Below are 72,089 nucleotides of genomic sequence, written 5' to 3'. Positions count from 1 at the left end.
TCGTTTTTTTTTCCTGCCCCAGAGAAAATAAATTCATGACGAGTGAAAACCCGACGTCTTACCTGCAGGAATGAACCAGAGAGAATATCTGTTGAACAGCCAGCTGTCACGGAAGACGAGCTCAAAAAAGAGTCTGAAAAATGTTAACTATCAGAGAAAATAATGATACGAGAGGAATTAGGGTAAGAGAGGACTCGACTCGCTACAGTAACTCTGTCAACTGACTCGTGGCTACTGGGAAAGTGAGCTGTCTACAGATGTCCCACCGAACAGAAACATTGGTAAGAAGCCAAACGCTGCTACATTGTCAAATGGCTATGGGAGGATGAGAAAAATTGCAGTTTGTTCTGTCTATATGTGCATGTGCTACCTATCCAGATGGTCTAAACGGTTCTCCGCATGGTTAGGCGAGGTTAGGGTTAGAGATAGACTGATCGATTCGCGCTACGGTACCATTTTTCAACAAGGCAGTGTAAATCATTAGAACATAGTTCGTATTCATTCATAATGTCTTGTTTTACCAGTGTTATTTTGTATGGCGCACAGTACAATCGCTCACAAAATAACTAACTGAAGGATTACTTCGGGACAGGAATAGCGCCTTCATCAGCGAGCATAGTTGTTTCGCTTTTCTTCTTGCTAACATCTGTGTACTGTGAAAAACAACAACCTGTGTTGTGTTTTATAAACACTGTTATGATAATGGTCCAAAATGATGTGAAAATGCATATTTCACAATGCTCATACAACCCTCCCCAAGCCGCCACAGCACCTGTTCTTTTTTTCTGGAGCTATAGGCGGCCGCCGATTTTTGGCACAATTTAAATTTCTTATTATCTCTCGACAGTAATCGATAGTACTCACACAAAAAAAGACGTTTGACACCGAAATGAAAAAAAAAATCTGTCGTTCCTGTAAGGGACAGGAGCTAAAACAACGACATCCAATCAAACGAACGACCAAGTCAAATGACTGGAACGAGCGAGCTGTCTATCAAACCCTCAGTGACACACGCGTTTGTTATGCGCAAGTTACTGCAGCAGTCAGTTTTCGACAACATTTTCAATAATAACCCGCTAGCTTGACAGCTGTGAGTGCTAACAACAGACATGTTCGTCATTTATGTTCATTATAATAATAAAGTTAGTTTTCTCTTACGTGTGTGACATCCATTCGGTACAGCTAATTCGGCTCCGCTCAGAATGATGCTTGTCTCAGGTGAAATGCTTTCGCTTCAATCCTGTCCAGCGCGTGCATGTTCGGCGCGTGCATGTGTTTTCGGGGCGTGGCTTTGGAGGCATCCTGACGCTTTCTGATTGGGAAGGGTGGTGTCGAATTCGGTTTGAAAGTATTTGTAAGTTCTGCCCCAAAACAACGGCCGCCTATCGCTCCTTTAAAGAGGCTCACTTTAATCAAAGAACGTTTTTGGTGTAATAATGAGAAATTAAAAGCATGCACTGAATATGAAAATGACTTGGCCTGAAGTTTTTTCAGTCAAATTATGTTTTTGTTTTTTTCGCATTAATCCCTGTATTTGTGGGGACGTTATTTAAAGGAAACTAGCGCCATGGGGGAAACAAATCTTGGATATTCCCTTTTCCATGTGTATCTGTACCACAAAGTGCATCACGCCACAGAAAAGACAACATCCTCAGTGTATACCAAACAATGTCAGCTATTGGGACATTCTACAATGAGTGTGCAAAAGGCTTGAAAGCTAGAGTGCGGGACTTTTACATGTAAATGAACGTCCGTTACATTCAAAACCCATGCTAAACGAGTTCACACGATGCTGATTAAGCCAGTCGCCACCAGGTAAAGCTCTCTGTATTTCGCATTTTGGAAAAATGAAAAACTCTCAGGGCTGACTGACTGAAAGACTCAATATAAACGAACTAAAAACATTCGCTAGCCTAGCAACATTCACGCTACAAACAAACCATAATGCAACGCTGTAAAATACCGTAGTTACTCTGGTACTCTCTCCATAAAAAAGAATATTTTCTCGGAAAGAAATATTGTCGTATATTAGGGCCAAAACGGTATCCTTTCTCCCCAGAGCGATATAGTTTTTCCTGTACATTCGCTGACAAAAATGCTTAGGCGTTGCGCTTAAATCTTAATAAGGAAAACACTGCACTGGTCTCACATGGTCTCTGGTATCCAGTTGACGGAAATCCGTCATAGCGACGGAGAACTTTAATCCCCGCAAATGTATTTCCATTAACTACAAATCCTGTGATGTATAACCCCGTGATCTTTATTTTTCCCTCGCAAGTTAAAATGGTACGATGTAATAATGGTCCTCAAAATAATCTAAAACCGAGGAGGAATCTGACCAAAACATACAGCGAAAAAATAAGAGCTAAACAAGTTTAGGGAAGATTTGCATCGCATAATCCATAATCGCACAATTAGTTTTATTATGCATGTATGTATGTATGTATGTATGTATGTATTGCCTCTGTTAGCCTCTATAGGTCTGAGTTGGTAAACAAACTTAGTTGCTTCAGCTTGTCAATCACAAAGCCGAGGTTCTCATGGATTTTGCACATGCAAGTATCTCTGTCCTAAATGGTTGGGCGTACAACCCTAAAGGCACGAAGGGACGACTCATCTCTTCAGACTTCATCTGTGATTTATGATGTTTGTTTTTCTTTCCCTTCTGTACCTGTCCAAGTCGGTGAGTACTGCAGGCGTCGTGTGTGGCTGCCGCTTCTCCCTCTCGTAGCCCCCCCCCCATGCCTGTGTTATGCTTTATGCTTATCTGTTGTCTTGTTTCACCCCGTTTATTGTAAAGCGACTTTGAGTATTAGAAAAGCGCTATATACGTTTAATTTATTATTATTATTATTATCAAGTCTGCAAAAGAGACTGTAGGACAAAGGTATGTTTAGATTTTCAGATTGGAACTTCCTGTGAAGGCTGAACAGTGAATCAACAAGAAATCTCTTTTGTCTTTTAACTTTGTACGGTGTTATGGACTGTTATCTCCCAGTTGCGACCCGACTGATATCTCGCTCACAGAAGGCTCTGACACGTGATTTGAATTTATATGTGTATAGATATTTTTGCTGGGATGCGGAGCTTTTCTTTACGAGTGAAAGAAAGTGCATTTTTATCTAAAGACTTCCATCTTCTTCTTGGAATACCAAGGTACTCTGTCCATATGTCTGCATGCGGTACTTTTTTTGCTATCTGCCCAGATAAATGGGAGACAATCTGTCTCCCTCGTTCATCATGTGAATCTTTAAGTTATTTTTTAAGTCCCTCAACAGTGCAGTATGAAACGTGAGGGGTTTTCGTGCTTGTGACCGTGCAGTTGGGGCGCTCAGGTGATGCTTGACTTTACAAGATGGAGATGCTGTTTTATTCTTTACGCAGAAGTACCTTTTTTTGTACTTATTTGTCTTTTCTTTTTCTTTTTGCAGGCTTTGCCTCAATTTCTCCAGGTCATGGTGGAGCCTCTTTCTCTCCATCTTTGACCTTAAACGCCCCTGTTCACGTTGCCTGCAACATAATGAAGCACTGCTCAATCAAAAAGTTGTACTGACAATCAAATTATCATCAATATATAGGGAGATGCATGTAACACAAACGCCCGCTTTCATAGATGAATGAACACACACACACACACACACACACACACACACACACACACACACACACACACACACACACACACACACACACACACACACACACACACACACACACACACACCATATACTGCAACCACATTGAATTTAATGCATAACTTGTCTTTCCTCTACCGCTAACCTTGAGGGCCCTGGTGCTGCCTCCACATCTGCTTCTGGACTTAGAGGTGGTGTCATGCATTGATCTACGGTTGCTGCAATTGCTGCTTTGGCTGCTCTGCATTTCACTTGTGCTGCTTGGCTGTCCTTTCTGTCACTTAGTTCACTAACAGACGGCTTTTCCCCCGTGTCTCTGTCTTTCCTCCATCTGTCCCTCTGTTGTTGTAAATGGGCTTCTCGTCTCCCGGGATCAGCATCTCTACGTTGTCTGTATCGGCGCTGTTTCTCAGCTGCAGAAAAAGGCATCCTAACAAATTGATAAAATACAAATGCATAAATCACTTTATCGTTAACAGTAACCTATTTCATGTAGTAACGTATAATAAACACAGTTAATTTGATTTATAAAGCAAATTTGTAAAACCCACTGTGCTGGCGGTGTATTCATACACTGTAGTGTAGTGGTTATAGGGATACATAATTGCCCTTACTGAGCTAGTAGGATCGTTTGTTTACAGCTGCTGTTTTCTCGGTTCGTGTTTACAGTGATACACTTCCGCTGCGCAGGTTTTTGTTATTGTTAAGGAGAAGGAATAAATGGTGCACGTTGTGTAGCCGAAAGAGAAAGTTGTCACGACTCCTGATTGAGCTCCTCTCGAGTAGATCAAAATCAGTCAGAATACCTCAGTATAAGTCAGTAACCTCATCACATTGTAGCCTGCCTATCAGTAGAATAAAGAGAAAACCGTGATATTTTGGGATGAAACCTGAAAAAATGTGTATGCTATGATTACTGGTAAGAAAATATTTTCACGCACACATATACGTTCGTCAATCTGTTACCGCAGGGCTGCCGATAACGGTTGCCGAAACGTCATGACACCACACGGTGTGCATTCATGAGGCGTAACTGTTGCGATATATGTACGTTAACATGTTCAGCCCAATAACGTTTTAACGTATGCTTTTGTAACAGAGCTGACACAATGAGCTCGCCCCCCTCTGTCAGACATTACATAGCTCAAAGAAAACTCATTAAAAGAAGAGGACACTTATTTCTTTCCACCATCAATTTCGTAAAAGGAAGATGACGTCACTTCCTGGAAATAAATGACGCTATTTTGGAACAGTACATTACATCTGGGGGGGGGGTTCATTAAAAGTAACAGGATTGACGTCAACATGGGACCCGACTAAATTGTGGGTTTTTTTCAACATTTTACACATATTAAGAATAAAAACCATTCATGAGTAATGAAATGACACTTGACACTTTATATAAGTTTACGTTTTTATATAAAAGTTTAACTTTTTTTTTTGGCCTATTAGTAAAAGTAGAAAAATCATCCTGAGGGACAGGCCATTTTTACATGTTTTTTGCAAGGTGCTTCGCACAAAAGTGTTTAAACTCTTTAAAAACAAAAGAAAAAAATCTAACAAACTATTAATTTTTTTTCATGTTACAAGACATATGGCAAAATTATACATTATAAAATGTTTTATTGTTTATTCAAATTTACAGAGCAAGCTTTTTTTCGAGGGACACAAATGGCAAGTTTTCGACCCAATAATAAAACACAAGACTCGAATGTGATCAGCAGCTTTTGATGTATATAGTCACATTTAACATGAAAGATCGTAATTTGGGGACTTTTGTCTTCATCGACACATTCTCCAGCAGTAGTTCTATTCTCAATTCTAGCTGCTCAGTAAAATAGGGAATATTGGCAAGTAAGGCATAGTTAACTCCCATATACTGTCATATTAGATTCACTTTGTGCACGCAAACAAATCCCCAATAAACCGTCACTTTTTCTCACCATAAGTGCATCCCTCTACTGTAGACTTTTTCAGTATTTCAAGATTTTATGATCCCTTGAGATAGAGAGGAAAAAATGTAGCTTGCACAGAAAAAAAACGCCCACATTTCACAGTCACAAGAGCACCCTGGTGACTGTGATTCCCAATCAACAAGTTGCTGCCTGTCAATTTATCTAGAATATAGTCTCGACTGGCATAACATATCTAACAGAACCAATAATATGAAACTAAAAGAGGAATTAGTACATTAGGATCACAAAAGGTGAATCAGTTCATCTGGACAAAATGTTTAGTGGGAGAAACGTTTCATCATTTGGATGAGTGATGAAACGTTTTCTTACCTGGATTATTAAGTATGCATAAAGACAACAGTATATCATGACCAACTTGGCATTACTGCCAGTGATGCAACCACACATTTACAGGACTGTATTAAAATGCTGCCATTTTATAGAGATGAGAAGGATCTTGAAAAATTTCAGTGAGTATTAAACAACACAACAGAGCTCAACACACCAATCAATAAAACATGCAAAGTAAAACATTATACACAACAATGACAAGACCAGACAGTAGTCCTTCATTACTGGCTGGAGACAATGATGATCAGCTAACAGCAAGGATTAGAGAACATGAAAAAAAAACGGAATTAAAGTTGTTCAGATATTCCGAACACAAATCACAGGATATGGAAAAGGATATCAACCCAGAAAATAATTTCTTCAACAACATCAACAACTGTCTATACTACACCGACGATCAGTTTAACATGATGGTAAACTCAAATCGTACAATTTCAATTATCCACATTTACAGCAGAAGCCTATACGCCAACTTCCAAAACATCAAAGAATTGTAAATCACTTCAAGAATCCATTCAACATAATATTTATGTCTGAAACATGGATTAGCCCTGAGAAAGGTGTTGACTTTGAGTTAGCTGGATATGAATTGTCTTATAAGAACAGGAGGAACAAATATGGGGGGGGGGGTGCTTTGTATGTGAGCAACAGCCTCAATTACAAGGTCGTAAAAGTTATGTCAACAGCTGTTGATGATGTGCTGGGAAGTATCACAATTGAAATCTGTATGGAAAAAAAGAAGAATGTAAACGTAAATTGTTTAGAGATTACCGGGATCAAATGTTGATATATTTAAGGACTGGATAGAAGAAACGTATTCAACATCAACACAAAAGAATATGTTCATATGTAGGGATTTCAATATAGACCTGTTAAATCAAAATAAGCACAATAAGACAGAAGATTTCATTAATACAATGTATAGTTTGGGTTTACATCCTAAAATCACTAGAATCACACCACACTGTGCCACCTTAATAGACAAAATATTCACAAACATTATACTAGAAGGCAACACTGACAGAGGGCTTTTAATAAATGACATCAGTGACCATCTACCAGTTTTACTATTTTTACAGTCTATGACTGTAATTTTAGGAGGAACAAAGTTCCCAACAACATTAAATATATAAGAGTAAGAACAGAGGAATCAATGAATGCTTTCAAAAATGAATTACTAACACATAACTAGAATATAGTATACAAATAAAAAGACACTGAAAAAGCTTACGATTCATTCCTAAACATATTTCAATCCTTTTATGATAAAAATTGCCCAATAAAACAATTCAACAGTAAACAGAAATATAAAGATAGTCCATGGATCACAAAGGGACTACATAACACTTGTCATAAAAAAATAAGGTCTATAAAGAATTCATAAAGCGCATAACCATTGAAGCAGAAATAAAATACAAAAAATATAAAAATAAGCTAACTACCATTATGAGGATATGCAAGAATTAATACTATATTAAAGAAATAAAGACCAATAAAAACAACACCAAAGGTATATGGAATATGTTGACTAGTATTATTAGAAATGGATCTCAAAGCCCAAGCTGCCCTCAATATTTTCTAGACAATGATATGACTATAAATAACATGGAAGACGCAGTCAATGGCTTCAACCGATTCTTTGTAAATGTGGGCCTAAAACTGACAGAGGAAAAACCAATGACACAAACAATCACAGAGCAGAATGATAGTGATTATGGGGACAGAAATCCAAGTTCCTTTTCTTAGAGCAGTAGAAGAGAAGGAAATCGTGGACATTGTAAACAAATGCGAGAACAAAAAAAATCTACTGACTGGAATGATATTGATATGACAATAGTTAAGAAAGTAATTGAAGGTACTGTAAATCCACTAACCCACATCTATAACATGTCCTTTCAATCTGGTGAAGTTCCAAGCAAAATGAAAATAGCAAAAGCTATACCCCTATATAAAACCGCAGATAGACACCAATTTACAAACTACAGACCGATTTCATTATTGTCACAATTCTCCAAAATACTAGAAAAACTAGTTGCTGTTAGACTAGACAAATTCACGAGAAGCACAATCTGCTGACCGACAGCCAGTATGGGTTTTGACCAAACAGATCAACATCTCTGGTGCTTATTGAATTAATTGAAGAAATAACTAATTGCATAGACCAAAAAAAGTTTGCTGTTGGAATATTTATAGATCTAAAAAAATCGTTTGACACTACTGATCATAATAGATTAATAGATAAATTGGAAAGGTATGGTATCAGAGGGGTGGTGCAGAATTGGCTAAGAAGCTATTTAAGTAACAGGAAGCAGTTTGTAATGATAGGTGAACATAAATCGTTATGCATGGATATTACTTGTGGTGTACCCCAGGGGTCGGTTTTAGGTCCAAAACTGTTCATTCTGTACTTAACCCATAAATGCAAGTTATCAAAAATATTGAAATTTGTTCAATTTGCGGATGACATGAATATATTTTGTTCTGGTGAGAATTTACAGCAGCTTTTGGACATGAAATGAGAAATAGAAAGGGAAAAACTAAAACAGTGGTTTGACAAAGACAAATTATCCTTAAATCTGGACAAAACAAAGTTTATGTTGTTTGGAAATTATAAAATAAACACCAAAGTAAAAGTACTGTTGTCAATGTCCAACTAGAAAGGGTATACAAAAATAAATTCCTAGGTGTGATACTCGACCACAAAATCTGCTGGGAACCTCACATATGGGCGAGCAAAGCTGGCAAGGAGCATTGCAGTCATGGGGAAATCAAGACACGTTCCAGATCATAAATCATTGTACGCTTTGTATTGTTCATTTATTTTACCATATCTGATCTACTGTGCGGAGGTATGGGGTAACACCTACAAAACTAACCTACAACTATTACGTATGCTACAAAAAAGAGCCATAAGGATAGTTAATAATGCAGCATATTGTGATCACACCAACAAGCTATTTTCAAAGTCAAGTACCTTGAAATTCAGGGATTTAGCAGAATTTTACACAGCACAAATAATGTTCAAAGCAAGACACAATCTACTACCAAGTAATATTTTTCTTTTTTCTCTTTCGTTTGTGTTTTGATGGGGGTTTTTTTCTTATTGTTCACAGTAGTCGAGTTTGTATTATGTAGCACAACTTGCACTGAATTTGAACTACACAGTACAGTGGGAACTGAGTTTGAAATGTATAGTTGTTGAATTAACTTCAGTAGATGAGACGGGGTAGGAAAAAATAAATGTATACTTCCTCCTACTCCTTTTCGAACATGTAACAACTACTCCGATGCATACATAGATTTGTTCGCTGAGTTTGATGTGTGGATTTGTTGATCACTTCAGATTATTGGCAATGGCTTAACTGTATGTTATATCCTGCTTATGTACATGTTTGAAATAAATCACCATTCATTCATTATAAACAGAAATTGCTGAACATTATTGCATTTTTGCCCCGAGAGACCTTTGGTGACGGAGTTCTATGCTGTTTGACAGGCAGATGTCAATTGACTGGTAGCAGACCTCTTCAGTAAAACTGAGGCCCTCAGCATAACCTGCTGCTGCATAACCAGAAATAATTCAAATCTACTGTCGATTGCTTTGAGTGCTATGAACAAGTTTCAGTGACATTGCTCTGACCATGAGAAGGGTTACAGTATTGTAAATTCATCAAGAATGCTTCTAGGGGCTGGAACCAAGTACTTCATTAGCTTGTAAACTCTCGTTAAGAATTCTGGCAAAGCCGATGCCCCACCTTACACAATAACAGCCAAAGATGAATGAAAGCCAAGGGAAATCAACCTTAATTTTGGCTCTCACACAAAACAATCTGACATACACCGGTGGTTATTTTCTACACCAGTTACTCAACATGGCATCACCTTTGTCAGTATGCTGGAGAGTAATCACTCCTGCCTGGATGACACAGCTGTATGCTTCTGAGCCTTGTCTTGCTTGGTCTCTGTCATCTGCAAACGTGTGCATTGAACCTTAACACCACACTGAGCTTCATCTCCAGGGGCTTCATTAAAGCAACATTATGTAACTTTACCTGAGACTAACAGCTTTATATTCATTTTGATGGTACACTGACTTGTAATAGGGAGAATGGTGCCTCTTTCATTCCCACTCCTCGTCCCCAATGCCTGTTCTTGTAATATGTAACTTGAGTTGAGCGGGTACAATCAATCTCCCGAGAGTAATATTTGCCCTACGATGGTGAAGGAATGGCCTGCCCTACTCCGCCTCGCATTGGCTTACCCTGATATACTTACCCTAATGAATCTCACTCCTCATGCAACCAAAAAATCCAGCCAACCAAGGGAATACTACCCAATCAGAGGGAGAGTAGGGCAGGCCATGCCTTCACCATCCTAGAAAAAAAATAGTCTCGGGAGATCGAACAGGCGTAGTGGGTGAGGAGTGGGAATGACAGTAGTACCATTCTCCCTATTACAAGTCAGTGTACCATCAAAATGATTTAGAAGCTATTATTTTAAGGTAAAAAAAAAGTTGGTAACACTTTCTATGAAGCTTGCATATATATGAGCATCTATTGCATCTATAACGCCCATACTTTCCTATAATGTGTATTATAATGACTAACGGCTATGGCTGAAGACTGAAATAGCACTGAAGTGTCATTATGCAAAACTTCAGCAAAACAAGTTGGCTATGACGCATTATGACATTTTACAGATAAACAGGCTACTGATAACTGATTTATAATGCATAAATCTGTTTTAAATTGGCAATGTATCATAAAGGTGGTTATGAGATGTTGTGAGGGCATATAGTACATGGTTATAATTAATCTTACAGTGACTTATAGCTACACTTATAGGGCGTTATAGATGCTTACAGGGCGTTATAGATGAAAGCTTCATAGAAAGTGTTACCAAAAAGTTACATGTTGTTTTAAATGGAAATCGATGTATTTATTTCCGCATAAACAATGGTGCTTTCTAGCTGTGATATAGCGCTGCAGAGTATGCAGACAACCATGTCTCCAAAAACAATCCTGTTTGCCTTCGCTGCATCCTCTGTCACAAAACAGTCTTTTCCTTGTAAAGCAGCAGGTCTCAGACATTACCTGAAGTCAGACTTTTTTCTTGAGCTGTAATAAACAAAGTTATGAAAATGTCTTTCAGACATAGTAAGAATGGCAGTTGAGGGGCGTCCGGGTGGTGTAGCGGTCTATTCCATTGCCTACCAACACGGGGGATCAGCAGTTCGAATCCCCGTGTTACCTCCGGCTTGGTCGGGCATCCCTACAGACACAATTGGCCGTGACTGCGGGTGGGAAGCCAGATGTGGGTAAGTGTCCTGGTCGCTGCATTGGTGCCTCTTCTGGTCGGTCGAGGCAGCTGTTCGGGGTGGGGGGGTGAGGAACTGGAGGAAATAGCGTGATCTCCCCACGTGTTACGTCCCCCTGGTGAAACACCCCACTGTCAGATGAAAGGAAGCGTCTGGCGACTCCACAGGTATCGGAGATGTGGTAGTCTGCAGCCCTCTCCCGGTGGATCAGAGATCGGGAAGGCTCAGAAGAATGGGGTAATTGGCCGGATACAATTGGAGAGAAAAAGGGGGGGGGGAAAGGTAGTTGAGCTTAAATAAAATACCAAAAATACCTACATACACTAACAAGGGCAATATTTCCTCAAGAGATTTTCACTCAAGTCTCCCAGAATTCAGTCTGTTGACAGGCATTATAGTTCTGACCAGCCCCAGAATGATCATATCAGGAAATAGTTTACAAGTTCCAGCACAAAGTAAATCAGATGAGGAATCTGAAAGCTTCTATATCAGATTTCTATCATGATTCATATGGGCTCGATGCTGTATTTAAACAGACATCTTGCATGTTAAAAGACAAGTCTCATTTTTTTTTATAACCTGTGTCTTATTTTTGTTTGTTTTTTTACCATCGTGCATATTGGTTATGATATCATTTCACTCACCGACTTCATTGCTGATATTGTGGACACGGGACCACATGGCTGGACACAGCTTTACAACTGCATCTTACGGGGGAACTGAACATGATTCTTAAACCCATCCTTTCACACAAAAAAAAAACAACAAAAAAAACCCCCATTAAACTGCAAACATCATTTCCAATTATTAGTCAATGGATGAGTACTACTACCTATGGTAGGTATAGACTAGTCATTCCTGCAAGAACCAGGAAGTAGCTCAGCCATGCAATTGACCATTGATTATAGAGGGCATTTCAGGTAACAACTTTCAACTTACGCTTTCATTTTCACTTTCAAATATGTGGTTTAGACAATTGGGTTGAATGTGACTTGTTGACGCATGTCTGGCACTTGTGTTCAGATGCCCCATAAACATCTCTGTAAAGCTGTGTCCAGCAGTGATCCCGCATCCAAAATCTCCACAATGTAGCCTGTGAGTAAAATAACATAATCAATATGCACTATGGCAAAAACTAATCAAACGAGATCTAGGTCGCATGAATCCAGAATAATCCTTTAATTACTACAATATAACTCACACCCTTTCACTTCATATTTTAGTATTTTCTGTTTTAACATCCTTCCCAAAGAGGGCCTCATTCGTCCGGTCCTCCAGTGTAGAAGTAGTGTACATGGGCGACACAGTGGTCCAGTTGATAGCACTGTTGCCTCACAGTAATAAGGTTCTGGGTTTGAAGCCCAGGCCGTCCGTCCCAGGTGCTTTCTGTGAAGAGTCTGCATGTTCTCCCTATGTCTGTGTAGGTTTCCTCCGGTTTTGTCCCACCACCAAAAAGACATGCATGTTAGTGTTAATAACATGTCTTGATCTGTGCCCCTGACCAAGGCAATGGAAAGAAGAACTGGAGTTGGCCCCTGGGCACTGCAGCTGTCCACTGCTCCTATACAATATTCCATCCATCCATTCATTATCCACACAGCTTATCCTGCTCTCACGGTCGCGGAGATGCTGGAGCCTATCCCAGCAGTCATTGGGTGGCAGGTGGGATCAGGCATCCCATACAACAGAATGGGTGAAATGCAGAGAACAAATTCTTTTTAAGAATACAATTCGGTGTAAGAATACAATGTCAAATAAAGTGGCTTTCATATACTGCCATCATCTAAGTTACTCCAATCTTTCATCTGATTCCAGGGGTCCAGTTGTAGAATAGTAGTAGATTTGGATGACTTTTCACTGTGGATAATCATTTTCAGGAGCTGCAAGTGGAAGGAAAACACAAAAATAAAATTTTGATCAGAGTTTAGTCATTCAGTTTCATTCAGCTTTAGATCACCAACAACTTCATTTTTCCATAAGCAACTCACTCACATTCTCTCAGGTCTGAAGAGTCCAAGGATCCAAAAAAATCTGATATTTCATCTTCTTCAACCAAAATCAACTTCTCATCTTCCTGCGTTACAATAACTTTTACAATGTCTTCATACTGGGTGACAGCTGATAGCTCCACTTCCTCTTGTTTTAAATGTTCTGGTGAAGGTGGTTCCTGAGAGGGTGCACAGTAATTTAAAAATCTTTTTAGAGGATGAAATTACAAATTTAGATTCACAAATGGAAAATATTACAAATGTTCCCCATATTCTTTCCACTTAATTTACAAAGATGTCACAGACCCGTGGCTCTACCAACCTGCTCAATGATTCCATATATGTTGGATGTGGAGGACGAAGGGCAGTCATCAGGCTCCTCTTTTACTTTAACAGGATTAATTTCCATAAATGCGTGGTGGCCATCTTGTATGTGAACTTCTTCTGTCTCCACCTTAACTTGTAGTTGCCCATGCAATGATTCACACTCCTACAGGCCACAAAAAACAAAGACAAAAACAAAAAACAAACCATGAAGTTAAAGATGCCTTTGCTGCCCACATTATTTTTTCATCACACCCAAATATTTAGACAAGGGCTTTTAAACTGTTATAGAAAGTACCAGTGTTGCACTTGCATAAACAACTAATCAGTAAACTATATTTTAATCCCGTTTTCTGGGGACATTTCTCAAGAAAAGCATTCGCCATAATGACATCAAACCTTATCAAATTCTGAACAAACAGTCGTTTCATATCCGCCAGTGGTTTCCATCATCTTGTCATGGGAGAAGCACACATGATCTGTCAACACATAAAATCAAATATACAACAGTTGCTGGCTGTCCTGACAACTAGCATGTGAAAAAAGACAAAAAGTGAAATACATCCCATATTTACAGATTAAAAAAAAAAAAAAACCCAAAACAAAACACACACAATCAAGACAGGTAAACGCAGACAGTCTTAGCATTTGATTAAGGAAAAAAATCCAGCAGCTTTTTACCAAATGTAATTTCAGAGAATGCCAGATATAGCCCGATTCTTTGAGGGTAACCCACAACATCCCCAGCAGTTAGCAGAAAAATCAATTATAAAGGAATTTACAATCTGTGAAATAATTCATTAGTCTCGATAAAGTAAGATATGTTTGTCTTTCTTTTGTGGAAAGAGAACAGATCGGAGAGGAAAGTGAGGGGGGGTTCTGATGGGACTCAATTCCATGGCAGCAAGACCCTTTGAGCTCCACAAACAGGTTTTCACCACTACACCATCGCTGGGTATAGTATAACTACAGCCACCTATTGTTGGTATATCACACCCAACAGCAAATGGACAATTAGGGTAATTGATGTGTCATTTAATTCCAACTTGACATTCAACTTGGGTTTTCAGTTAAATGTTAAATGTAGGGGAGGGCCGGGACAAAAGTATAACTTTTTAGTATTTCCCTCTTTGCAAAGAGATACATTTATTTAGAGTAACCATATTTTTATTGTGAACAACATACAAATATCTTTTACCAACACCAACAGTTTTTTTAAAAAAACTTTTAGATAAATGAGTTGGACGCAATCAAACCGGAAGTTGACATTGCGCATTGCTACCTTTGCCCCCTCTGTCGAGCCAAAAGAAACACAGACACGGCACAAAAGTAACGGTTGGATAAATCGACCACAAAAAAAGTGAGTAATTAATATTTCTAGCATACATTATCCTTGTTTTTGTGTGTGTGTTTTGTCATTTTTAGTGCAGTGCGTTTTTTTTGCTTTTGTTTTTTTTTCTTTACCTTTTAACTGTGTGTTTACAACATGCTTGCTTCTCTTGTGTTGCTCAAACTCTGCCTGGCAATCTGATTGGTACTCTATTTTAACAGGGGGGTTCCAGTCACAATCATCATATAATGTGGAAGGAGAACCTGGCAAAAAATGATACAAAATGACACTCAGTGTTTCATATTCACATAGTTGGATTTTGGACAGACTTTTCACAACGAGATTCTCCAAAGTGGAGAAATCACATAACATCTTTCTATTTTGCAAATCATTCTGCTGCATGGCCTAGATGTTCATTTACTGTTCTGATGATATATTCTGACCCCCAGATCAGAAGTGGAATTCAAACCAACTATGCAAATGTTTTTAGAATTAAAAAAACCTGCAAATGGCCAACAGCTATAAAAATACTCCTCAGTTCGAGAGTAGACAGAATAGGAACAGTTACATATCCTTTGGCATTGGACAAATGAAATAATGACTTATTCTTTTGAATCTTACAGTAGAGATTAACACCAAGACCAGGGACCAGTGACAAGATGCTGACATATTATACAGTACTAGCAGAGGTACCCGGAATTGCCCGGGGAAATGTTCTCACCAAAACAACCAACACAATCTGATCTTCACGAAATAATCGATGATGAAATATAGGATAATTTATGATATGATACATGTGATAAACAAACATTAAATAAATGAATGTTATTAACAAAAATTATCAAATGTCATAATTTTCAATCCATTCATCAAGCTTCTTTGCCAATGTGTGTATTAATTGCTCAGTGCTCAAGCACCTCAGGGTAAACCACGTTGCGTGCCTTCAGGCTAGCATTGGCAATGTTAGGTGTAGTGCCTCCCTTGACCACTGGAAGGATTTGCCAGAAGTCTCCACAAAGCATCATTGTAATGCATCTTTCGCAAAAAAATCTAAATGTTTATTTGGTTTTTGAAATATTTTTCGAACTGTGCAATCCTTGGAAAGGTTTGATTCTAAAGGTACCTTTCTTTTTGTTCTCGAGTGAGTATTTCTGGAGTTTTAAGCGAACATACAAACATATACTCTTGCTTTATATATAGCAAGATAGTGCAAAGTAAACTGGTTGCATTGTTACTTTTACATTTTATCTGCCATTTCTACCAATTATGAATTCAGTAATTGCTCATGCTTGAGGAGACATTTGTGTTTGAACGCTAGTGTGTGGAGAGACTGTCCTCAGAGTTAAACAGTGAGCCCTATGTTATTAACACACCTTAAGTGAAGTAATTAGACTAGGTTAAAGTGTTCTCTCCCCTACTTCAGTCAAAATGAACTTCGCAATCAGAACTTCAACAACATTGATTCATATGATGTCAAGAAAGCGTACAGTCTATAATTTGGCTAGCTACCACTGAAAACAGTTGAAAATAGTTTTTAAATGTAGATGGCATTTCATCTTTACATAAATGGCCTTGAATGTTTTGGCCTTCAGAGGAGTTTTACATATGATTGGTCATGAAAAGCTACAGTGCGTCCGGAAAGTATTCACACCCCTTCACTTTCCCCACATTTTGTTATGTTACAGCCTTATTCCAAAATGGATTAAATTCCTTTTTTTTCTCATCAATCTACACACAATACCCCTTAATGACAAAGTGAAAAAGGTTTTGTAGAATTCTTTGCAAATTTATTAAAAATAAAAAACTGAAATATTGTATTCACACCCTTTCCTCAGTACTTGGTTGAGGCACCCTTGGCAGCGATTACAGCCTCAAGTCTTCTTGGGTATGAAGCTACCAGCTTGGCACATCTATATTTGGGGTATTTCTCCCATTCTCCTCTGCAGATCCTCTCGAGCTCTATAAGGTTAGATGGGGAGCGTCGCTGCGCAGCTATTTTCTGGTGGTTCCAGAGATGTTCAATGGGGTTCAAGTCTGGGCTCTGGCTGGGCCACTCAAGGACATTCACAGACTTGTCCCGACGCCACTCCTTCGTTGTCTTGGCTGTATGCTTAGGGTCGTTGTCGTGTTGAAAGGTAAACCTTCGCCCCAGTCTGAGGTGCTGAGCGCTCTGGAGCAGGTTTTCATCAAGGATCTCTCTGTACTTTGCTCCATTCATCTTTCCCTCAATCCTGACTAGTCCCCCAGTTCCTGCCGCTGAAAAACATCCCCACAGCATGATGCTGCCACCACCATGCTTCACTGTAGGGATGGTATTAGCAAGGTGATGAGAGGTGCCTGGTTTCTTCCAGACGTGACGTTTGGCATTCAGGCCAAAGAGTTCAATCTTGGTTTCATCAGACCAGAGAATCTTGTTTCTCATGGTCTGAGAGTCCTTTAGGTGCTTTCTGGCAAACTCCAAGCAGGCTGTCATGTGCCTTTTACTGAGCAGAGGCTTCCGTCTGGCCACTCTACCATAAAGGCCTGATTGGTGGAGTGCTGCAGAGATGGTTGTCCTTCTGGAAGGTTCTCCCATCTCCACAGAGGAACGCTGGAGCTCTGTCAGAGTGACCATTGGGTTCTTGGTCACCTCCCTGACCAAGGCCCTTCTCCCCCGATTGCTCAGTTTGGCTGGGCGGCCAGCTCTAGGAAGAGTCCTGGTGGATCCAAACTTCTTCCATTTACGAATGATGGAGACCATTGTGCTCTTCGGGACCTTGAAAGCTGTAGAAATTGTTTTGTACCCTTCCCCAGATCTGTGCCTCGATACAATCCTATCTCAGAGGTCCACAGACAATTCCTTTGACTTCATGGCTTGGTTTCTGCTCTGACATGCACTGTCAACAGTGGGACCTTATATAGACAGGTGTGTGCCTTTCCAAATCATGTCCAATCAATTGAATTTACTACGGGTGGACTCCAATCAAGATGTAGAAACTTCTCAAGGATGATCAGTGGAAACAGGATGAACCTGAGCTCAATTTTGAGTGTCATAGCAAAGGGTGTGAATACTTATGTACATGCAATATTTCCGTTTTTTATTTTTAATAAATTTGCAAAAATGTCTACAAAACCTTTTCACTTTGTCATTATGGGGTATTGTGTATAGATTGATGGGGAAAAAAAGGAATTTAATCCATTTTGGAATAAGGCTGTAACATAACAAAATGTGGGGAAAGTGAAGGGGTGTGAATACTTTCCGGATGCACTGTATAAGTGGCTCTGGAAAGATAACATGCTCTCCGATGCCATCTGTAATGGTGTCTGTCATTCATTATCCAAAACGCTTATCCTTACTCAGGGTCGCAGGGATGCTGGACTTGAGTCATAATATATTAATTATATTTCAACCTCTTAAAGTAAGTACAGCTCATGTGTCAATATTGTTGACTGTGTTATGAGACACACAAAAGAAATCTCCTTTGGCTGTCAACTAAAGTAGAAAAATGGTAGAAAAAGTCTGTCAACATAATGGAAATGGTGATCAGGCACAGGACTTCAGAGTCTTACACACAAGTGGTGCAACCTCTCAAAAAAAAAAAACAGTCTGGCATCCGGGTGACATAGTGGTCTATTCCGTTGCCTACCAACATGGGGGTCGGCAGTTCCAATCCCCGTGTTACCTCCGGCTTGGTCAGGCGTCCCTACAGACACAATTGGCTGTGTCTGCAGCAGGGGCACAACGAGGGGGGGTGCAGAGGGTGCAACGCACACAGGCGCCACATCAGTGGGGGTGCCAAAAGACCGTATGAAAAAAAATTATAATTAAAAAATATAACATGTAATAACTATATATTCTAATCCAAAATTCTCATCTAAGTAATAATATTGATAAATATTAAACTTAAAAAAAACCCAAATGGGCCTAAAACCAGAAATTGTTTACTGTACACTGTACTTTTGGTGCCCCCGCTGATGTGGCGCCTGTGTGCATTGCACCCCCCCCTCCCTTGTTGCGCCCCTGGTCCGCGGGTGGGAAGCCGGATGTGGGTATGTGTCCTGGTCATTGCACTAGCGCCTCCTCTGGTTGATCAGGGGCTCCTGTTCGGGGGGGGGGGGGTTGGGGGGAATAGCGTTATCCTCCCATGTACTACATCCCCTGGTGAAACGCCTCACTGTCAGGTGAAAAGAAATGGCTGGCGACTCCACATGTATCGGAGGAGGCATGTGATAGTCTGCAGCTCTTCCTGGATCAGCAGAGGGGCTGGAGCAGTGACCGGGACAGCTCAGAAAAGTTGGGTAATTGGCCAAGTACAATTAGGGAGAAAAATGGGGAAAAATCCAAGAAAACAAAAAACAACAAATAAACAGTCTTAAGTGTTAAATCTCAGAATGTATATAAGCATAATTGCAATCATGTTGCTAATTTATGATTGCCGAGAAAGTAGTATCTACTCAATTAACACCCTCATGAGTCAAAAACATTTTTAAAAATTGATTCTGGTGTTTAACTCATGTGCTGGATGTTCCTAAATATTAAACAATCAAGTTGTTGTCCTTATGCATCTAATACTGGTACTTGCAGACAGTACTTCAATTCTGGCATCTAGTTACTTGAAAGGTTGAGAAGTGAAATCCGGATGTTATTTAGCATTTTTACAGCAGGGTAAGGTTTGATTCCAAGCTATACTTGGGATTTTTTTTAATCCCCCCGTGAGCTAGTGCCCAGCCTGAGCTCATCAGATGTGCAATTTCAAAATGTTCCAAAAACTAAAAGGTAACAGCTTTTGCCATCAGGGTCATGTTTCTCAAGTTCTCAAGTGACCTAAGAATTTGGGATTAGTACAACTAGCATCACCTTTTAAAGAACTTTTGTTAAATCTTTGCAAACTTACTCTCATAACGTGTCTTGGTCTTGTATTGTTTTTACCATTATGTTGTTTTTACCTAGTAATCACATTTTAATATTTTTGTCTGTTATATTTTGATTGTTAATGCACTTTGTCAACTTTGATTTAAAAAAGTGCTTTTACATATCAGGTTTCCATTGTTATCATAATAAGTTGGTTTCACAGGTAGAGCTGATGAACAGCAAAAGCTAATGAGCCACACCCCGCTGTCTCACTAGATGTGTGTTTGTGTGGGTTTTTACTTGCAGCTGCTATGATACAGGATTCCACAGAGAGAAAAAAAAGTTTTTTTCTTCACTGAACAAGCACATAAAACAGACCATTTTCGTGACATGAACAATATATATAGCTTAGAATAGTGCAAATGTTGAATTAGACATTTTCTTTATCAAGTCTCACACAACACAGGGATAAATTGACTTTTATTTTTTGTCTGTCATTAAGAGTTTTACAGGATAAATTCAAATGTTTCAAAATAAAGGCCAGGAGCTCGGGAATATCAATCAAACAGTTCCATTTTTTCATTTTCCTTATCATCCTTTGGAAATTGATAAAAAGCACACTTGCTCTTCTGTTGCAGTGGTTCCAATGGTTGCAGTTGGGGACAAACCAGGACATCGATGGAATAATATACAGCAACTAGTATACACAGTTAAAGAAGCAACTTGGCGGTACTTTTTGGTACATATGCATGGAGAGTAGTTTGTTTTACTGCATCTTAAGTACTACTGCCCTGAACCACAATAAGTGGCCCGCGGGTCAGGTCCAGCCCGTGAGAGCCAAATGTCTGGCCCATTGGCCAACGCATTGGCAGTGTCATAGTGTGTGAAATAAAGTGTGCAACTACTGAAATAAAGTGTGTGCTGCTCTGCTTTATTTTGACCTATGCCATAGAGCGCATGTAGAAGTTAAGACATATTCCACGCTCTCTACAGTCCTTAACTAGACAGAGCCATTCACCAGATAAGTCAAATAATTGTCCTAAACCAACAACATAATTTGCGCGAGAAAGCGCAAAGTCAACCAGGAAAACCGTCAGTTCAAATCTTACTGAACTGATCAGTTTTGTTTTTTGGACCACGGCAATGCCAAACCGACATGCTTGATATGCATGCAGACCGTAGCTGTCTGCACAGCAGATAATCTTAAGAGGCACTTCAACACTATGCATGCAGCCAGTTTTAATGCCAACTACCCTACAAAATCAGATCACCGCAAACAAAAAATAGCAAATATGATAACATAATATAAGCACTCTGTTTCTAATATCTGTACATCAGCATCACCACAAGAGAGTGCAACAGCTGCATCATTATGTTTCATGGAACCTTGCAAATGCTAAGAAGCCGTTAATTGATGCTGAGTTGATTAAAATGTGTGCAATTGACATGGTTGGCGAAGTTTTAAGTCATGATGAGAAAAACAAGAAAACGGTGGTGGCGCTATTAAAGCAGGTGCCATTGTCGTCTAACACAGCAACAAGAAGAATAGTGGAGGAGTGTTTTTCCAATCTACTCATCAATTTGAAGAAACCAGAAGCCAGATCACTAGCCATAGACTCGTCCTGTGACCGAACCGATATGGAACAGCTGTCTGTGTTTACACAATATTTTGATGGGAAAACCTTTCGGGGAGAGCTACTTTGTTTGCGTCCTCTGCCTGGGCGCGCAACTGGGGAAATCATCTTTAAGAAATTAACACAGTTCTTTGAGAAGAATGGCTTGGATGCGAACAAAATTGTTGTCACCAATGGGGTTCCGTCAACGGTGGGACAACACAAGGGCTTGGTAAGCAGGCTTGCTGCTGTTAACAAAGTGCATTTAGCATTTCTGCATTACTCACGAATCAGTGTTGGGCACTAAACTGTGTGGAGAAATGAACGAGGTGATGGATACTGTGACAGGATTTGGTAAATTTCATTCACGGGAGTTCTAGTCTGCAACATTTCCCCTCGGGGATGAATAAAGTATTCTGATTCTGAACATTGCCTTTTCACAGCATTGCTGGAGGAAATGTCAGTGGAACACAAGGATCTTTTGCTGCATAATGATGTTCGCTGGGTGAACAAAAGCTTTGTGTTGGAGAGGGTGTGCAATTTGTGCGATGAGCTTGTGTCATTTTTATTTGGACTGCGGAGCCAAAAAGCCCAAAAATATCAGAGGTTTTTAAGTGACAATAAGGTGATCGCATAGGATCTTTTTTTGTGTGACATCATGTCTCATCTAAATCACCTTGATCTGCGATTACAAGGCAAGAACCACACTGTTGCGGACATGTGCGAGGCGGTTGAAGCTTTTCGGCCAAAGCTGAACCTTTTGGAGAGAGACATTCACAGGAGAAAGTTACATTTTCCACATCTGTGGGTGCATTGCGAGAACAATGAAATGTGGGAGGATCCAGTGATGAAGGGTTTTGTGATGAGCCTGGCTAAAAAACTTCAAGGAATGATATGAAAGCTCTCTAAACTCTCAGGTGACATACTCCTCTTCCTTAGACAGCTGTTCTCCATTTCAGCTGACAGCCAGTGGACTGCAGAGACCAAAAGGCTGGTACCTTCCATAGATGAGGCAACTCTTCAGATGGACGTCTTGGAGATGGGAACATCTGATTTGCTCAAAGCACAACACAAGGACGTTGGGGTGAGTAACTTTTGAATCAACGTGGTTCCCCAAGCTCAATTCAGAAACATGAGAGCTGATGCTATTCTCCTTCTAACAATTTCCCTCCATGTACAAATGTGAGTCATCGTTTTCTTCAATAAACTCGATCAAGAACCAGGAAAGAACCAGACTATCCAATGGACATCTTGGCCGGTACTTCAGGATTGCTACAACAGAATACAGGCCTGACGTCAGGATTGCCTTGTCCCATCACTCTCTCTTCTCTAGCTGATTGGTGAATGAACATCCATTTATTTATTTATTTTGACCCCCCCCTTTTTTTTTCTCTCCCCAGTCTTACTAGCCATCCTGGTCGCTGCGCCACCCCCTCTACTGAGCTGGGGAGGGCTGCAGACAACCACATGCCCCCTCCCGATACATGTGAAGTCACCAGCTGCTTCTTTTCACCTGACAGTGAGGAGTTTCGCCAGGGGGACATAGCACATGGGAGAATCATGCTACTCCCCCCACTTCCCCCTCCCCCCTGAACAGGCGCCCCCGACCAACCAGAGGAGGCACTAGTGCAGTGACCAGGACACATACCCACATCCGGCTTCCCACTCGCAAACACGGCTAATTGTGTCTGTAGGGACGCCCAACCAAGCTAGAGATAACGTGGGGATTCAAACCGGTGATCCCCGTGTTGGTAGGCAACGGAATAGACCGCCATGCCACCCAGACACCCCATAGCCATTTATCTTTGTCCATTTGTCCGTAATTAAATGGTTGGTTTTAGACTTATTTTGCTTCAAAAGTGCTTTTTTTTTCTTGTGAGACCCTCAACACAGGCTTCAAGAATCCTAGGCCTAAATTATTACTACCCCCACTACTAATACTACCACTCCCACCACCACCACTGCTACTACTAATAATAATAATCGTCATCATCATCATAGCAGCAACAACATCTGCACATAAAACAACTTTTACTGGCACAACGGGATGTTTTGGTTTTTGGCTTGGCATGCGTGACATAATGGCTGGCAGGCACACCAACATGTACCGTGGTTATGCCAAATGACGGAAGCTAAGCAGGTATGGGCTTGGCTAGTACTTGGATCGGAGACCTCCCTGGAAAACTGAGTTGCTGCCGGAAGTGGCGTTGGTGGGCCAGTAGGACGCAGTCTTCCCTCTGGTCCTAATAAAAAACAACAAATATCAAATCCCACTGCCCCAGTGCAGTGACAGGGACACTGTGCTGTAGGAGATGCTGTCCTTCGGATGAGACATTAAACCGAGGACCTGACACACTGTGCTCATTAAAGATCCCATGGCACTTGTCGCAAAGAGTAGGTAGGGGGTTCCCCGGTGTCCTGGCAAAATTCCCAACCTGGCTCTCTTCATCTGACTACCTAATCATCCCCCCATGTAATTGGCTCAACGATTCCTCTCTCCAACTCAAGCTGATGTGTGGTGAGCGTTCTGGCGCAAAATGGCTGCCATGCATCACCCAGGTGGGTGCCACACATTGATGGTGGTTGAAGTGAGTTACCCTTTTCAATGTGAAGCACTTTGGGTGTCTAGAAAAGTGCTATGTAAATATAATGATTATTATTATTGTTATTATTTGGCCCTTGGGGAAAACTTATAGACACGTTCCCTTGTTTACATGTGCCAAATGTGCGTGCGCAGATTGTGAGGCAAAAAGGGGCCACGAGTCATGTGTTTGTAAACGTTACTATGTTCATTTCGAAGAGATCATCATGGAGAAATTGATTTAAAACAAAACGAAATGCCTCACAGTTGTTGCACTGTCGGTTGTACAAATCATAAAGATGGTAAAAACAAGGATCTGCATTTTTATTGTATGCCGGAAGGGAAAACTCCAATCGAAAAACGAAGAAGACAGGCATGGATTCATGCGATCCGTTGGGAGGACTGGAAGATGTGGTCAGAACAGCAAATATCAAATGCAAAGATTTGCAGAGAATATTTCATATCTGGTATGTATCCGTTTCTTACACAAATAAGTATTGTGATTGAACATACGTAAGTAACAGCTCTAAATGGGATACTGTCCGAGGAGAGCAACTGCCAAACCAAAGTTTGAGTTGTTAATGTCGCCTTCCTCAAGTTTGACAACGACTCCATCAGCTTTCTTGTGTCATGATGTTTGAGGTCATATTTTGACTCCAGCCTCAATCTCATAACCGTACAAACAACTCAACTTCTGTTAAATACAAACAATTCAACCGTTCAAACAATTAAACTACGAGGGCTTACCTTTGATTTGATGAAGCAAAACTTGTTTTCCTTCGATAACGGATGGTAAAAGCAGTCTTGGACATGTCCACCAACAAAGTAATTGCATGCTTCTAAAGACTTGTATGCCTTCATTGATTCTTTCGTAAATATACTTGGTGTGTCATGAGGTATTCAGTCACATCCCTCCCTCCAGCCGAATTTTGGCAATTTCGTGATATCACTTGTCCACTGAGCTTCCGCAAACATAAACGGATCGGGAAGTTTTTCTCTTGTGCTTGGCGTAAGTTTCAACTCGTAATGCTTTCTGTCTTCCTTGCTTAGACCTTCAACATATTCTGAGATTTACATTTTCTCAAATTTCTAACTTCTCGCCATTTAATTTTAAGTTTTATACGCTTTTATCTGTGAGTTTCATAGTTACGCATGTTGTTTCTCAGCCATGTTTTGCCACATTTTCTGCACGTGCATCTTGTTTACAACACAGCTTTTACGTCACGCGATAAGGAGTCTGTTGGAGAACCCTGTACTACTGTGTTGTGCCTTCGTAATGTCCCCAAGAAATATAACAAATGGGTACATGTTACATTAGCTTGTATAACGGATGGTGCTATCAGGTGGATTTGAGAATCATTAATTGCTTTGTTTGCTTTTTATAATCCATGGCCCCTTATGTTTATGGGAAAACCCACTAGCAGTGATGTCATTTCTGCTTTACCTCCCTATATTCCATGTTGTGTACAATTTGCCAGTGTTCCTAAATATTAAATGCAAATCATGTGTAACAGATATAGACAACTTCCTATTGTAAAAATAGGGTTCCAGTTTTTTGTTCAATAACTTTCTGCCTGGCAGCATTTCCCAGATGGCACCTGAGTGAACCAGCCTGTCCAAGACAGGCTTTACTCTAAGTTCCATACTTAATAATTTTGTATATGTACAATGCATACACATACCTCACACATACTAAATTTGCATACTCACACAATGCATAATAAAATGTCCACACTAGCACCATGGGTCACCAATTCAGACACAGCTACATTATTAATGGTTCAAATACTAATAGTCAGGCAGCTTAGGACCAGATTTGAGAAGGATGGGGACACGCCGGATAAAAGCACCAAATTTTTTCCACATGCTCTCCATCACCAAAGCTTTCAATTTTTGATGGGAGCCACTTCATCAAGATGGTGGCCATTTCCAAGATGGCCACCATGTAAAATCTTTAAGTACCAATATCTCAGCTTCCAAGCCACTTAGAAGGTCAATCTTCGTGTCAAAATACACATTTTCTGGGTCAATGAATGCATTAAAGCTATTGAGAACATCACTAGATGATTATTTGTGCCAAGATCAAATAAATATGTTCATTCTGACAATGTATTTACATAATTTTCAACTCAGTTCCTAAACAGTCAGACATACATTAATATAGGTCATATACATGTACACTGAAAAACTGACAACATGCATGAATTGAACTTTATTATCTTCACTAAGATAATATATAATATTCTAAGATAAAGTATATTCAAATTATGCCACATTTACAACTGCAAAGATCTGTGCAAATCCAGTGTGCCTTCTTGCATGAGCACCTTGCACCACAACCACTTGTGCTTTGACAACTGCACTTGACTAGTTCACTGCAGGCTTTTGACACCATCGGTAGAATGCTCCACACAGAAAGCCAGACCTGGCTGTCTCCATCCAGTGTCCATCCGCATCCTTCTGGACTGGGTGTCGGCTGCTGGGCCAGTTCAGATGTCGCCCAGATCCCGGACTGGTAAGCAACTCGCTTCACGTGCTGCAGCAGTGAATCTTGCGTTGGTGGAATGTGTTCCATCGTTTTGTTCTTCTGGCAGAACAACTCTCTCCGTGCTTCATTGACAGATTCCAAATCACTCGTCTTGTCATAAAGGACAACTGTGTAGCGCTCCAGAAGTCGAAAGTGTTGGGCATCTATGGTCACGGGAGTGTGCGGATTCGCTGCCATGTAGTTGAAGGCCTGCGTGACCTTGGGGTAGGAATTCCAAGCCACCCATGCTGACTTCAGTGACTCCACATAGAGGGGAAAATCCTGTTCTCTGTGGGCCCGCACAAATATCAGACCCAGAATTTCCATGTTGAGGATGGTATCCCAGTACTGCAATGTTGGACTCTTGGTGATCATATCTTGTCTCCAAGCTTCTTTGGTCTTCTCATCATGTGATCCCTCAGTCAGCATGTCCAAGAAGGCATCCTGCTACAGCTTCACCAATGCCAGAGCGTTCAGTTGGTGGGCATGTCTTGTCCTAGTGAGGTGGGATGCTTTGAGGAAGGAGTCGGCTGCACCAGAGGATGCAATGCCAGCCTCAATCAGTGCAGTGGTCCATCCAGAGGCCTCCAAGTAGTCGTCATATGTCTTCCACATTGCCATTTCAATACGGAGACCACCAAACATGACTAAACATTTGTCTTCCCCATGTGTTTGAGGCCAGTTCAACTGAACAGATTTGGCCAGTGCGTACAGTGGTGCATCCACAGCCATTACTGGGATCTGTCCTGGATTCAGAAACTGTGTGGCTTCACGCTGTACATCCATCCCATGCTTGATCATGGAAGCTAATTTCCTATATAAGAGTAAATGGCTAACTTTACTTACCTTATTATCTACTGGAATGCTCATGCTGTGTGTTACAAAAATATGTTGTGCATAATGTACATAATTGTGTAGATATATTGCCAGAATGAACTAAACTATCTAATATCAGAAAAAATAGTCACCTATTGATATTCTCAATAGCTTTAATACATTTGTTGACCCAGAAAATGTATATTTTGACATCAGGATTGACCTTCTAAGTGGCTTGGAAGCTGAGATATTGGCACTTATAGATTTTACTTGATGGCCGCCATCCGCCATCTTGATGAAGTGGCTCCCATCAAAAATTGAAAGCCATGGTGATGGAGAGCATGTGGAAAAAATTTGGTGCTTTTGTCCGCCGTGTCCCCATCATTTTGCTAAGCTGCCTGACTATAAGCTACTATTCAGTCAAAAAACTAGACAAGCATAACCTGTTTAATCTTACCCTTGCTTCTTCTAGATGGTTTCTTGTCAGCCTGTGTTGAGTCAGCTGAGGAAGTCTGCCACTGCAAGTCATTTTCATTCGGTTCAGTCTGGCACCCCATCTCTCCAAACATTTTGGACTGAAAGGGAAAGTTTGCCATTATTGTGGATGCTGTGTCAATCACAAATTACCAGAATTTATACAAACAAAACAAAGTGAAATACACACAATATTGGCCAACAAATTTTTATGCTTAAGATGGATATGATGGATACACAATATAGCACTTTACAAATCCTAATCGCTATTGAAAACATGGAGACACCACATACACGGAGACAGATTTCACAGAGTAAGTGTTAAGTCTTTATCCATTACCTTTTCAAGTTTGAAGGAAGAGTCTCCAGTGGCATACACTGCAGCTGAAAGTTGGAGGTTACTGGAAGGAGTGCTTCCAGGAATAGTCTGACTATTCCATTTTCTGAAGAACTGACAATGTGGGCACTGCTGTTCTACAGAGAGGAATGTGCCCAAACTTCTTGTCCGCACATCTGAAACCCGCTGACACACAGGGCACATCTTAAACAGCTCCAGTAGGCAGTTTTCATAGACAATATATGTTGGTGTCTTATGGACAGGGCTGGAAGATTCCATTCTATTAGAACGACAAAAATTTGACAAAAAAAAAAAAATTAATTATCAACTTCTATATACTAGGGCTGTCACGATCATGAAATTTTAGTTGACGATTAATTGTCATACAAATTATTGCATATAACAATTTAATTGTCTTTTTTTGTGGCTTTCCCCCCCCTTTTCTCCCCAATTGTACTTGGCCAATTACCCTATTTTCCGAGCCATCCCGGTTGCTGCTCCACCCCCTCTGCCAATCCGGGGAGAGCTGCAGACTACCGCATGCTTCCTCCGATACATGTGGGGTCACCAGCCGCTTCTTTTCACCCAACAGTGAGGAGTTTCACCAGGGGGACATAGCACGTGGGAGGATCATGCTATTCCCCTTAGTTTCCCCTCCCCCCTGAACAGGTGCCCCAACTGACCAGAGGAGGTGTTAGTGTAGCGACCAGGACACATACCCACATCTGGCTTCCCACTTGCAGACATGGCCAATTGTGTCTGCAGGGACGCCTGGCCAAGCCAGAGGTAACACAGGGATTTGAACCAGCAATCCTCACGTTGGTAGGCAATGGAATAGACTGCTACGCTACCCGCATGCCTTTTATGCCACTATTATAGTATAAGCCTAATCATAGTTTAATAATACACATATACCTTATGAAGAAGGACAGCCATTTATTGGCACTGAACATTGAACTGAACTGAACACTGAACATGAATAAATAAAAATTAAATTTGTTTGCCTTTTAGACTTAATAAAAAAAATTGCACATGGCAGATATGACATAAATAACAACTTAAATATACAAAGCCTAATATTGAAATATACAAAGAAATTAGTGAAAATGGAAAGTACCAATAATCAAAACAAACAATGTAATTTTGGACAAAACAGGCTGTATCCTTGTCAACCACAACCACAGTCAGTCATGCTCCTCACTGGTTAGGTAGATTCCGGGCAAGGAACACCAACATGTTGACCTTATCTGGCTTAAGGCAACATCTCACTGGGATCACAATGTTGCCAGCTGTACTGAACATCCTCTCAGAGGTAGTACTTGTTGCACTAATGCACATGTACTTTCTTGCTAACTTGGCCATCAAAGGGAACCTTGCTTGGTTGTCACGCCACCACATCAGAGGATCCACCAAGAGATCCAGTGTGTCTTCCTGCAGGTACCGTCTCAGTTCAGTATCAGCCTGCACTCTTTTTGGCACAGCCTGGTTAGCAATTTTGGGTTCTTCTGTTCTGCAACAGGTCACATAGCCTCTTCTTCTTGGGTACAGGAGATGCAAATCCATCATCTTCTGCCACAGCTCTGTTACAGTCCCCATCTGTAACAGAACTGTGGCTCCTTTCCTCTCTCATCTCTATCATCTTCCTTAAAAGCTGGTCTTTAGTATCATCCACAACTGCATCCCCGATGTTGCCCTTATGCCTTGGATCGAGGACGGTGGCCTTCTTCAGGAGCTCCTGAAGTGGCGTTGCACTGTACTTTTCATCAAAAACACAGCAATTTTTTTTCTTGAGGTTGGTGTGAGTGTGGTGTCTTTGGGGTCTGGGGCTAAGACTTCTCCCTTTAGAAGGTCCAGCATAGGCTTCAAAGAGGACACAATCTGCCAAAGCAGACTGAAGGCATTCTGCAAATGTATCAGCTGTGTGGTTCTCTGGTGTATATCTTTTTTCTAAACACTTCGACTGTTGAGTCCAGTCAGTGGTGAGGTAATGTATTGTTAAGCTCATGTATGGGTCATATTTGAGCTTGACCACATGTCTGTAGTGGCTGAGTAAAAGTCAATTTCTTTTAAATCCTTGAGAAAGTCATCCTTCACTTTGTTGTACAAATTGGGGATTGCGGTTTTGGAGATGTATGTTTTTCCTGGTAATTCGTACTGCTTGTCAAACTTTTGCAGCATTTCTTTAAATGCTGGTTTTTCAACTGTATTGAACAGCTGCACTCCTTGGGCTATATAACACGTTACACTGTCTGTTAACATGCACCATCTGGTACTGTCCCGTTTATATTTAGAGACTCATCCGATAGCTTCAGAAACAGCCACTTGCTGAGATGGAACCACGGCAGTGGCTGTCTTTCCAAGTTCAGCGAATCGGGTGGGGGGTGGATCCGTAGATGTTTTTTTTTTTATTTGTGGCGTCAGCGCTTTTGACCGCCACCTTTTGCTTTAAATCTGACAAATCGCCTCCTCCAAGTTTTTTGGGCTCTCCTTTTTCATTTGGCTTAAAACCAAAATGTTCCCACAGCGGTGCTGTGGTGTTTGGCTTTGCAACTATGTCTATGATGTTAATGTCAAGAGATGCTTGTCGAAATGCAGTCGTCGAATATTATAGAATAGGTGTCTCAAGATGAACAGTTTGTTGTTGGTAATTCGCCACTCATGTGCCAGGGGCGCAACAAGATGACGTCATTAAAAGAGCGCCAGTCAAACAACAAACGGTTCTCACGATTATGCAAAATGATCGTGGTCCGGTCAAATAGTCGCGATCAGGCGATTATATAATAATTGTGACAACCCTACTTCCATACTGCTAATGCTAAAATAAGTAGAGGAATCTAATCCAACTGGCATACCCCTCATCATATTCTTCATATATCTTAATTCCATTATAATTCTAATATCTATAATATTATCCTCTTTCAGAGGCAGAGTTGAAAATGCTAAGATTTTCATTGGGAGTGACCGGTTCGACTCAACTCGCTTCTATGTCGTTTTCCATTTTCCATTACCGTAACAGTATCCCCTCAGTGTAGCTGGTTGTCATAGCAATGCCTGGTTTTCAATTTCGAAATGTACTTTTAAGATAACTCCACTTCGGTATTTAAAAATGGCAATCTTTTTATTTTTATTTATCTAGTCCTATTGCTCCTAAGGTCAAAGAAACCCACTCTAAAATAATATCAGCAATATACCCTGTTAGTGATTTTCTTCACACAAGATTTAGTTGATCCTTGTATCTTTTGTTCATCAGGGGCTGAAACTGTTGGCCATCTATTTTTTTGAATGCTCTTATGCTGATTTGTGTTGTTCTGATGTACATGGTTGGTTGTCTTTGAAGCTGGATGGCATACCTTCTTTTGCATGCATTGACATCATTTATTTTATGGATAATTTGGACGCAAAAATTTCAGACCTTGTTAATCTTGTAATTACACTGCTCAAAAAAATAAAGGGAACACATAAGCAATGCAATGTAGCTCCAAGTCAATCACACTTTTGAGATATCAACCTGTCCAGTTAGGAAGCAACACTGATTCGTGAATCAATTTCACCTGTTGGTAAATTGTCTAATTTCCACCAGGTGGAAATTAGACAATTTGCAAGACAACCCCTATAAAAGGAATGGATTTGCAGGTGGTGGCCACAGACCATTTGCCTGTCCTCATCTTTTCTGGCCGATCTTTGGTTAGTTTTTCATTTTGCTAGTGCCCTCACCACTAGAGGTGGCATGAGGCAGTATCTGCAACCTACAGAAGTTGCTCAGGTAGTGCAGCTCATCCAGGATGGCACATCAATGCGTGCTGTGGCAAGAAGATTTGATGTGTCTCCCAGCACAGTGTCCAGAGCATGGAGGAGGTACCAGGAGACAGGCCAGTACACCAGGAGACGTGGAGGGGGCCGCAGGAGGACAACAACCCCGCAGCAGGACCGCTATCTGGTCCTTTGTGCAAGGAGGAACAGGAGGAGCACTGCCGGAGCCCTACAAAACGAACTTCAACAGGCCACTAATGTGCAGGTTTCTGCTCAAACAGTGAGAAACAGAATGCATGAGGATGGTATGAGGGCCCGACGTCCACAATTGGGGCCTGTGCTCACAGCCCAACACCGTGCAGCCCGATTGACCTTTGCCAGAGAACATCTTGGTTGGCAGATTCGCCATTGGCGCCCTGTGCTCTTCACAGATGAGAGCAGGTTCACACTGAACACATGTGACAGACGTGAGAGAGTCTGGAGACACTGTGGAGAACGTTCTGCTGCCTGCAACATCCTCCAGCATGACCGGTTTGGCGGTGGGTCAGTGATGGTCTGGGGAGGCATATCCTTGGAGGGCCGCACAGACCTCTCTACGTGCTAGCCAGAGGTACCATGACTGCCATTAGGTACCGGGATGAGATCCTCAGACCCATTGTCAGACCACATGCTGGTGCAGTGGGCCCTGGGTTCCTGCTCATGCATGACAATGCTCGTCCTCATGTGGCCAGAGTGTGTCAGCAGTTCCTGTATGTCGAGGGCATTGATGCTATGGACTGGCCTGCACGTTCCCCAGACCTGAATCCAATCGAGCACCTCTGGGACATCATGTCTCGTACCATCCGCCAACGCAATGTCGCACCACAGACTGTCCAGGAGTTGACCGATGCCCTGATCCAGGTCTGGGAGGAGATCCCTCAGGAGACCATCCGTCGTCTCATCAGGAGCATGCCCAGACGTTGTAGGGAGTGCATACAGGCACGTGGAGGCCACACACACTACTGAGCCTCATTTTGAATCTTCTTGAAGAATTTCCACAGAAGTTGGATCAGCCTATGTTCTCATTTTCCACTTTGATTTTGAGTATGATTCTGAATCCAGACCTTAATGGGCTAATGATTTTGATTTCCATTGATCATTCTTAGGTTATTTTGCCCTAAACACGTTCCTCTGTCTAATAAATAAAGTTTTTCAGCTGAAATATTTCATTCATCGAGGTCTATATTGTGTTTTTAGGTGTTCCCTTTATTTTTTTGAGCAGTATATTTTGGCTAAATATCATATACTTGTAAATGGAATGAGTGCTCCCTCTTTCACCCTTTTCTTGCATTGCTTTGCCATCTACTTTAAGTCACTGAAAAATATGAAAAGATAGGCTTAATCATTACACACATCTATATCTAAGTCCTTGCAATTTTAAAGTCTCTTGCCTTACTCTCTTATGCTCCTTTCAAATTACCCTATTTGTTTTCTTTTTTGTGCTTTCTGGTTTGTTTGTAAAATTTTATTTAATCTGTTTTATTTTTATCATTCTGATGTCTATATGCATTATGTTTACACGATTGTACTGTGCCATCATTTCCACCATTGTTGATTTATTTCCATCCTTCATTTTGTGTGCATTCCCAGGCTTGTTGTGAACATTTTTGTTGTATTATAAAAAAAAAAGAAGTATTTAAAAAGGTTGATGCTAGATCCAACAGGGCGTAGGCACGGAAGGAGACATGATTAGCTGTCGGTTAGGGTTAGGGTTTAAACTCTTTTTGAATTTCCATTGTTAGCAAGCGTTAACGTTAGCTATCTTTACAGTACGATCTGGTAATGTTAAGGTCAGTTGTAAGCTAGCCAGCTAAATGTTTCAGTGCGCATCGTTTGTTTCAAGTCAGTGCGCTTTGAGGTTCCGTGCTGTCTATTGGCTGACGCAACATCCAATCATGGCTACTTCCGTGCCTACACCACATTGGATCTAGCATCAACCATTTAAAAATGCCGGGTGATACTCCATGCACGCATTGATGACGCAGTGATGCAAAATGACGCAGTGACACGTGTCTCTGAACAATCAGATGTCTGCATTGATTTTGGTACCCGCTCCAGTTTTTTTGGAACCTCGAAAAAGGTGGTACCAGAAAAGTGGTAACAGTTACCAAAATGCCGGGACTTTCCAGTACCAGAAAACAAAAAAGGGGCGAGTCAAGTCGATGTCAGCCGGTACCATGTAGTGGAAAAGGGGCAGCTCAGGTTGGATGGTTTGGAGACAAAGCAACAGAGGCAAGATTGAGATGGCTTGGACATGTGTGGAGGACAGATGCTGGGTATACTGGGAGAAGGATCCTGAATATGGTGCTGCCAGGGAAGAGGAAAAGAGGAAGGCCAAAGAGGAGGTTTATGGATGTGGTGAGAGAGGACATGCAGGTGGCTGGTTTGACAAAGGAAGATGCTGAAATTAGTAGTAGATCTTCTTTAAATGTTGTATTCCATAAATTGTGTACACACAACATCCATTGCACATCTGTCCGTCTTGGGAGAGAGATCCCTCCTCTGTTGCTGTCCCTGAGGTTTCTATTTTTTCTCCCTGTTAAAGAGTTTTTTATGGAGTTGTTCCTTATCTGATGCAAGAGTCTAAGGACAAGATGTTGTATTACTGTAACACCCACTGAGGCTAATTTGTGATTATAATGGGCTATACAAATAAAACTGACTTAACTGAGCTGGTATATAAGACATTCATATATAGGACATCCATCCTTCGAATGAGATGTTAAACCGAGGTCCTGACTCACTGTGCTCATTGAAGAACTCATGGCACTTATCGCTAAGAGTAGGGGGTTCCCTGGCGTCCTGGAAAAATTCCCAACCTGGCTCTCTCCATCTGGCCACCTAATCATCCCCCCATGTAATTGGCTCAATGATTCCTCTCTCTCCACCTCAAACTGATGTGTGGTGAGCATTCTGGCGCAAAATGGCTGCTGTACATTACCCCAGGTGGGTGCCACACATTGGTGGTGGTTGAGGCGAGTTTCCCCCCTTCAAAGTGAAGCGCTTTGGCTGTCTAGAAAAGCATTTTATAAATGTTGCGTTGCTATAAAGCCCCTTGAGGCAAATTTGTGATTTTGGGCTATACAAATAAAATTGCCTTGACTTAATAATAATAATAATAATAATAATAATAATATACCTGCTTGAACACAATACCACTACAGAATTCATTAATTCAATGTACAGTATGAGCCTGTATCCTACAATCACACACCTTACCAGAATAACAATGCTACACTAATTGATGTTCACTAATGTAATTGATAGGAAAGTAATAAATGGGCTAATAATAAATAACGCAAGTGACCATCTGCCAGTGTTTGCAGTCATTCAGAGCTGTACAGGGGCAAATAAGGACGTTACAACATACAAAATAATTAGACAAAAACAGACGAGACAATTAATTCTTTTAAAAATGATCTGATGGTACAAGACTGGAATAAAGTATATGTGGAAGATGTAGATGAAGCCTATGACACATTTTTGTCAATAACAACGGCTCTTTATGAAAAAACTGTCCTCTAGTTAAGAAAGTAGTAAAACAGAAGAATCGGAACACAAATATAACACATATAAAAACAAACTGACAAAAACTGAGAAGCAGCAAAAGGGATTACAACTGCAAATTACTAGAGGACAATAAAAACAGCATAAAAATACATGGAAGGTATTGAATGACATTATTGAAAATAAAAAGGGGAAAACTGGATACCCAAATTGCTTCCTAACCCAAAATAATAAAATTATCAACGATATGGCCTAATTGCTAATGAATTCAATGTTTTGGTTTTGGTTTTTTTTGGTGTTAGTTCTGGTTTGGCTGGGAAGATTGCAAGCACTGGGTGTAGAAATGATGTGGCAAGTAGAGAATCTTTACTTGCCACATCATTTCTAAAGCCAGTTCCCTTTAAAAACAAAGATTCTTTATGTACAGGTAAAATAATCTTTGTTTTTAAAAGGGAACAGAGGAAACTGATATTGTCAAAAGATTTAAGAGTAAGAAGTCAACAGACTGCAATGGTATTGAAATGTCACTAGTTAAAGATATTATTGAGTGTGTGGTGAAATCTCTTACATATATGCAATCAGTCTCTGAAAACTGGTGTTTTTCCATGTGAAATGAAAACGGTGAAAGTCATACCCATATACAAGGCTGGAGATAGACACACACTCTCAAATTACAGACCTGTTTCTTTGCTTTCACAATTCTCTAAAATACAAGAAAAAATATTCTATTCAAGGTTGAACGACTTTATCACACAACATAATGTACTGTGTGAACAACAATATGGATTTAGAACTCATAGTACTACATCATGTGCATTCATTATTTTGTGGAAGAGATAACAACTGCTATAGAAAATAAAGAATATGCTGTAGGAGTATTCTCAGATCTAAAAAAAAAAGCATTTTATATGGGTGACCACAATTTATTATTAATAAAACTACAAAAATATGGAATTAGAGGAGTAGATATTTCTTGGCTATCCAGTTACCTAAATAATATGTACCAATACGTGCAAATTAATAATTTTAAATAACAATTAATGAAGGTTAAGTGTGGGGTTTCTCAAGACTCGGCGTTTGGACCATTGTTGTTTATTTTGTACATTAATAATATATGTGAAGTTTCCAAAACACTAAAAATAATTATATTTGCAAAAGACACAAACTTACTTTGCAGTGGGGACAACTTGGAACAACTTTTGGATACAGTAAGAAATGAATTGAATTAACTAAAGAGCTGGTTTGATCAAATAAACTAACACTAAATTTAAGCAAAACAAAATTTATAATATTTGGGAATGGGTCAACAAACTAAACAAGAAGCTCATGATAAATGATGTAGTCAGTTGCAATATTATATAAAGTTAAGGATCTCCTGCATCAACCAGCACTATACACTTGGTACTGCTCCTTCATATTTCCATACATAATCTACTGTGTGGAAGTGTAGGGGAACACATACAAAACAAACACAGACCCAATCTTCATCCTTCAAAAAAGAGCCATAAGAATTGTAAACAAAACCACTTACAAAGAGTTTACAAACCCACTCTTTATCAAACTGAAAGCACAAACTTTTAAGGATTTGGTTGACTTCAAAACAATTCAAATCATTTACAGAGTAAAAAATCAGCAGTTACCGAACAGTGTCCAAAAGTTGTTCCAAATGAGGGGAGGTAAACACGATCTCAGAGGAATATGTATATTCAAAAAACAATTAGTGAGGACAAGTGCAAAACTTCATTGTATAACCATCAAGGAGTTAATCTATGGAACCACTGTAGAAAAGAAATGAAGATGTGTAAATCATTAAGTAAGTTTAAACAACTCTTTAAGAATAACATATTGAACAGATATAGCATGGATGAACAAAGGGGTGGACTGGAATAACATGACATGATACATGACGTGTAAGGTGCCTTGTTTGACTTGTGCCGTTTTGTTTATTTTGATTTCTATGCATTGGTTGTTTTGAAAGTTTTGTTTTGGTTTGAATGATAATGTATAAAAAGGGGTAGGACCAGAAAAGTTATTTAATTCATCCTACGCCCTTTTCGAACATGGACTAGTTATTACTTGTCAAGTGATAACTAGTCCATGTTCACTTTGTAAGTCTACTTACGAAGCGTTTGAAAAATATGTTCACTGTCATTTCCATTCGTTTTTGTTTTTGTATTAGCTATTTTAACATGTTCGAAATAAAATCAATCTTAAATATTATCATTATTATTATTATTCATCCCCACTGGATGTCGCACTAGCGCACCAGCATCTCAACTAAAAACAAAAGCTTCTCCCAAATTGCCTCTTGTTCTCAGAAAAGTAGTCCCTAATTTTGTCCTCACACCATGTCCCTAATACGGCACCGTACTCGGCAAAAAGAAAGCCCCCTCCCCCCCCCCCCCCCCCACACACACACACACACACACACACACACTACGGGAAGACGCGCACCTACTCTCCCTCTGATTGGCTAAACCTAATCCCACAACCATAGCGGCAAGGAGTACCAGCCAATCAGACGCAGAGTAGGGTGGGCCTGAGCGAAATGCGGGTGGAAAAAATAAGGCTGGAGAAACACCGAGAAAGCGGCCCCTATACACACAGCAACATAAACAACAAAAGAAAGTTACCCGTTTGTGAACAATGTCAAGTGACGCGTTTAGTACACCGGGCGAGCAAGAGGATGTGCAGCTTGGCTGTTATTTTTGTGGTTGGAACATTGATTTTCACAGTGTAGGATTATTTTATCCAGCATCCCCCGAGCAGGATAAGCACTTGGATAAAGGATGGATGAATGTTTATTTTATTACATTAGTAACGTATTTAACTATGTAAGAAGATTTTTGTTCAATTTGCCGGGTGACCTAAATCCATATAACCTAATCATTAACTTGCTAGCTACCTAAAACATCAAGTAAAATATGGTTTAGGTAGCTGACGTTTAATGGTTTCAATTGTATGTTTGGGACACCGCCAGCAAACAACTATGTCTACAGTATATATATCTTGTGGGTATTTTTTTATGCTTATATGAAAACATGACCAAGATGTTACATGTAACCATTCATACAGTCTACTGTTTTTTTCGTTGCGGTTACAAACTTGAGACCCCTTGAATCACTGCTGTTTCTTTACAGTCAGACTTTGATCTTGCCGCCGAGGCAACAAATTCATACAGGCAACAGCTAGTTAGCTATCATGTCTGCTCTAGCCGGTCACTAATGAAAACTGTTACATGTAACATTGTGTACATATCAATTTACTTACGCATTGAGGAGAAGAAACGCAAGCTCCGAGTCAAGTTGAAGCCCTTTAGCATCTCGTAGGGCTCTCCATCTCGGAAAAGCCAGACCAATGTTGACTCTGGTCTTATCTCTCACTTTGTCGGAGGCCCTTTTAGCCGAAGAACGTGGTTTCTTTGGTGGAGGAAGGTCGGCTTCAGCTGAACGCTTCGACATATACTCTGCCATCTCGCTTTCCCAGTGCTGTGTGGTAAATCAGCTCTTTAGTGTCTTTATTAACGCGGGGAGGGCAAACGTTTTCAGAGGGAGGGACTCGCATGCACTAACATGCACGCGCGGCCGGACCGGCTTCCAAAACAAAGAACATAAGCTGAATCCAAATGTCCGGAGTCCGGACTTCACCGCTCTTGCACACTCGCGGACTTTGCGGGCGCGTTCCAGGGAAGTCCGCAAGCGTTGACCAAATCAATAATTCATTCAGTCCACAAAGGTTCTCAAGCGGACTTCCGCAGACTTCCAGAGAGTCCGCTTTTGGTACAGACTTCACCCATGGATGTATAAAGAGAACTGGGTACAGCGTTGGAGGAGGAGCCCCGCTCATTCCCATGAAAGTTGCTCAGTGGCGCATGAAGCAAGCTTCCTTGTGCTGCATTCACGTAATCCGGCAAACGGCAGATGACAAACCGGAAGTCATTATTGTGGACGAGCGCAGGATTGTAAAATCAGATAGCGCTGGTAAATTATGCTGGCGACGGCAGAACGGTCCAAAATTAAAATATTTTAATTTTTTCCCTTCCTCTGCAATTTAATTCACGACCGGATGTTACGTAGACGTCACATACGGAAAAATTGCAGGTTTATTTACAGGTATATGATTTGACAGAATTACTATATATAATTAACCAAAACAAACACAGAACACGTTTGTACAATGTATTTTTTTTCTTCAAACATCACCACAGCAACCCATGTATTTATTTATTTTATGTTTTTTTTTACTGTCCTGTCGTTTCGTCACACAATTTGTTTTTCCCCGTTCCGTTTCAACTGCCGTTTACCGCCTCCCGGATCCCATGTGAATGCAGCACAATTTTAACTGAAATCTTTTACAGAAAAAAATCGATAGCTTCCGAACTACTTATAGCAGACGGCCCAAACCAGCACCACGCATTAGAGATGCCCTTCTGGACACACAATTTTTGAATTTGGTTTTTTTTCTTTCCTCCGTCTAATTTTACTGTTTGTTTAGAGAAAAAAATCAGCAACTTCCAAACCAGTCATAGCAGACAACCCAAACCAGTACCACGCATTAGAGATGCCCTTTTGGACATATCAAACAAGGCTGAAAATCAGTTCATCCGGATACAACGTGACATCTTCAGTCTAAACTGACTGCAGGTATCGTCTCCCTGTGGTGACCCACATCTATATATCGAGAGACATTCACCTAAGAGGACGGTGTACCTTTAAGGGAAGAGGCGAGGGGTCAGATAATGCACTTCCGCTTCCGGTTCACAGTCAGTTCAGCGTCGTTGTCGAACGTATGACATGCAAAGTTGGAGCTAGTAAACTACCTCGACTACGTCTACTCTCACGTCTCCTGTCTCGTTGTTTTCTAACTCCACATTGGTGACCCCGACGTGATCGAACTACTAATACGAGTATGTCTGACAACGAAGACGCCGGTGCTAACAACATGGCTATTGCTAACGCTAGCATTTACACAGCTACTGTGAAGCTACCCGACTTTTGGCAGCATAATCCACGGCCGTGGTTTCAACATGTGGAAGCCCAGTTCCAGCTGAGAGGGATAACGCAGGATGCAACGCAGTACTTCCACGTAGTGGCGGCGTTAGACGCATCGACAACGGCGCGAGCAATGACGCTGTTGGAAGCTCCGCCAGCTGCTGGCAAGTACGATGCTATAAAGACATTCCTCCTGAAACTATTTGAACTGTCGGAGCTGGAGAAGGCAGACCGTTTACTGTCCCTGAATGGCCTCGGCGACGGCAAACCGTCTGAGTTAATGGAAAAATGCTGTCTGTGCTGGGATCGGCTGATCCGGCCTTTCTTTTCACACACATTTTTCTGAGGCAGCTCCCCGCACCTGTACGCACAGCACTGGCCAGTTCTCCTCTCGCCACCTCCAAGGACTACCGTTCTCTGGCTGCTGAAGCAGACAGGGTTTTCCTGGCCAACCGGCAACAGTTTGTGCATGCCCTGCTACCCCACCAGACCGCCCCACCACCACCTGTGTACGACTATATGGACACCGCGGCTGCGGTGACAGCCCGCCGCCAACCTGACGACGGGCTCTGTTATTACCATGCCAGGTTTGGGGCAAAAGCAAAACGGTGTCGCAAACCCTGCAATTACAGGGTTCAGGGAAACGCCAAGGCCGGCGCTCGTTAACGGCTATGGGCGCCGGCCGTGACTGCAAGCTGTTGTTCATCAGAGACTCCTTGTCGGGCCGACAGCTGCTGGTTGACTCTGGCGCTCAACGCAGCATACTACCAGCACAAGCTGTGGACACGATGACCGACAGTCACGGCCCCCAGATGGACGCCGCCAACGGCACGTCCATTCGGACGTACGGTATCAGACATGTGGACGTGTGTTTTGGCGGCCGACGTTTCGGCTGGGACTTTGTGATGGCTGCTGTATCCACCCCGCTCCTAGGTGCGGATTTCCTCTGTGCTTTCAACCTGCTGGTGGATGTTAAAAACTGTCACGTGATTGATGCCGTCTCTTTTGCGTCATACCCCTGCACGCTTGGGGGCGCTGGAGCGCTGTGCCTCGCTAACACACTCTCCACCGGGGATCCATACCAACGCCTGCTCGCAAATTTCCCCGAGCTCACCACACCCACCTTCTCCTCGGCGGTGGCCAAGCACGGCGTGGAACATCATATCACCACAGTGGGCCCCCCAGTTTACGCCCGGGCCCGACGACTCGACTCGGCCAAGCTCGCAATAGCCAGGGAGGAGTTTTCGACTATGGAGCGCCTCGGCATTGTCCGCCGTTCTGACAGCCCGTGGGCTTCCCCTCTTCACATGGTTACTAAGGCCGACGGGGGTTGGCGCCCGTGCGGGGACTACCGTCGCCTAAACAATGCCACGACCCCCGACCGGTACCCCATACCGCACATACAAGATTTCTCTACCCACCTGGCGGGCGCTGCCATCTATTCCAAAATCGACTTAGTGCGGGGGTATCACCAAGTGCCGGTCCACCCACTGGATGTCCCAAAAACGGCTGTCATCACACCCTTTGGGCTCTTTGAGTTTTTACGTATGCCTTTCGGCCTTAAAGGGGCGGCGCAGACGTTTCAGCGCCTTATGGATTCTGTGCTCCGCGACATGCCATTTTTGTTTGTGTACTTAGACGACATCCTCGTGGCCAGCGCGTCGGCGGAGGAACACATGACGCACCTCACACAGCTGTTCGACAGGCTCAGCGAACACGGCCTCATCATCAACCCAGCTAAGTGTCAGTTCGGGGAGTCGTCCATCACCTTCCTCGGGCACCACATCACTCCACAGGGGGCCGTTCCCCTCCCTGCCAAGGTTGAGGCTGTCACCATGTTCCCCCGCCCCCGCACTGTACAGTCGCTGCAGGAATTCCTGGGCATGGTGAACTTTTATAACCGTTTCCTGCCCCGTGCCGCCCACATCATGCGTCCCCTGTATGAGGCCCTGCGGGGTAAGAAGTCTAAGGACGAGCTGGACTGGTCTTCGGGGATGGACGAGGCTTTTGTGGCCGCCAAGACCGCGCTGGCCAACGCTGCGCTGCTAGCTCACCCGTCGCCTGCCGCCCCCATAGCCCTTACAACGGATGCCTCCGACTACGCCGTGGGGGCCGTGTGTGAGCAGTGGGTGGAGGGGGGCTGGCAGCCGTTGGCGTTGTTCAGTAAACAACTCCGTGAGAGCGAGCGCAAATACAGCACCTTTGATAGGGAACTACTGGGTCTCTTCCTCGCAACCAGACACTTTAGGTTCCTATTGGAGGGCCGACAGTTCACCGCTTTCGTGGACCACAAACCGCTGACGTTCTGTATGGCCAAAACCTCAGAACCGTGGTCTGGGCGTCAGCAGCGCCATCTCGCGGCGGTTTCCGAGTTTACCACGGACATACAACACGTGTCGGGCAAGGATAACTTCGTCGCCGACTGCCTTTCACGGGCAGTTGTTAACGCCGTTCACTTGGGACTCGACTACGCCGCTATGGCAGCGGACCAAGCCAAGGACGCGACCGTTCAAGACTACCGGTCGACCCCTACGGCGCTACGGCTGGAGGAAGTGACGTTCAACGCGGCCAACACCACCCTCCTCTGTGACATCTCCACCGGTCAACCGCGCCCCCTGGTGCCTACTTCCTGGCGGCGCCGAGTTTTCGACACCGTCCATGGCCTTTCCCACCCGGGAGTGAAGGCCTCGACCAAGCTGGTGAGCGTCAAGTTCGTTTGGCCTGGGCTCCGTAAGGATGTTAGAGCCTGGGCCGGCTCGTGTGTGGCGTGCCAACGCGCCAAGGTGCACCGCCATACCAAGGCCCCTTTGGCGCCGTTTGTGGTTCCAGAGAGGCGGTTTGACCACGTCAATGTTGACCTGGTGGGTCCCCTGCCCCCCTCCCGTGGTTATACGTTCCTCCTCACTATTGTGGACAGGGCCACCAGGTGGCCAGAGGCTATTCCCTTGTCCTCCACGACGGCAGCAGAGGTAGCGCGGGCGTTCATCGGCTGCTGGGTGGCCCGTTTCGGCACGCCTGGTGACATCACGAGCGACCGGGGCTCCCAGTTTACCTCGGAGCTCTGGACGGCGGTCGCTGAGCACCTGGGGATGAAGATCCACCGCACTACGGCGTACAACCTGCAGAGCAACGGACTTTGTGAGCGGTTCCATCGGGACATGAAAGCCGCTCTGCGGGCAAGCCTCACTGGCTGCGACTGGATGGACCGGCTCCCGTGGGTCATGCTCGGCCTGCGTTCGGCCCCGAAGGAAGACCTCCAGACCTCCTCCGCTGAGCTGGTGTATGGCCAGCCCCTGCGGGTTCCGGGGGAGTTTCTTCCAGATGCTACGGCTCCCTGGTCGGCCGCCTCTCACCTCAGTGCGTCCCGGAGCGCTGCCGGTGCCTTCGCTCCCGTTCCGATGTCTCAACACTGCCTCCCCCGGTCCTACGTCCCCAAGGATCTGCCATCGGCGAGGTACGTCTTCATTAGGCACGACAGCCGTCGGTCCCCGCTGCAGCCCCCATACGACGGGCCCTTCCGCGTCCTGGAGGCGGGGGATAAGAACTTTGTGGTGGACATGGGGGGCAGGCCGGAGCGGGTCGCTATAGACCGTCTCAAGCCCGCTCACTTGGACATTGGGGAGCCAATGCAATTGGCCCTACCCCCGCGGCGGGGGCGCCCTCCTAGGTCGGCCCCGGCACCTGCCTCTGTTCCTGCTTCGGCCCCGCCTATGGCCCGGGTTTCGGCCCCATCTGTTTCCCCTCCTGTGAAGCGCAGCCGTTATGGCCGCAGGGTCCGCCCTCCGACTCGTCACCTGTTTTCCCCGTGACTTTGCACTATGTCATTGACTGTTCTGTTGTAGAGTCTATTTTTATGTTCATGACTTGCACTTTTGCTGTTTTGCATTGTTTTGTTTAGGTGAATTCTGGGGGGGCCTGTGTGGTGACCCACATCTATATATCGAGAGACATTCACCTAAGAGGACGGTGTACCTTTAAGGGAAGAGGCGAGGGGTCAGATAATGCACTTCCGCTTCCGGTTCACAGTCAGTTCAGTGTCGTTGTCGAACGTATGACATGCAAAGTTGGAGCTAGTAAACTACCTCGACTACGTCTACTCTCACGTCTCCTGTCTCGTTGTTTTCTAACTCCACATCCCCTTATTAACAATACAGTGCCTAACGACCGAAACCAGCGACCAGTTTCATATGCAGAAATGGGTGTGACCACTATTCACAGAGGATTTTGGGATTCTTGTAATCACAGCATGGTAAAATGGCGACATATGTACTGTTAGCCCCCCCCCCCCCCCCCCCGTTTCGGGGATGGTCGTTCCCTCTTAATAGATGGCCTCTTTGACTCCCCGTTCAAACCATCGTTCCTCCCTGTCAAGGATGTGCACATCCTCATCCCTGATTCATCTGTTGCCATTTTATAATGCTCTGCAACAATGCCTAATCCTCTGTGAATAGTACACATGACATGATCAGTGGTCACACACATACTTGCATATGAAACTGGTCTTTCGTTTGAGTGGTTAGGCACTGTATTGTACCCAGTACTGTATTGTTTATAAGGGTGGGGATACCACCAATCAGTTTAGACTGAAGAGGTCACTTAGTTGAGTGATGAAACGTACCGATTCCACCTTTGAATTTCTTACCTGGATTATTGAGCATGCATCAAGACCTTCTGGACATAGCACACATTTTAAATTTGGAAACTTGTGTTCTGAGAAATCAGTAGCTTGTCATCCTCATCCAATGATAAACTTTAAGATCTGATGTATGGACTGATAGTGTTTTAATTTCTGAACATTTTTCTTTCCTCTCTTCTGTTTTCAGAACTGCAGGTACCCTCCTCCTCTGCACCATCAGTACTTTGAGGCCTCATGTGGGAGATGGGCTCCTCAACAACCTGCCTGCATCTCAGACAATCATTTCTATTTATACCAAAGGAGACTTACTGCCAGACATACAAACCACAATATAAAATTCCAGAAGTACTTATCAATGTAAATTTTCCATTGCAAGTAATCCTGGTTGAACCCTTCGAAATTCTTTGTGAAAGCGGGTTTCATTTCACTACCCGTAAGTTGCGGACATTTCCAAACAGCCATCCAAATGCACAAAGATGTTAGTTTTTACTGAACCTGAATATATTTTGTCCTGACCTGAATATCTTGTCTACATTCCATGACTGTAATTGTCTGTTAAAAATAAAATTCACAAAAAACCTAAATGTGTCATGCATGACTTCACAGAAGAATAGTTAACAACCACTTGGCCCTCCATGAGCATGTCCTGGGTCATACGCATTTAGGGACAAAACACTTTCTATCCTTGTTTTCACCTTGACAGTTCATAGGAAGGAAGAAGAGGCATACCATGTGTGCAGGACAATTACTCAACATATATAAAATCTTGAGGGAATAGTCAGTCCGAGAAATACTAATACTATCAGCCTCCTAAAAAAGTGGATAGGCACAATAACTATAGGACTGATAATAATTTCAATAATAATAATCTTAATAATTAGGCAGTACACACAAGAATATCTACTGTGATGTGTATTTTGTATGAAAACGGGTGGTGTATACTGAATAAATACTTTCTTTCTGGGCCGTGAAATAAGAAATAAACTGTGGTTCCACCAAGTTGTTGACGAGTTACAGGTGGTATGTTCATATAAAATAGGATGTAGGTTTCATATGAAATGAAAATGGTTTAAACAGAATACTATTCTTGTGATTTCTGTGGTATAAACAAAGAAACAATTCTCACAAAATGTTTTGATGTGCAAAACTTTCTATCTCGAAAAACAGGTCAACTGATCTTGCTTTATCACAGAGATATTGTATTTTGTTTTGAAAATAACTCAATGGACAAAAATGTTAGCTCTTTAATCCAACCGTTTATAATTGTTTGGCAAATTCTTTATACATAAAATGAAATAGACCAATAGAAAACCAAACGTTACCTTATTTCTAAATTATATTAACCTCTATTACAATTTTCTAGTCAAGTTGAAAAATAGAAAAGCACCCAAAAATATTTGAAACATAAAATTATCGAATAATGCTACCTAATTATTAATCTGTGCACCTTCATTTATTAATTTTTTCCTCCTCCTATGTATTATTTTGCTTTTATTGAACGTAAAAAGCTTCTTGCCCAACCCCTTACTGATTTAAAAAAAATGTCATAACTGAATTCACTGGCAATTTGTTTCCTATTTTGGTTCTTTAAACTTGTGTATATGTTATTGTTTTTGAGTTTGACTGTTATCAATAAAGCTTGGGAAAAGCAAATTAACACGTACACACAGATACACAGAAACCAGGGTTTTAAAAAAATCTGCATTTTAGGGAGCATTTAAAACAATAACAACTTAGTTTTAGTGACCTAAAACGCCATTTGGATGTGGATGACAGGCCAAAACATATGGGAAATGCTCATTTTGCAAAATATGCGTATGTGTGGACAAAGCATTACACAATCAATAAATACATTTGTTAACATACCACATCCCCATCTACTGATATATGCAAATATGTGCATCAATTAACCATTTTCATCTATTAATAATTACTATTAACTAGAAATCTAGTGTTTATCAAGACTTTATTTTTGAAAAGAGGTGGGAAAAACGCACATCTGTAGAGATGCTAACTTATGAGCCAGCTCACCCCCACCCCTATAATTGTAAGAACCCCATCCACTTGTTGAATATAATAGATGGATACTGGTGCTACATCTCAGGGAAAAGACTCAAGTGAAGTTGTACCTGGATGCCATGGGAGGAGTTATATCCCAAATCCCAAATAATAATAATAATAATAATAATAATAATAATAATAATACTGTACTACTCACTCACTCTACTTGGAAGAGGGAGGAATGCACCACCACTCCCAGTGTGTGAAATGCTGTCCAATGAACACTCTGTTCCGGATGATGAAGTTCCTGTTATTTGTGTCATGGTACACACACCTGAAAATCCACCAAGTGAAAGATGACAGCTAGATGCTAATCCAAAGTGTACTCATCTCATTTAAGAGAGAGGGAGAGAGAGAGAGAGGGGGGGGGGCATCATTAATTAGCTGGACAGAGCCTTTTCCATTTGCGCAAGACAGAAAAAAATGGCAAGAAATCTGGACAGTTACAGTGGTACACTTATGATCAGCTCATATGCTCAAAGCAGTTGCACAAGCCATTCGTAAGAAGAAGGGGGGAAAAACAGCAAATAAATGCCTGCAGGAGTTTGCAATTTTTTTTGCATATGCAAGGCCGCAGAATTACATCTCGTTAACGGTAGCAACAGACATTTTCACATCACTAGGTACAGTCTTGCTTGCAACACACAACTCCAGGGCTGTAAAAGCCAGTCTCTGTGTCACTGAAGGCCTCATTTCCATGTCCAAGAACCTCAGCATGGAAGACACTGAGAAGGAAGAAGAAGAAGACATAATCGATTGGGGAAATTATCAAGAAAGAGGGAAGGCCCGCATGACAGTGGGCAGGTCTCCTTTTTCACATATATTCAAGAAAGTACTGCAGTAGGTCAGAGGAGTTCTGGAGAAAGAGAAAGACCAGGCCAACAAGGCTGAGAAAAATCCACACGTCTGCCATGACATTGTCAGTGCCCTCTCTTGGCACCTACATCTGGGAATCTTCCCCCTTTGGAGTGGTTTGCTGCTAGGTGATTTGAGAAGGTATGCCTCAGAGACAGAGGGAAACATTGGTGAACCCAGCAAAACAAGAGGCAAAAACGGCCACGTGGAGACATGGTGTGGAACAGTCAGACAGTCTCATCATCTTATCTCAACAGTCAATTCTGAGTCTCATCACCAGCCAGTCAGACTAGCTTGGTCTAGTCAGAAAAGCACGAACTGAGGAAGCCTCTTGGGTGAGAGGCGAAACGTCTTCACAGATATATACCAAGTCCAGTTGCACTTGATTCAACTCCTTTGGATAGTCAGACAGTCCATTTTCCAAAAACAAACCACACTCAGACCAGGAACCTTCATCAAGGGCATGTATGGCTCCCTGCAGGGAATGTCACAGCTGCCCCCACCCTCCCAGGACTCACCCTCTTCGTCCCAACGGCTCTGCGCATAACTGCAGTCCACTGACTTCCGGTTTCTACTGCAGCGGTCATACCAGTTTCCTGTTTGTTGGTGTGTGCTATTGACGATGGCATATTTTTCACGATGCCTGCAAGATTTACCTTGGATAAATGTCAAAGACATGCACATAATTGTCGACAAAATTTCCCCTGCACCTACCAGCAAATGGGTGAAAAGTTTCAAGTTGTGCATATCAAGTTACGTCCACAATTATGAGGATGAGCGGACGGATGGACAGGCGGAATTGTGGATGTTTGATATGCACCACTTGAAACTTTTCACCCGTTTGCTGGTAGGTGCAGGTGAAAAATTTTCGACCATTCTGTGCATGTCGTTGACATTAATCCAGGGTAAATCATCGCGAAAAATATGCCATTGTTATGAGAAGCCGTGTAGGACAGAAACATTGGAGTATTTTTACACACGCACTGGAATCTGCTTGCCCACACCACTGAAACTCTTACACACATACATTCTCCACTAGTGCTTTACCTCTGAAACAAGCAGTCACATACACTTACCATGTCTCACACAACTCAAAATATAATTTCCAGTGTTTTGTTCTGAATTTGTCAATGGGGGAGAGACGATTTTTGGGGGGTGAGTGAAAATGTTCAGTGTGAGACGAACCATTTTCAGTGATACCGGAAGCTTATTCATTGTCACCGGAAGTTAACACGGCCTCTCATAAAAGAGAGGCCTACTTATTGCATTAATCTCTGTAGCTTCAGGTATGGACAGAACAATGCGCAAATTATTACTTGCTTACTTACTAATATTTTTTATAACCCGCGACCAAACTTTAATAGTTACTGCAAACACGGACGATGTTGTCGATATTTTATGGAGCATCTTACGCTGTCTTGAAGGAATGCAGACTGACCCGACGGCTATGTATTTCGAACAACTCGGGGCCCATGCAAGAACGGTACTTTCCATCACAAGTATTGTCCGCCAGAATGGTGGCTTGGAGGCGAGAGAATGTACATTATTACTGGAGTCTTTATGTCAGCACATATTTGTAATTCTGCAACAGCATCAGGATCAGACGACAGAAAGTGACACGACCGCCCTTGCACCCGCTACTAACACAGGAACGCCTGGTCGTCCACGCTATGATTTGACAGCGGAACAGATTCATTTATGTTTGGATCTTGGGTTTAATTGGCAAGGCATTGCCTCCCTTTTTCGGATTAATCGCCGTACTTTGTTTCGCCATCGACAACGTCTGCGTATCCCATCTCTCCAGTACACCCAACTCTCAGGCGAGAACCTTATGTCAAACATAAGACGCATTTTGGAGAACACTCCAAACGCAGGTGAGACCTCCTATGTGCGGGGCAGCCTGCGCTCCATGGGGATTCGCGTGCAGTGATGGAGAGTTCGTGAAGCCCTGCGTGTTATAGACCCAGTTGGACGATGTGTGCGTCACAGACAGGCTATTCGCCGCAGGATTTACACTGTAAGAGGGTCGAATGAGTTATGGTATGTTAATTGCTATTATTATTATTATAAAGCCTGTGTGGCCATCATTCACAATGTCAGAAAGAAATCAACATAGCCCTATCACTCAATATGTGTCTTGTCATATTCTTTCACAGGCACATAGATGGCAACCATAAATTGATCAATTGGAGAATGGTTTTCCACGGATGCGTTGATGGGTACAGCTGAACCATTATATACCTAGGCTGTTAACAAACAACAGGGTATCCAGTGTGCTAACGCTCTTTCAGGAGGGAATGCGCAACTTTGGGACGCCATCAAGAGTTCGATGTGATCACGGGACGGAGAACGTGGAGGTCGCTCGCTTCATGCTCGGCAGGAGAGGACTACATAGAAGTGTAATCGTTGGCCGCAGCGTGCACAACCAACGAATCGAGACTATGGGCGGAGCTAAATCGTGTGGTTTCTTATTTCTACGCAGACCTGTTTACGTTCATGGAAAACCAAAACTTGCTCGATTCGCTGTCAGAGTTGCACATATTTGCCCTGCACTACGTCTACTTACCACGCATCCAAGGATCGGTTAGGGAATTCCGTGATCAGTGGAATCGTCATGGGCTGTCTACTGAGAACTACAGGACACCACTGCAGTTGTGGCTCAGAGGAGCCATTGGCCATATTGGACAGGATGTCACAGGTGTCAACGGTGTGTTGGACCCTATAGACCCCCAGGGTGGGCTTACAGCTGACAGTGCAACATCGACTGATATCCAACCAAATAGCATAGTGGTTCCAGGCAGTACATTTCATGTGAATGACTCTACAATGATGGAGATCCGTCAAACAATCAATCCTTTAAATGACGATGGAAACTATGGGATTAATCATTTTGTCGCTTTAGTACATTTATTGGAAACGGGCCATTCCATTGGATTGCTAAACGTGTAGTCTTAGCACATGAAAATAATTGTAAAAAAAAAGAAGTTCAAAATCAGTGCATCAATGCATTCATTCATGTATACTCCAGATGTAGTATACTTTTACTTTTACCTTTACCTGTGTAACTTCTGTGAAAACAAACTAGAGAAACTAGAATATACACACTAGAAACTAGAACATCTGCAAGTGCATTATTTTAAATCAACCATTTAAGATATTAGGCCATTCCAAATCCTTGGGTGTTCTGAATGGCAAAATGCATAGCGTTTTTGAAATCATCATATCTGGCATGGATTGGCAAATGTAAACAATTAATACATGTGTTGGCTGTTGGATATTTTCCACCGTTGTGCAAAAACTCCACCGAGGGCTGTGGTGCGAAGCCAATTGGTGGCACCATATTGGACCCCGTGGCAAACATCAGTATCTCCTGTAGGGTTGTGGTCCCTGATTCCTCTGATTGGAGAAAGACAGACAGACATGCACACTTATATACCTCCAATGACTGACCATCACAAATAGTATGAGATAGTAGAGAAGTGCCCACATTCTACCACATCCTGTCTATTTGGAATTACTAAAACACAAATATCTACCTTCTGCGTCTTGGAGGAAATCTCTCCAGTACGCCACGACTTTGTTTTCCTCTCTTCTCCTATTGCTGCCAGTTTCCGACCATCTGATTTTCGAAAAGGTCATCCATGTTATCAGCTGATAGACCATCTGGGGTATAACAGAGGACCTTGCGAAACACGTCTGAGTGAAGCTGGATTTTCTCAAGAATACCAAGTGTTTTCAGTCCCTCTCTGAATCTACATACAATGTTTGGGTAAAAACAAACAAAAAACATGAGGAGTCTAGAAGAGAAGAGCAAGACAAGTAATTGTAGTAACAACAGCAACATTAGCTGTAGGGATTTCCACATCCATGGTCATTGGGGTGTGTAGACAGGAAACAATCCAGGTGTGGCCAGTGAAACTGATTGTGCTATGCTATTGCACTGCATCATATTTGTAAACACAGCAAACATACCTTTCAAAGGGTCCCCTCACACGATGAATAACATGGAACATCATAATGTCTTGTACTAGTTGATCCTTGTCAGCAAGAGAGCTCAGGTTCCTCAAGCAGCCAGCAATAGCAAGATAGTCAGTAAGTGGTTCTGCTGTTGCTTTGAGCTCACCAAGAGTTTTGGCTTCAGAAATCTGTGGGGAGCCATTGATAAATAAGTTAATTCTCTCCCTCTACACACACACACACACCAATATCAGTTATAATAAACTCTAAATCAGTACAGCAAAGGTTAAAGAGATTGTTCCCTTACTGTGAATGCACTTACATTCAGTTTACAAAGGAATCCACTAGGAATCACTGATCAATGTGCTAGATTATGCTGGACCAACAATTTCAAAGTTCACACCCGTTACAACAATCCCTCAAAATACTTCTAACACACCTGTTCCAGTTTTTGGCGCAATTTGAAATCACCAATGTCCTCTAGAACTGGTCTGCACCTTTCGAGCCCGTGTGCAATCCAATCAAATAGGGTCTTTGAAAGGAAGGAAGGGGATGGGCCTCCATGGACCAAACATACAGCCACCGCTGTGCCAGCATGGTAATAGAGATCCTCACGTAGAGCTGGATTAGACAGAAACCAGATTATCATTGTCATTAATTATGGCTAGCCAATCAAATTAGTTACCCAGTTTCTCTCACATAAGGGTATACAAACCTGTGGAATCCAGGGCAAGGTTTAAGTGTCCCTCCTGCCCCTCAAACATGTCACACTGTGACAGTGCCTCCACAAGTAATCTCAAAAATTCACATTTTGGGCCCCCTAGATCTATAGCCTCTTCACGCGTGCCCTTATCATCAGAGAACTTTATGGTCATCGTACTGCAGGGGTTGTAAGTCAGCCTCCGAAACCCACGGATGGCACCATCCAGAACATTTGCTCTGTTGATATTAAATTTGCAGATGTCCTTGCTGTTAATTTTCTCAGCAAGCTCCTCCAAGATTTGGGCAATCGTGACATCGTTTTTGGGGCGTCTACAAAATTAATTCCAAAAAACATAATTATAGCCATCACATATATATATACATGCCTAGTTATGTCATGAAAAATGGTTCAAATGGCCTACAATCTCTGCCAATTGTTAATTACCATCAGGGACGAAACAAAAATAGGCAGGAATTTTTCCTATTGTACACTCATGCCATTTTATGTTCAACTATATTATAATCCTGTTTTGTTTAACTGAGGTAAAGCAAGCAAAGACAAAACACACTTACGCCTGGTCTTCCATGCTGGCAACAATGGCAGTATACAAATCCTCATCTTCCTCCTCGGATGAGTCTTCAATCAGGCTAATGTACGTTCCATAATTGCTTCTTACTTGGCCACTTGTGGATGGCTGTGCTGGATATTCTGAAGGCAACTGATGAGGGGGTGGAGTCTCGTCTTTGGAGCGCTGAGGGGGTGGAGTCTCGTCGTTGGAGTGGTGAGGGGGTGGGATAAGAATGGTCTCCATGTCTTCATCACTGTCAGAAGTGTCACTTGTGACAGACTTGGAAAGAAAACACCAACTGTTACTGCAAGAAGCTGAGGCATGTAATTAACATCATTTAAGTAAGACTAGCATAGTTGCATAGCCATATATACAGTGCTATTTTTCGTGAAATTACTCATGTAGGTTTTTCAATGCGTTACGCTCACCTGAAGCAATTCTGATGGCCTGACATATATGCAAGCTCTTTTGAAAATTTGATGTATTAGGCCGGCATCCAGCTGCTTTCCTCTGCATAATGATGGAGCCACAAGCTTGTTTCCACATGGCATGAGTATTTGCAAGCTGAGAAGGGAGAAAAAAGGTTTGAGAACATTATAACCCATTTATAAGTTATTACCACCAAGGCTAAAAGAGGAAAATCCGGTGCATTCGTCCTGCCTCAAACACGAATTACGATACAGCGCCATGTTATAGAGCCGAAATTGCAGTGTATGACTACACCCCGGGCCCGACGTTAAGCGGATAGTGACCGGCGGACAAAGCATTCTGTGAAACATGTAGTTCGCCACACAAATGGACTTGACAAATAGAACCTGAAAGTTTCAGAGCGTGTTGCATATCAATTTATTACTTGCTGACTTTCAATTTCAACAGCATTCAATATTTGCAGCGATGCATTATAGGCCTGCAGAAATATCATACCGGTCCATTTCTGTAGCATTCTGAGCAGCCTTATGATAATCTAAAATAAACGCCTGGGAGTACGTTCTGTAGGCAACTTGTCATTGGTCTTCGTCCTTAGAATTGAGTGAAAGTGAGCAGCAATACCCATATGCCCACTAGAGGGCACTCCGAAACCAAACAGCACAGCACGTCTTGATATTAAAAGAACACGTACAGATCAAACTTACGATGCCGCATCGCCCTTAACAGTTATATGGGGTGAGATGCGTCAATGAGGCCGCGATATTGGGTGGGTCAACATTTATTAATTAACGATGACTGGAGGTACATTCGGGGCTTAAGGTATTTTGTGCTAAAAAGTGTTAAAAATACTTTTCACAAATAATGAACACGGGTGCCGTTTTACATTTCAGGATAGATGAAGTGCATGTAAAAAGCAATTATTCAACATTAGTTAAGTCGAAGAAACTCAATATTTCTTCAGAGTTGATAAAACATGTAAATTCATGTTATGGTCTGCTTATACATGTTTTTATCTTTGGCACAATGAGCCTTAGCTTTTGGCAGTTTGGTCATTTAAAACAGGATGTGGACATGCCTCCGCTGCCACTTTAACCACGGCCATCATAGACACCTGCTGTGTCCCCGTTCACTCCTCCTCCTACCCGGCGACGCCCTCAGCAACACGGCGGCAGCGCCATAGACGTGCGGTTTGAAGCCCGCTGCGGCATCTGGGCTGGATATCCATGGGACAGAGAGTCCGAGGGTTCGGCCGGTTTGCTGAAGGATGGTTCATTTGCTTGTGTCCCGACATGCGTTTGTCCAAATGGACGAATTGGCGGTTATGTAGCTGAATCCAGTCTAGTAAATGCAACTTACCTAATGTGGTGTGGGATCCTTGGGTGGAGTGCTTCACGGAGCTTCATCAATAAGGTGGAACGCGTCCATGTCTTATCAAACTCAAAAGCGTTCAGAATAACCCCCCTCACATGCAGTTTCCTCTTCTAGTTCTGGCGAACTACAGAATGTTCTCTGGGGCAAGGGAGCAGGAGGACCTCCTTCATGAACGTCCTTTGTTGAAATGGCGTCGGTCTTGCTCTGGTCACCAAAACGTACACGTTTACATCCATGTTAAATAAAATACATAAATGGCACTTTCTGATAGGTGTGCTCCATGCCGCCTTTTATCATTCATCACCTTGCATCATTTCCTATAAGGATAAGAATGACTATGGTGGTGGAAAGCTGGAAGAACGTGTCTAGTTACATCTAACGCAAGGTAGCAATGTCTCCTTGTCCATAGCAAAAAGGAACGTAACGTTTATATTGTAAGAACATCGATTAATACTAATTTAACTAGCTAGAGATGTAGCCATGTACATGAGGTCAATAGCTAGCTAGAGTGTTTCATTCAGTTTGACGTAGGCCCAGATTTACTTACCTTTTTCCCTTTGTTAGACCAAGAGCCAAAGCGTTTAGCCTGAAATTGTGGGGTGCTGGCTCGTCCTGGTATCGGCTGCGGTGTGCTGCCGCTAGCTCCTGCTGGCATCGGCGGTGGGGTTCCGAAAGTCCTGAATAAACTTCTGACCTCGGCATTTATAGAAGTCACCGGCGTATTCACTGTGCTAGCATTTGACATACACGACGCCATATCTGGAGATGCCAGAAGGGTTCTTAATATATTCACAGCCTCTTCCATACTGCTGCGGTCTACCGATGACATGTTGAGTTGTACGAAAAAGGGCGGGATATTTAACTTCCGGTGACAATGAATAAGCTTCCGGTATCACTGAAAATGGTTCGTCTCACACACTGAACATTTTCACTCACCCCCCAAAAATCGTCTCTCCCCCATTGACAAATTCAGAACAAAACACTGGAAATTATATTTTGAGTTGTGTGAGACATGGTAAGTGTATGTGACTGCTTGTTTCAGAGGTAAAGCACTAGTGGAGAATGTATGTGTGTAAGAGTTTCAGTGGTGTGGGCAAGCAGATTCCAGTGCGTGTGTACAAATACTCCAATGTTTCTGTCCTACACGGCTTCTCATACATTGTCAACAGCACACGCCAACAAAGGAAACTGGTATGACCGCTGCAGTAGAAACCGGAAGTCAGTGGACAACAGTTATGCACAGTCTCCCTTATCTTGGCCACTTCCCCGGCCCTAGTTTCTCTCTCCTGTTTGTGTGTGTACGTGTGCTTCAGGATTGGAGGCAGGTGTGCGGTAGGCAGAGCAGAGGTCCACCACCTGCATCTCATCTACTGCAATCCACCCTATTTATACACCCAGCCTTGCCACACCCACTTTGCCACGCCCACCTTGCCAGATCGTAGAGTCCGCTTAGTCTATTGATTCTGTGTAACTCTGCTTTCCGTGGTCCTGCAGTCCCGTCTGCTCTGTCCAGCCTCTGGCTCCGGTCGTTGGTCTGTCTCCGTGGAGCCCCACTTGTCTTCCTGCTTCCCGGTTTGGTCGAGGTCGCCCTCCCGTGTGCGCTTTTGCCCTGGACCCAGTAGCCCATGTCTGCTCCTCGCTCTACCGGCTCCTGGTCTGGCGTTAAAGAACTTATTTGACTGAAACCCTGCCTTGAGTCTGTCTGTGCCGGCATGTTGGGCTCGGCCCCGATTAACAGAGGGAGGTACACAGAGTACATTATCCAGAATAACCCGTCTTAACAGCTGCTCCTAAAACCTTTGCGACCACAAGACAGCCAGTCCCGTGAGGCTTGGGCCAAGAGGGAGGGAGAAAAACCCCAAGAGCCAAGTCCAGATTTTACACAGCTCAATGCAGTGGTCTTCATCCAAAAAAGAAGGATAGCTATGACAAATGAGGACAGTGACAGGTACGGAGAGCAACAAAGATTAGCCCACGAGATGGCTCCCTTCAGAGGTAAGTACCACAGCAGTGAATACACCGATCACTGAAGGATGCTCAGCCAAGGCTGCACGGATCAAACATGATCATCACTGATTACTCAACTATTCAGGTCGTTGTAGGTGAAAGCGTTTGGAAAGGAGAACCAAGTCACGTGCAGCTTGTAAAGCGCTATAAAAATGTAACTTGATTGATTAATTGATTGATTGTGGCAGTCATTAGAGCCACTTCTCAGAAGTTAAATTTCACCTTGCGTCACCGCGAATTCCAGGTCTTGAGACCTGACTAGTGGCTATTTGGCGAAGTAAGCTCTAAAACGGATTTAAACCATTTTTCCCCGTTGTTACGAAATGATGAATGAAAATGAATGCAGAATATATAATGGCTTATGACTTAAGACATCATTATCAATGTCACTTTTTGCATGAACTTTCCATCGTACAAAATGTTCACATCTGTGTAAGTGCATGTATCCGTTGTCACCATGTTTCCCTAAACATGCGTGTGATTAGGGTCTTCATGCATTACCATCCTTTTTAAGGATGTTTTAATGTTACATCCGAGCCGCACTGGCTAAGGAGACCAATGGCCGACTCCTCGAACTAAATCATCAAACCACAGATGCAATTATTCAAGGGACGAAGAAGCAGGTGGCATGCCAAGGACTGACAAATGTGAGTACAAATGTAGAGGACTGTAGAGCCGAAGGAACGGAGAAGACCGTAGGTTCACACTTTAGCCGTGTAGGCAACTTTCTTTAATCCACGGTAAATCAGAGAGACAACCAAACCACAGCTCGACTGAGCGGAGGTGGCAAGAATAACCAGAAAACTGGCTGGACAACCATAACTTAACCCTGCGTTAACCTGCCAGGGCAACCATGACTTAACCCTTAGCTCCTGGGTTGAATTCTGTCCCCAATACGTGTCCACCACATGAGCCCCCCCAGAATTCGCCCTAGTAATCGAAGTCAGGCAGGCGCGGGGGGACGACAGGCCGGCCGCGGCGGCTCCGGATAACAGGGGCCGGAGTGTCTCTGGGAGGCATTGACGCGGGCCTGTGGAGGTCGGCCTGAGGAGCAGAAGAGGCAGCTCGGGCCTCCACGGGGGGAGGAGGCGGAGCCGGGGGACGACCGCGACGAGGAGGTTGGGCTAACTCCAACGGCTGCGTCAAGTCCAGGTGTGCGGGTTTAACTCGGTCCACTGAAACATGCTCGGCCGTGCCCCCAAAATCCACCACCAGGTGCTTAGTTCCCTGTTCCAGGACGCGGAAGGGGCCGTCATAAGGGGGTTGCAGAGGGGGGCGGTGTGCGTCGTGACGGATGAACACGTAGTCCGCTGACTGCAGACCTGGGGGCACCTGGGACACCGGAGCGCCGTGTTGGGCGGTAGGGACGGGTGTGAAAGCTCTGACCCCGTCCAGCAAGGAGGCTCGTTGGTCCACAGCTGACCAGGGACGCATTGCATTGGGCATGAAATCGCCTGGGACTCGCAGCGGCGTGCCGTACACCAGCTCCGCAGAGGAGGCTTGTAGGTCTTCCTTCGGGGCGGTCCGCAGGCCCAGCATGACCCATGGGAGTTTGTCGACCCAGTTGCAGTCCTTGAGAGTAGCCCGAAGCGCAGCCTTCATGGACCGGTGGAAGCGCTCACATAGGCCGTTCGCCTGAGGGTGGTAGGCGGTAGTGCGATGAAGCTTGACGCCCAGAGCCTCACCCACAGCATTCCATAGCTCTGAGGTAAACTGTGGCCCGCGGTCAGATGAAAGGTCGGAAGGCGTACCGAAACGTGAGACCCACGACCCAATAAAAGCCCGGGCCACATCAGCAGACGTCGTGGATGCCAGGGGAACAGCTTCAGGCCAGCGCGTAGTCCTGTCCACCACAGTGAAGAGGTAGGTGAACCCATGGGAGGGGGGTAGGGGACCAACCAGGTCGACGTGGACATGGTCAAATCGTCTCTCCGGCACTGCGAAGCGTTCCAGGGGCGCCTTAATGTGGCGGTGTATCTTAGCCCGCTGACAGGCAACACACGAGTCGGCCCACGCTTTCACGTCTCTCTTAAGTCCCTCCCACACAAACTTAGCAGAGGTCAGGCGCACGGATGGCTTACCGCCTGGATGAGAGAGGCCGTGCACAGCTTCAAATACGGGGCGTCTCCAGCTGTGCGGGATGATGGGCCTGGGCTGTCCTGTGGAGACGTCACACAGGAGGGTGACACCTGTGTCGCTGAAAGGAACGTCCTGCAGGCGGAGCCCCGTGTCGGAGGCCCGGAGACGGAGGATGCTCGGGTCCGTGGCCTGGTCAGCAGCCATCTGTGCATAGTCCAGGCCTAGGTGGACCGCTCCAATCACTGCCCTAGAGAGGCAGTCAGCTACCTGGTTAGACTTACCAGCGACGTGCTGGATGTCGGTAGTGAATTCCGAAATGTAGGAGAGTTGTCGCTGCTGGCGAGCGGACCATGGCTCGGCCGTCTTGGACATGGCAAACGTGAGGGGCTTGTGGTCCACGTACGCAGTAAACTCGCGGCCCTCTAGCAGGAAACGGAAATGCCGGACGGCGAGCCAGAGACCGAGGAGTTCCCTGTCAAAAGTACTATACTTGCGCTCTCGGGGTGTAAGCTGGCGACTGAAAAAGGCCAAAGGCTGCCAAGCCCCCCCCACCCACTGTTCGTGAACCGCACCAACAGCATAGTCCGATGCATCCGTGGTTATGGAAATAGGCGCTGTAGGTGAAGGATGCGCTAGCAGGGTAGCCTGGGAGAGTGCAGCTTTAGTCTCGGTGAACGCACGGTCCCGCTCTGCTGTCCAGTCGACGGCCTGGTTGGGGGACATGCCTTTCAGCGCCTCGTACAGTGGCCGGATGATAAAGGCGGCTCGGGGAATGAAGCGGTGGTAGAATGTCACCATCCCGATGAACTCCCTGAGCGCACGAGCTGTTTGGGGGCACGGAAAGGCCGCCACCGCTTCCACCTTTGAGGGCAGGGGGACTGCCCCGTCCCCAGTGATGCGGTGCCCGAGGAATTCAATGGCTGTCAGCCCGAACCGGCACTTCGCCGGGTTGACGATCAGCCCATGCTGGCTGAGGCGTGTGAAGAGGGCATGAAGATGGGACAGGTGTTCTTCCTCGGAGGCGCTGGCGATGAGTATGTCGTCCAAATAGACGAAGATGAAAGGAAGGCCACGGAGCACTGAATCCATCAGCCGCTGAAAGGACTGGGCCGCGTTTTTGAGTCCAAATGGCATTCGTAGGAATTCAAATAGGCCGAATGGGATAGTCACCGCTGTCTTGGGGATGTCTGAGGGGTGCACGGGAACTTGATGATAACCACGGACCAGGTCGACTTTTGAGAAGACGCATTTGCCAGACAGGTTTGCAGAAAAGTCCTGGATATGCGGGACAGGATAGCGGTCGGGCGTGGTGGCGTCATTTAGTCGGCGGTAGTCCCCGCATGGGGGCCAACCTCCATCAGGCTTAGCGACGATGTGGAGTGGGGACGCCCACGGGCTGTCAGAGCGGCGGATGATCCCCATGCGTTCCAGGTGCTCGAACTCAGACTTGGCAATGGCGAGTTTGGCGGGGTCGAGACGCCTGGCTCTGGCGTAGACCGGGGGCCCCTTCGTAGCAATGTGATGCTCCACCCCATGCTTAGCGGTGGGTGCAGAGAAGGTAGGCTGGGTGAGGTCAGGGAACTCAGCGAGGAGGCGGTTGAACTTGTCTGCCTCTGAGAGAGAGTTGGCTAGACCTGCATAGGCCGCTTCCCTCCGCGTACATGCGAAGGAGGAGAAGGTTAAGGCATCGACCAGACGGCTGTTCTGAATGTCCAATAGCAAACCGTAAGCGCACAAAAAATCAGCTCCGAGGAGGGGAAGCGTTACATTGGCCATGACGAACTCCCACGTGAAACGTTGTCCACCAAAACACAGTTCTACAGACCGCACGCCGTAGGTGTGGATAGGGCTGCCGTCAGCCGTCGCCAACTGGGGGCCCCGCTCCCCGCCCATGATGTCGACGTCAGTAGCAGGGAGCACGCTTCTCTGTGCGCCCGTGTCACAAAGAAATCGCCGACCGGAGATGGTGTCGAGGATGAAGAGTAGCCTGCTCGTATCGCCAACACTCATGGCCACTACTGAGTGTTGGCCCTCTCGTTTCCCGTCGGCCTGTAGTTGCAGGGGGAACGGCACCGTTTAGCTTTCGCACCAAATCGAGCGTGGTACATACAGAGTCCAGAGGGCTTGTAGCGGTCTGATGCTGTGGCGCCACCGTCGGGCCACGCCCGCGATGTCGGCGGGGGGCCAGTGAAGGTAGGAGCCAGCACCCCGGCATGGGAGGAACGTTGTGTAGCGACGAAGAATCGGTCAGCCTCCTTTGCCAGCTCACGGGGATCAGTGATGGTGGAGTTAGCGAGCGCAGTCTGGACGTGGGGCGGCATGTTGCGCAGAAACAGCTCCATAAACAGGAAACATGGCTTTTCTTGACCCAGTAGGTTTAACATCCTGCTCATTAGCTCCGATGGTTTGCCATCTCCCAAGCCCTGAATTGCGAAGAGGCGACGTGCTCTCTCCGTTGTTGACAGTTCAAAAGTTTCAAGGAGGAGATGTTTACCCTTACCAAAAATGAGTATACTTACAGTATATTTTTTAAGTATACTTTAAGTTAAGTCCAAGTATACGTGTAGACTTATATTTATAGTATACTTGTAGTATACTTGCTAAAATACTAAATTCGGACCACTTGAAGTATACTACGAGTATACTCTGAGTAACTCATAGTATACTTACTCAGAGTATACTCATAGTATACTTCAAGTGGTCCGAATTTAGTATTTTAGCAAGTATACTACAAGTATACTATAAATATAAGTCTACAAGTATACTTGGACTTAACTTAAAGTATACTTAAAAATATACTGTAAGTATACTCATTTTTGGTAAGGGAAGTGCTGTAACCTTTCATCAGCTGAACACTAGACAATAGAATTGAATTAATGATCCACTAGATGGCACCATTCTACCCCTTCCCTCACACACACACACACACACACACACACACACACACACAGTTTTTCATATACCAACCATTATGGATTATTCAACCAAATCTTATAAAATTGGCTAATTATTCTCTTTGTTTTTAACTGTTTTATTGGGTAAACAAGTTGAATAAACAAGTAAACATTTCTTGCAGCAAGGTAACAGAATGTTCACAAATAGACAGCTGCACACTAATTTTTTTTTTTTTCTTAATCAAAATGGATAAATGTGCGGCTACGTAGCGCAGTGGTTAGCGCAGCACGCTCTGGTGCCCAAAAATAAATCTTAAAAAAAAAGGATGATCAATGAATCACCTTATACTTTTTGGACGTATAGGCCAAGTTGTTACACTTCTGACGGATGATACGCCTCACCTCAGACACGGAAACAGACGGAAATTTGATCCGGGCATGCCCTGCAATGGACACAATTACCACAAGTTGTAAAGGTAGCCTTATGAAAGATATTATAATAATAAATAGGAATGCATGTTATACCCTTTAAAGATTGCTTCTATACATGAACAGCCAATCACAGACAAACTATAGCAGACCAATCATTTGCGTGGAGCCAATAACCCCCCATAAGTGAGTTTCAACCAACTGGTGGTAGTGTGTTGCACATGCCGAAATGGGTGAATGACTCTTGGTATGCGAGAAGTGACCACAATATTAAAAAACTCACCAATTAAGGCTTCGAGTTTTCCCCTATCCAATGACGGCTTGCATTCTAGCTCCTTGTGCGCCGCAGACTGTCTGCCTGTCAAGCTGGACAGGGCATCCCTGCCAAAGACTACAACGGCCAGGTCCCCAATGTAAGACGCATGTGTCGTTGAGCGTAGTGCGCTCAGCTTGACTTTTGAGACATAAACATCGGAACCTGGCACAAGACAGACCTGTAAAACATAATAGAAACAATTAGCACAACAAATCTACTTAGAAGAAGCTTTGAGAACAGGAGCGGGGCGTTCGAGCCTTTCGGCTCAAAGGCTCGATCAAACTGGAAGCTTGATGTACAAGTACACCCCCTGGACATAACGACAGTACATCACAGGGAAATTTCCCCAATCCAACCCTTCATGCTGAATGCCAAGCAGGGCGGCACTGGGTACCATTTTTACAGTCTTTAGTACTATGACGCAGCCACAGCCGATGGTGGGATTCGAACCAGCGTCCTCCCGATCTCAGGGCAGACATTCTAATCACTTGGCCACTGAGCCAGAACAAAAACCATGTATAGCAACGAGGGGCTACGACCGAAAATCAAAAATGGTCTGGGCGTATCTCTATGCCGGATGTCCATGCTAAATTTTGTCCAAATCCGTGCACATTTAGGCCCTCATATCGTGGTACAGACACAAACGCCACATTACGAGCAAAATGGCGGACTTCCTGTTGGACTAGGGCTAATTCTGCTAGTCAGTTTTGGTGTGTCTTCATGCCCTCAACCTGCATCCCAAATTTCATTTGCCTACAAAAAACCTTTGCACCTGCCCAAGCCATAGCGCGGCATTCAACGTGCCGCTCAGCCACGCCTGTTTGGGCTACGGACAAAATTTTAAAATGGTCTGGGTAGGGCTGTTCGATTTTGCCTAAAAAGAAAATCCCGATTTTTTTCTCTCAAAGCCGATTTTTCGATTACGATTACGATTGTTTTGTAAATAATAATTTAAAAAAAATGACAAAATATATATATTTTGAATGTCTTTTTTAAATTAACTTTTTTTTTTAATTCAAAGTGATAATCACATTATATTTAGTGATGCAAATGATTAAAATATTTAATTGTGATTAATCGTACTATTTCCATAGTTAACTAAATGTGTCTTGAAATATTAGCCTAACTGTAAATGATGGGTCACTCACACATATAGCCTACAGTAGAAAAGTAGAATAGAGGGATCAAGCACACACACACACACACCAGAAATCTCTTCATTACTAAGTCAGACAGCAAGCGTTGATTTTTTGGACACCGACTGCATGGGCTCACAGAAATAACTGATAATCCCATTGCAAGAGCTGCATTGCAGCTCGTGTCGTGAAGTATGTTTGGCCCACACACACCCCGGGCCCAGACCTCTGCGCTCCAGCACGCACATACACTATGGATGCATTCTCATCGCATTCAACCCCAAAGCATACCGCATGCGCGTAACGCACTACTAGAACGCAAAATACTATCTACCGGTAGTCCATATCTACTGTTTATCTACCGTAGATATTCACAACTTGGAGTACACACAGATACAGACACAAGTCACATACAGACAAATGGCCTACCTGCACAGTGTTCCCCTGCCTCGGGCCAACGGTACAGACATCATGCAAGCAAGACAGGTAATACAGTTGAGTTGTAGTTCATGGGATGTGCGCATTTAGCCTATGTGCAACAACGTGAATCCTGGTATTGGTAAACGCGGATCGGGACTCGTCATTGTCGCATTTGCCCGGTAAAGTGAAGTACTGTACCAGTTCTTTCTGCCGAGAATGGAAGTTTGTAACGGTAGTCCAGTAGCGTCGCGAGCCGGCATTGTTATTGTTTTCAAGACTCGCGCTCGTGTGTGGAAGATGAAAGGCAGCGGAAACTACGGTGGCTTATATATACCAAAAATAACGCGTTTGTGGAAATCGAATGTACGATGTGAACATTTAAATAACCGTTTTCACCAGGAAATCGTTCTGTTCGGTTAAACCGAAACATCGCGCAGCTCTAGGTCTGGGTGTATCTCCAGGCCAGACGCACGTGCAAAATTTAATCAATCAAATCCGTGCACGTTTAGGCCCTCACATCGTGATGACAGACAAACGGACAAACAATCGGACTGACGGACACAAAGGTAATCCAGGTGAATGTGCTTTAAAAGTGCAATACTTGCCATGTTGTTAGACTCATTAGATGACTCTTCAGCAGATGGACACCTCACTGGTTTTGCAGCTGGAGATGTTGGAGATGACATTGCAGCACGTGCAGATGTTGGTGATGACATCACTGCTGCAGCTGTGGTGCTAGATAGATTAAAACAAGTGGAAACCAGTCAAAAAGAAGTGGGAAAAGTGGAAGACTGCCAGTCTTGAAACAAATTATTTTCTAAAAATTCTGGTACAGTCGTAGTTCTGTCGCCCCACAGCTAGAAGGCCCTGGGTTCGAGTCCTGCAGAGGACGATGTGTCTCCAGTGGGGGGGGGGGGGGTTCAGAAATGGGGATGGCTAGTGACTCTACGGTGTCCATTGTCCGGGCCGTAAGGTGAAGCCAGTTTCAGCCAATCTCTTATGTGCAAAACTCCCAAATATGTGGACACGGAATAGGATGGTTTTTGGGCCTTTCTGTGTGGAGTTTGCATGTTCTCCCCGTGTCCCCAGGGGTTTCCTACTAACAGGAACCCCTCACAAAAACATGTAGTACCCTGGTCACTATAGCACCTCCTCTGGTCAATTGGGCGCATGATGGGAGAGAAAGGAATTGGTGAGAATAACTTGATCCTCCCACGCATTACATGCCACTGGTAAAAAGTCTCCAACGCTACTTCACAACAAACGATTGAGCATGTTGCCTCACAATCCATACCTTGGGTGCTCTTGCTGGCTAGCTTGAACCCGTTCCAGCATCTTTTTCAGATGCCTCACAGCCTTTGGAAGCTCTGTTAAGAGAAAGAAGAATAATTTTAACAAGAAATCAAGCAGACACCTTGCATAAAAGCGGTGTTGAACAGGTTGAAGTGTGGAGGGTTTGAATGGGCCATGGTTTTAGCAATGCAGTCGTAGTGTGATCATGGCCCCTTTACAGGCATGGATTTCAGCAAGACTGGGCTCACGCTTCAGCAGCAGAACTGTCGCTAGGCTTTGCTCATAGCAAACTTAAGCAGGGGATAGGAACCACACATCAAGCACATGCCTGACTGCTAAGCCACATCCAGCCATTTGGAGTTGTGGCAACTATGTCGGAATTTAATGAGTGAATTTGGTGTTTTATTGTGTTGATTGATTTAACTTGGCATGTACAATTGATATTGTAGGCTGAATGAAGTCAGTGAACACTTTAACAGACTGGCAAACAAAATGCTGTATAGCTCACTTGCCCTTGCGCTGAACGACTGCATATAAAACCAAGAAGTGTATCCCACTGTCGGATCCTGGTGTGAAAATGAAGCATTAAATCATGACAAGCAGTGGGTTGACCTATTTCAACCACACCTAGGGCATGGAGCATTAGTGATAACATAAGTGAATGGCATTCATTCATTCATTAATAATAATAAATTATTAATTAATAATATATATCAACTGGAGCGAGCACGTAACCAACGAGCAACTGTATGGTGGGCTGCCACGGTTGAGTGACAGGGTTGCATCCAGGAGGATGCAATTTGCAGGTCACTGTCACCGACACCCGGAGCTTCCAGCTGGCAGACTTGTGCTATGGGAGCAGTCACGTGCACGTGGGCACCGATCGAAGGGTCACCCCACAAAAACATTCGTGGAGGTTTTGGCGCAGGATGCTGGGGTGGAGAGCTCTGCGGAGCTGGCCAGATGTATGTATGAAAGAGAAGATTGGAAAATACGTTGGCGAACTCGTCTGAGGACGACCTAATGAATAGGGTGGTTGTGAGACCCGAGCGAAGCGAAGTATTGATCTGAAGTATGTTTAAAGCCTAAGGGTGCTGGGTAGAAAGTTCCAACTATGAAAAATGAAACCTCTTGTTCAAGTTTATTTCTATATTTCAAGCCTATAAGTGTGCTCCTTGTTCAAGCCTGAAGCTGGAAAAGAATCTTGAACAGGAGCACTGTTTGGGGGTGGTGGTGGGATAAAATATCACCAAAATTGATTATCGTCTTGAGGCGTTAGACCCCCTAGGTGTGGTTGAAACAGACCGACCCACTGCTAGGAGTGATTGAATGCTTTTCAACCCGATAGGCAACAACAGTCCCGCCCCTTCCTGTTTACTCCAACGGACTCAAGCTAATTCGGAAGTCATTCATTTTCCCATAGACCTGTAACTAAATCATCATTTAAACGATTTCTAAGCCTCAAACCGAGTAAAAATATATATGTGGGTTATCAGGACCACAAGCCTCATTGATATATACCAAAGGAATTTAAAAAAATAACATAGAAAAAATCGTTTTTTTCTCATTTTTCCTGTTTGTTTTTTTAAATTCCTTTGGTATATATCAATGAGGCTTGTGGTCCTGATAACCCACATATATATTTTACTCGGTTTGAGGCTTAGAAATCGTTTAAATGATGATTTAGTTACAGGTCTATGGGAAAATGAATGACTTCCGAATTAGCTTGAGTCCGTTGGAGTAAACAGGAAGGGGCGGGACTGTTGTTGCCTATTGCTATAAAATAACACACATTAGTAATTGACGCATAAGGGAGAAGGAGTGGGTTGGCCTCTTTTCACCACACCCTTCAGCCAATCAGAATCAAGAGGCACAATCAAGAGGCACTACTTGCCGTAGTAGAAATGTAAATTGACAGCCTTCCAGGGCAGGGGTACGCTTGCGTTCAATGTATGACGGATGCTTCATTGTCACTACACTAAGCCAGGCTATCAAAATGATTTGTGAGCTGGAAAAAGTTGAGATCAAATTATCACCTCTGGCTGCATCGAGTAGCTCCCCCTTCAGGTTCTGGTTTTCTTCTTTTAGTTCTTCGTTTAACTCTCGAAGTCGCCGATTTTCCATGATGGCCTGGCTCCACGTCCGGGGGAGGGGGGGGTGGGTCAGGTCCTCTGGTTCATCCAATGCCTCGTCCTCCATCTCCTCAGGCTCTTGCCTAGTGGACTACATCACAACAAATTATGGTATGCTCACACCGAAAATGCACCACTAGGAAAGCTAAGAGCTCTAAAGCCATGGGATTTACTGGTCACTTGTTGTAAGTCAATGAGATAGTTGAGCTGGGGGGGGGGTCAGATCCTAGCCACAAGCAACAACAATTACATGTCTGTACTGTACCGAAAGCCCTGTACCAAGTATACCGAACATCAGAATCAAATCATTCGATCAGATTGATGTTAGCACACTGTCAACTCCAGTGAAATAGAGTAGCGCTTTTGACTGTTTTGCCCTCTCCGCCAAAGAAATTGGTTACTGGCCAAGGCTGGAAATTGGATGTTTACCTTTATCATGCACTGTAACAAGTTGCACTAAGGGCTCCGTTATGCTTGTTCTCGAGAGCCTGTCGCGCGACATTTGAGCAAGGAAGTTCCAACAGGAAGAGTTACGGTGGGCATGGCTAGCCTCTATGTAGAGTCCTTGCGAGGGGTGAGTGCTCAGTAGAAACCTCTACAGACCTCTGTAAAGGCTTCTGTTGAGAATGCACCCCTCGCAGGGACTCTAAATAGAGGCTAGCCATGCCCACTGTAACTCTTCCTATTGGAACTTCCTTGCTCAAATGTCTCGCGACAGGTTCTCGAGAACAAGCATAAATGAGCCCTAAGTCCCACCTTTTTCTATTATGTTAAAAAGATTGATTCCTTTTCTAGTCTTTAAAGACACATTCAGTGATTTATTTATGTGAATACAGCACCAAAACAGCTCCACATTCTCTTAGAACACACTATTCTAAGGTGTCTGGGCAAATGCCCAATATCTTGAGACCCCCTCCTTTCCTGTATTTGGGTACTGAAACTTTCTTGGAGCCACCCATTTTTGGTTCCTAATGGTTTCCCTAGTGGTAATAGTTTCCGTAATGGTTGCTCTAAGGTGTCTGGGCAAATGCCGGATATCTTGAGACCCCCTTCTTTCCTGTATTTGGTGTCTGAAACCTTCTTAGAGGCACCCATTTTTGGTTCCCAATGGTTTCCCTAGGGGTAATGGTTTCTGTAAAGGTTCCTAATGGTTTTCCTAATGGTTTCTAATTGTTTCCTAATGGTCTGGCAATTTTTTGTTTTTCATCGGCCAAATCACTGAAGGTGTCTTTAGGTCAGAGTAGTGCCAGCGGTATGTACCGAACTGCAATATTTTCCATTACAGTACAGTCGATATCTGCATGGTCGAAACATGTCGCTGTTTGACATGTCTAGCCACTAGGCTTTTTTATTTAAATAACTCCTGCCGAGTGCCTGGAAAAACTTTTTTCAATCTGATTCGTTTTTCCAGGATATCCAAGAGCACAGCGCTACACTACTTGATTACCAACCTTGAGTGCCTGGTTAACACACCCCCAGAACAACATTGAGCTGAAAGCTTCATTTTATCACAAAGTTGATGATAATCCCAGTGAATGTACTAACTCCATGTAAGATGTTAGAGTTTACCCTCTAAAGGCTACACTTTGGTGAAGCGCAGCATCATCAAAGCACCAAGAAGTAGAATTTAAAAATTCTACTTCCTGTTTTGAAAAAGAAAATGGCCAGTGATTTGTTCTGTGTTACATACTGATCAAAACATCCAATTGGAGCAAGTCTCTAACGCATTCCTGTGAGGGGTTTTGGACGTTTAAAGAATTTGGTCATATGACCAAATCGTTAGCTAGCTCATGCTACCTTGTGTTAGTGATCCTTTTGGGGTAAGGAATCATTAGAAATTAACTTGTAAAAAGGGTGCAGTGGCCCTTTAACCTCTCTACTTCCAGTCTATGTCTAATTCAATACCATTAGTTCTTCCTTCAATTTTTCGACCATGTCCGACGAAGCTTTTTTCTTGTCCTTCTGGCTCTGGGCTGTCGATGACACCTTCTGTTGGAAAGGAAAATCAGATTGTTTTCATTATGAGAGTGCAATGACAGATGTGCATTTGCGTTTATGAGGACAATGAAAAATGTTTACAATTGTGCTATTGACCTGATACGCTCAATGTAGACTTTTTTCAAATGTTCGATGCAATAATATGAAATACCTATGACAGAGGGGTTCGCTAGTCATGCAGTACTCATAATTAAAAAGGGTATGGCCTTTTAATTTGGAGGGTAGTAACAAGTAGGCAAATCAAGAGCATGAGTGGATACACCAGTAACAAACAGTGAGTAGAAGTATAATGCTTTGTCTACATGCAAAAGGTGAAAGTGCTTTTTTAAGGTTACCTTCGGTTTTTTGGGCCGAATCTCCTCCTCCTCCTCAGTTAATTTTTTGGGGGGATTCGCTTGCGGGAAGTGTCCCAAATGTTGGAGCCCTTTCTGCCAAACTCCTCTCGTTTCTGGCATAAATCAGGGTAGTCATCTGGACGGAGAAAATTGTTATTTCGAGAGGAAGCTAGTAAAGTATTCACACCCTTTCATTTTTTCCACATTTTGATACGGTACACCCTTATTCCATGATGGATTGAAAGGGCTACTCCACCCTTGATACAAGTTAATTTTTAATGATTCCTTACCCCAAAGGATTACTGTAACACCATCTATATGCTAGCTAACGTTTGTACCATGTGACCAAAACTTTAAATGTCCATAGATCCTCACAGAAAAAGAGTTGACTGTTGCCCCTTTAAAATGAGTCTTTTTATGAATTCAAAAGGGCTGCCGTCCTACCCGCCTGTCATCCTAGGGAGGAACAAAGAGCTTCTGAGCACAGGACAATGGCAAAAATAGTAGCTGCACAGCATCATGACTCAATTTAGCATAGGAATGCCTTTTTTTTCTAAATTGAGTCAAATCTGTAAATTTCATTTTTACCACTAGAGGTCGCTAAAATCACTTACTGTCCCTTTACAGATTTTGGTCACATGGTAAAAACGTTAGCTAGCGGACGCTAGCAAGGTAGCTATCATAAGCCTATATGAATGGCACTAGAACTAGCTGGCACAAGCTGGCAGACTGATGCTGGGAGCTAACCGGAGCGGGCACTAACTAAAATTTATCGGTGGTTAGCATTTTAAATGGTAGCAAGCTTGATACGCTAACGTTAGCTCCGGTTAGCTCCCAGTATCAGTTTTCCAGCTAGCTAGCTAATAATGTCACATTTTCTAGGCTAAAGGCTGGGGTTGCCAGCCGGATAGCCTATTGCACGTGTAATAAATTACACTCTATCTCTAACGTTAAATAATGAAGGAAATGGCCTTTTACTCTGATATGTCAGGGTAACGTTAAACATTTTCAACAAGTATGAAGTAATTTTAACTCAACTTACTACCGAAGAGCAACACTTTGGCCTCGTAGCTACTTTCTGTCTTCTTTTTCCCCTCAAACACCTTCCACCTGACCTGGATCCATCCATCGTCATTTTGAAGGTCTGGACATTCTTCTATCACTGGGTCTAAGCCCTCCAAATCGTCGGGTTGAATTTGGGTTACCGAGCCCACTTCAACTTTTTTGTCATTTTTAAAATAAAACAAAGCGTACTTGTAGTCCATGTTCAGATTGTAATTTTTGCTAACGTGCACCCACGCCGTGAAATGACCGAAATCCCGCTCTTGAAGGGAATTCTGGGATTGATATTTTGGCACGCATGCGCACACTACACAACATAAAGGTAACATCGCTTTTCGGTTCTCGCACGCAGCTAACGTAGCTAGCCAGCTACAATGGCGAAAAAAAGGGGATCTTACAAAGGATACCTTGAAGATGGAACAGAGAACATTCCAAAACAAACACAACATAGCCGGACGAAACGGGTAAGTGACTCCAGGTAATTCTAGGTATTACGGCGGGATATATGTTTGAACTTCAGTTCAGCATGCTAACGGTAAACGGTAGCTACCGGTAGCTAGCACTAGCAAAGATTCGGGGTCCTCCCTATAGTCCCCGGGTCCTATAGTCCCCGGGTCCTATAGTCCCCGGGTCCTATAGTCCCCGGGTCCTATAGTCCCCGGGTCCTATAGTCCCCGGGTCCTATAGTCCCCGGGTCCTATAGTCCCCGGGTCCTATGTTCCCCGCTTTGTATGAGACCGGGGAATATCGGACCTTTTTGTAAACAGGGGGCCCTATATTCGGGGTCCTCCCTATAGTCCCCGGGTCCTATAGTCCCCGGGTCCTATGTTCCCCGCTTTGTATGAGACCGGGGAATATCGGACCTTTTTGTATACAGAGGGCCCTATATTCCCCACTTTTCCCCAAAAGGGTCCTATGTTCCCCGTTTTGTATGTGCAGGGGAACATAGGACCTTTCTTATAAAAAAGGGTCCTATGTTCCCCTAGGGCCCCCGGGGAACATAGGACCCTTTTTATAAAGAAAGGTCCTATGTTCCCCGCTT

At 43.5% G+C, this 72,089-nt stretch overlaps 1 protein-coding gene and 1 pseudogene across 1 annotated transcript; both read right to left on the bottom strand.

The window, feature by feature from the left end:
• Positions 1-50,886: 50,886 nt before the first annotated feature.
• Positions 50,887-53,389, bottom strand: LOC130109856 (G2/M phase-specific E3 ubiquitin-protein ligase-like; annotated as a pseudogene).
• A 1,623-nt stretch (positions 53,390-55,012) lies between these two features.
• On the bottom strand, positions 55,013-71,520 carry LOC130109854 (uncharacterized). The gene is made up of 9 exons (XM_056276827.1): positions 71,028-71,520; positions 69,986-70,121; positions 69,558-69,641; positions 67,557-67,743; positions 65,522-65,594; positions 64,833-64,962; positions 62,639-62,849; positions 62,269-62,369; positions 55,013-55,150 (listed from the first exon to the last, which is right to left on the bottom strand). Exons 2-9 carry the CDS (start codon positions 70,103-70,105, stop codon positions 55,013-55,015), a joined length of 1,044 nt encoding a protein of 347 aa, XP_056132802.1. The 5' UTR covers positions 70,106-70,121; positions 71,028-71,520.
• Positions 71,521-72,089: the final 569 nt, after the last annotated feature.

Source organism: Lampris incognitus, chromosome 3, assembly GCF_029633865.1.
Source record: "Lampris incognitus isolate fLamInc1 chromosome 3, fLamInc1.hap2, whole genome shotgun sequence".
In the NCBI taxonomy this organism is placed as follows: domain Eukaryota; kingdom Metazoa; phylum Chordata; class Actinopteri; order Lampriformes; family Lampridae; genus Lampris; species Lampris incognitus.
The sequence above is the reverse complement of the archived record's forward strand: the minus strand, read 5'-3'. Positions and strand labels throughout refer to the sequence as shown.

Coding starts and splice junctions, on each gene's coding strand:
- LOC130109854 (XM_056276827.1), bottom strand. CDS start 70,105: ATGCCAGAAACGAGAGGAGTTTGGCAGAAAGGGCTCCAACATTTGGGA. Junction 69,642..69,985: donor TTCGGCCCAAAAAACCGAAG/GTAACCTTAAAA, acceptor CCTTTCCAACAG/AAGGTGTCATCGACAGCCCA. Junction 55,151..62,268: donor ATACGTCCAAAAAGTATAAG/GTGATTCATTGA, acceptor TTTGGTGACCAG/AGCAAGACCGACGCCATTTC.